The following is a 70,840-nucleotide window of genomic DNA, read 5'->3' on the forward strand; positions in this document are numbered from 1 at the left end:
TATAGTAGGGAATAATCCTTGTGGCTTCCTTATTCTGAAGCACACTGCTGTCTACTTGTGGCAAGCCTTTTGTGGGAAGAGGGTGTTCGTGATGCTGCAAACTTGCAGGAGTGAAGGTGTTTGAAAACTAGATGTTGTTTGCAATTAATTTTACTGTGAGACAAAGCTCTGGGTTCAAGGTGGGGAGAGGCAGCTTCTTTCTAGTAGTTGACACTGCTGTTATTGGAAGCAACTTGAAGGATGAATGATGAGTCATCTTCATTCAGAATTGTGAGGTTATATACTACTTTTTCTCTCTGTCACAACTGTTGGTATACACACAGCCTCATTCCTTGCTAGCATTTCAAAATAAGAAACATTATGCTCTTTTAATGAAGATGGGTAATTCTGAGGTTGTTGTATCCTACACAGTTGTTGAGAGGGATGGAGAGCACTCCATGTTCATGGACCTCCTTGAGCTCTGCTTTTGGCATACTATATTTTGGGCTCAATACTTCCTTTTTTAGTCACTGGGATTGTACCAGCAAGGACAGTTTAGGTAGAAATTGCTCTAGAGTTACTGAGTACTAACACAGCTAATGCTACAGAACTTGTTACAGCTGAAGTTGGAGGTGACAAGGCACACGTGACATTGCTAATTCAGCTGACTTTCCTGCTCTGTTCTGCTCTCAAGCTGTTTGCTCAATGTCTTGCTGATAGAAAGTAGGAACCAACTCCTAATCTCTTGCTGGCAGCATTTTCAGTGCAGGAGCAATTCCATGAGACAGCTGATGATGATGAAGTCCAGCTCTGGTAAACGCTGTGACCAGAAATATGCTGTGGTACAATGCAGTTCTTGGTAGGCAGAGGAGAGGGTATGCAAGCAAGCTGGTGAATGCTTCCTTTTACTGAGCAAATGGAGAACTAGAATCAGTGGGTTGTCTTGCAAAAGCAGAACAGAACTGCACTTTACGTGCTCTCTGAAGTTTCTGTTCAGAAAAGAGAGCTGGGGAACATCTGAAGAGCAACACGAGTCCAAAGCTGGCCTAGAAGTGGTCAGCTCACATCAGGGAGCTCATTGTATGAGGAAACTGGGAATCCAGAGCAGCCGGATAAAAGTATTGGCTGGTGAATGGACACAGGGAGTGATGCTCTCATGTGAAAGTGTGTGCTGTGTCACATGGTGTTGAATATCTTAGCTTGGCTGCCAGAATAGAAAGTGGGTAAATGCAAAGCTGACTGTAGAGGAAAGCTGCTTGTAAAAGGGCATGCAGGAGGGAAAAGGGGCTGAGCCAGAACAGGTTATTGGCACGCCTGCCTGACCCTAAGGAGCAGGATTTGTTTATGCGCAGGCTCTCTCCAAGTGCCAGGTGCTGCTCAGTGTGTTGGCAGTCATGTCTGCATGCTGAGCATATCTTAACCTGCAAATGTAGATAAGGGCAAGGGACTGCAATCCAGATTCAGCTCTACCTATTTGTGAGCCCTGTTGTGATCAGTGGATGCTTGTAGGATAGAGAAACCCCTGGAGATGTATTTCTCCCTATATTACTCATGAAAAGCGGTGGTGTTTAATGTAGTAGACACATGGATTCTTTTTTAACTCTTGCTGTTAATTTTAAAATTACAGAAGGACTTGGCTTCCATGTTTGAAAGATGTGTTAGAAGATAGGAAGAGTTTTTAATTTCTTACCTTGAAAGGGGATGAGAAGGTTCACTTGAGTTGGTGTGCACAAATAACCACTATTATTCTGGATGATGTGCAGCTTCTAATTTTGGTAGCTGTAGAGGACTATTCTGGTCAGGTTTTTTTCCCCCCAGCTACATTTGCCTTAACTATTAAACCCTTTGTTGTTATTTAAGTTGATCTTCAGCTCTTTCTCTGTGATTCTGTCCAGCCAATTTGTTGACACTTCTGTTTTTTAAAACTTTGACCTTTATAAAGTAAAAAAAAAATAATTATAAGAAAATTACTACCCTGTGTGAGTATCTGCAGACCATCTCCCATTTTCCCATTTTTTTGTCTTAGTTGCATATTAATTCTGTTGAAGTAAATGGTGTAGAGTAAGATTGGTAAGGTTTCACCAAGGCAGAGATGTTTAAATCTGGCACTGCTGAAGTGTTGCTGGTAAATGGAATTAATTACAGTGTTAGGAAGAAGGTTTTACTCATTTTTCTTTGCTCACACACAAAGGAAGTTAAAACATGACACAGCATGGCTTGTGCCTTTTTATTAAACCTTACAGCAGTTAATTTCACTGGAGTTACTGTGATGGTGGGAGTCACTGGTGCGGACGCTGGCTCTGCTGCATGCTGACACATTTCTGAAGCACAACATCACCCTGCTTTATATTGGGTCTGTCCTGGCTCCTACACCATACTTTTCTTGCCTGGACCGCAGTGCAGCTGTAGGAATGCACATAACACTGTGCATCCCTCTATTAATAGAAGTGCTAGTGCAGGGGGTTCAGCCTTGGCTGCACCCAAGGGTGCCTTCTTTGAGGGAGAGGATTAAAGGGAGAGACAGAACACAACGGTAACAGAGTCAGGCAGCCAGTGGGGCGGTGGAAGGGGGAAAAGTTAAAAGTGCCTGCTTTGCCGAGGCTGTGAAGCAGCAGGCACTGAACATCCAGCGGGCTGTGTCCATCCCCTCTGGCACAAGGCAAGGGGAGGGGAGGCTCTGAGCTGGCAGGGAGCTGGCTCCTGGTGCTGCCTGCGGCTCCAGCACAGCCCCACAGCAGAGGGCGAGGTCGGGATGGCAGAGCAGCAGCTCCTTGGGTCAGACACTGTGCAGCTGCTGGGGGGAGGGAGGCAGGAATGGGCATTGCAGGGCAGCAGGAGCACCCAGAGGGAGGCAGGAGCGGGGCTCGCAGCACTGCTGCTTTTCCATCACTCATCTGCAGCAAATGGGAGAGATTACTGCGGCTGCTGGATGTTATTTCCCAAGGCCCTGGGCGTGGAGGCCAGGAAGGGTTGTTTTTTTTTATTTTTTTGGGGTTTTTTTAATCCAAAAGGAGATGAGTATCTGGACCTGGGTGGGGTTGCACAGGAGCAGAAACCAGCTGGCTCTTTCTCATCTCTCTCACTTTGCCTTGCCCCAGAAGAAGCAAATGAGAAGCAAAGGAATCCTTTTCTGAAGGGGAATATGTCTGTAACCTGCCAGCTTTTCTTTCACAGGTGGTGAAAGCCCTTGTGTTTAAAACCATCCTTTTCCCATCTCCACCTCCTTGTCAGGCTCCCCTGCAGCTGGGCATTGCCAGTGTGGAGGCTGCTCCCATTGCTGGTGTGGACATGAGTCATCAGCAGGGAATCACCCATCTTTCTCTTCTAGCCGGTTGTATTATTTTTAGGTCAGCATAGGAATTTCTTTGCTCATGGGAGACACATTAATTCTGCAAATAACGTTAGAGAGAAAGGAGAATAATAACAACAGAGGTAGAAAAACACATGGTACTGACTGGGGATTTCAGTGGGAGGAGTTAGACAACTTCATAACTTAATTGTGTATTAATGACTTCTGTCTCAGGATATGTTTCATTCTTTCTTTTCCCTTGCTTCTGTTTGTAGAAGTTGCTAAAGAGCACAGACAGGAAAGGAACAAAATAGTACCAAGCTTTTTGTTTTTGATAAGGCCTAGAAATCAAGGCAGTTTTTATTTGTTAACATCCACAATATGGCCAACTTTGTATTAGTGAGCTGCATGGGTGAAAACTTCAGGTTTTAGTCTGTGTGGCTTCAGAAATACAAGGAGAATAATGGTAAATGTCACTTTCTTACCAACAGTCTCCAGTAATGCAGAGCATAGTGTTTTTTTTAATTTCTTAGTAATATGATGGTAAATACAAATATTTGGCATTTTCATCTTGACTACTGAAATATAAAATCTGGAAGGATTGAGTGGTTGTCTGCATTACTCTTAATCAAAATCAAGACTGATTAATTTTGCTAAAAATTTGGCTCTACTTTTCCTTTCTAAAACATCTTTCCATTCTTTAAAGAAGAACAGCTATTTCCTCTGCTGACAAATTGGAGTTGTCTCAGAGGAGAGTGTAATGCAAGGCAACAGGCACTGCTTATGTAAACTTTTCTTGCAGAGGTGCCACTTACCAAAAGTGTAGCAAATCCTGCCTTGCCCCCTTGAACGAAGAAGTCTTGCAAAGCACTGACTCTTTCTTGTTGAAATGCTTTTATATCCTAATTAACATTACAGATTTCAAGAATACTAACTTATTTTAGGAGAAAGCTTTTCAATGGTGTTTTTTTTACACAGAAATGCATACACTTGTTTGCATTAAGAAAATTAAAAAAAAAAGAAAGAAAATAAAAAGGTGCACTGGTGTGGTAATAATTAATCAGACCTGTCTGGTGTGATACATGGCCTGAGCACCAAGGGAAGCCTGCTGGTTGCATTGTTGTATTTTGGTTTTGCTTTTGTGTTTCAGGAGTTCTGTTGCCTTACTTGCTTGTTTCTTACATCTCTGCCAGTGAGCCAGAGCCTTAGTATTATATTTGCATTGTTACAGATACGAGCAAGTCCAAAACATAAAGGCAATTGAGAATTAAACTAATTTTAACGGGGCCTTAGCTGCTAAAAACAGTTTTTCCTCTTTTACTTATAATTGAGTCTCTGTGCTTGGAACTTAACAGCTTTTTTCTCCCTACTCTATAATCATATTTATAGAAAAATTGAGGACTGTGGCCAAGACTAGCAATCACATGATAACACAGCTTTTATTAGACACATCTGGAAACTTACCTTGCAGGTAGAGTGCTTTTATCTCTGCACAGGTGTTGAGCCATTGCTCGGCCTGTTCTGCTAACAACCTCAGAACCTGTTCCCATCAATGTTCTCTGCAGCCATGCCATCCATGTTTGACTTGAAACTGCACATGAGTGGACTTGTGAAATTTTAAGGAGAAGGAGGCTTTTCTGTTGTTTTGTTTCCTTTTTTTAAAAAGAGTAAACTATTACCATATGTTTCAGATGCTTTATTTGATATGCTGGACTTTTCAGACTTTCCACAATTACTAGCATTTTTTTAAGCAGTTTAAGCAAGATGAAATAATGTTAATATCATGTAGGATTCCTTTCTCTTTCCTTCTTAGACTGTGGATCTGGATTTAAAAATATTGTAGGCAGTGGCACTACCCAAAGATGGGAGATAATACTGATGACAAAACAGAGAAATTAATGGTTAGACTTCCTTTAAAAAAATTAATGCTTCCAGTTAATGCACTGTTAGGCCTGGCAGCTTACTCCATTTTAAATTAACACAAGACTTGGTCAATGCAGCATGATGCTTGCCTTAACTAGTTAGGTTTTGACACTTAGTACCTGTAAGTTTTTCTTGGCGGTGCTAGGAGTCCAAAGCTGGACCACAGAGGAAGGCAGGGCATCCACAGCTCCTTCCCATGCTCCAGCTCCCATGTGGTTCTGTAAGCTGTGCCACCAGGGTAAGGTGCTGAGCAGGAGTGCAGTGCATTTATATGCCCTGAAGTGCCTGCAATTTGAGATGACAGGCATGATTTATCTGGATGTTTCTTTTTTCAGCCAGGTGCTTCTTTCTGACCTAATGAAAAAAGAGGTTAATCTTTCTCCCAGCTTCTCTTTCTGTTTCCTGCTTCTTCACTCACAGCAAGGAAATTAAAAGAAAACTGATGAAGAAAGAGAAAAAATAGATATGCTTAATAAAAGAGAAACCTTATATTCCTTTTATAAGATACATTACTTTTGTTTTGGGAAGGGGAGGTAGTTCCCTTTGCGTGGAAAACACCATTTTTAACTTGCAAATTTTTACTGTCCTGAGGCTAGCAGTTGATACAGGTGTAATGTGAAGGACTTTCACATGGGTGTTTACCCTCTGAAAGATTAACTCTCAAGTGCAGCTTTTGATGGGAGACCTAAATAAAGTAGTGCTGGAAATCAGTATGTTGCAAGAGGGAGGTGAGGGGCAGTGCAAGATGAACAAGGCACACCTCTCTGCAGTGTGGGATGTGTGGCTGCTTGACAAGGAGCACTGTCTCCTGCTCAGCCCAGATCTTGTGGTTACAGTGGCAGGAGCCAGTGCTCCCAGTAACTCTGTGGTGCCATCGCTGGTGGCTGTGCCTGCCCTGTCACACACAAGGGAATACAGCTGCTGCACTGGGTTCCTGGGCCCAGGGCAGGTCAGGCACATTGGGGCCCCAGAGATGCTTCAGGATGCCTCAAGGTCAAGGTCTGTCCCTTTGCAGAACAGCCTGCAATGCTTCCAGTGGTGCAGGAGAATTGTTTCCAAGTCCTCCTTGTTTGTTTATTGGCATACCAGGAGGCATGTCAGAAGCCCTGCTTGTTTTCATGCAAGGCGTTTTCATCACCTCTAAAAGCAATTTATTTCAGTAGCCTGCAAGTTCTTTAGGTGACTACTTATAATTTTTAAATGCTCTCCCTCCCCCAGTGGTTTTGGTGGTTGTGTTTTTTGTTTTCACTGAAGATGAAAGCTCTGCATCACGGAATAAGTGCTGCCAAGTGAGCTGGAGGAGAGCCGTAGATCATTTTGCTGGAGAAGCACTACGTGCTGGCCATTCCCTCCTCCCTGAGATTGTCACATTTGGCATACCTCTTTAAGTAAACATTAGCTTTGTAAATGGCATTGGTTCTGTATTTAATGGAATGCAGGAACTATGTCAGCAGTGGTTATACAGGTAGGATGCAAGTGAATTGACAGGAGAGTTAAAACAGATTAAACCTTCAGCGCATATTTATGTCCAAGCTTTCTGGGCACTGTGATAACAATGGCCGTGTTATATACACTTCACACTTGCTTCTTTCACCACTCAGGGACTATGAGTCCAGTTGCTTTGTGGGTGACTTGGTTATCTCTTCGTTTTCAGAGAATAAAAAATTGCTGTGGGAGTTTATGTAGTGATAAAATGAACAACAATGGGAGTTTGTTAGGGACAGGACAGGGAGGGGGTGGTTTCAGGATTTTGTGAGAAGTCGTTTCTAATTGCAGGATGTTTTTTTAATGAGTAGGCACATGTCCTTTTCCTTGATGTAGAGAGCAAAGACGGTGTGGGGAAAACCCAGGGCCAGGGGCAGATGTGAAAAACTTCTAGTGCATATAATATTCTCACTGACAAAATCTACTCCTCATTCCCACCGGTGTTTTGCTTCTGGGAAACCCACGCTTTGGCTGGGAGCTGGACCTGCAACCACAAGGAACTTGAGGTTGAGTGAAACTGTGTGTCACTTATTGAATGCAGAGAAGACGTGACCTGCCATGCTGCAGAGCTTACATTCCAAATATTTATATGCAATAGGCTTTGTTGGCATGTTGGCCAAATGTTGCTGCATAGCCCTTTCTGCCTGCAGCATAGCTTTGGTTGTTTATTGCAAAGTTTTATGTGAGAAGCACTTGTTTAGCTGAGTTTGAGAGCTTAAGAAAAACAAGAAATCACAGCAATAAAGGTGTGGGTAGGAAAAGACAGTTCTTCTGCATTTTTCTTCAGGGCAAACTGGCTGTGAAGGGGGTATAAAGGTATCAGAAGAGTTGAACCTGTTTCAGGTCTTCCGCCTCTGAACTTTTCTCCCATTCAAGGAGCAGTAGTTTCCCTTTTCAAACATCTGTTTCTCATAACAGCTTTGAAAAATACCAGTGGAAGTTTATGGAAAGGCAGTGTGAAGAAGATTCACACACAGGTATTTGAGTGGTGTGCAGTAGTATGTTTTAAGCAGTGATTATGAAAGGTGCTGTTTTTACATTTGCTTGTTACTTAGGTCAGATTTAGCCTCTCCTTGTCATGGATTGTTTTTTAATGTTGTTTATTTTAACAGTATTTTTCAGTAAAAATGAAACAGTGTAAGGCCTTGAAATATTTTTCATTGGACAATGAAAAGGTTTTCACAAGGCTGTTATCTCAGCTGCCCGTGTCAGATTGCCAGTTCTCATATTCTTTAAACTTCCAGTAGACTTAATAGCCAGAAGCTGGTAGAAAGTGACTGTGATCAAAATGGCTTTTTGTGGTGATAGGTTTTGAGACACTGTGGCTTTATTTTGCATTTAGCAAGTTTAGTATCATGGGGTGAGAGGAGAGAGGACATCCTGATGCAAGAAGAATGCTAGCTCTTGCAGCAGTCAGTGAGTCATTTCTGTTTTATTCCCTTCCTTTCCAGGTGTGACATCTGTTGCATTACCTTTCGTACTCACCGGGGCTTACTGCGCCATAATGCAGTTATCCACAAGCAGCTTCCCAGAGATCCCATGGGAAAGCCTTTCATTCAGAACAACCCTTCAATTCCAGCAGGCTTCCACGACTTGGGATTCACGGACTTCTCCTGTAGGAAGTTCCCCCGCATTTCTCAGGTACTCTCTGTTCTTTGTAGCTTAAGGTACCAGCTGCTACAGTGCTTATCTGATGAGGTCATTGAAAGATTCATCCTGCATGTAGAATGTGCTGTGGAAAGTATATTACCACTGTTTCTGTAGGCTTCAAACACTTTATGTCTCTCCTTTTTTTTTTTTCATCTAAACAATATTGGCACTGGGGGCTCTTTCACCATTACAGTGGATAACTGTCAGTGTAAAGATGTATAAAAAATTTTGAAGGAAAACTTTGGTCATATTAGATCCTTGCTCCTTTGAGCATACCCAAAAAATCCTACATCTTAAATCAACAGGGAGTACAGACGGTAAGGAGGACATTATTTATTTTAGTTTACTCTAACAAGGATGTAGTTGGGGTATGAAAATTTTTATTACAAAAAAATTGGAGCAGTCACCTTACTAATTAAACAGTGACATCTTCAGTGATTCCCTCACAATGCTCCACAATGTTCCTCATGTGAGGGTTCTGCACCTTTGAGGGACAGTGGATGGAGAAAGTCAGGGAGGTAATTTGTAAATACTTTTTCTGAGAACCATAAAGCTTTCTGTTGGGTAATATGATTCTTTCTCTTGCCTGCCTTAGTTTGGGTCTGGATGAAGCTACATATCTATTAAAAAAATCAACAGCACAATTGCACCAGGACCATGCTTAGTTTCTGCATTTTTCCTATTCTTCTGAAATTAAAGCATTGATTTCCAACTCTTCTGACTGCAAAGTGGTAGACTTGAAATTTGCTGCTGAACCAGCATGTAGGTCTTTCTGTCAGTCTGTTACAGTTTTGGTATAAAACTTAAAAAATGAAAAGAAAGAACTTTTAAAACAAAGTTTATTTCTTTTGTAATTAATGACAGACATTTAAAGTTATTAAGGGATTTGAATGTTGGTATTTTCCTTTTGTAATAATTTTGCTTGCACTATGAGAGAAGACTTAAAAAGTATTTAGAGTCTATAAAGATCTTGCCAGCCCTCTACTAGTATTTTTCTTGGGAGAAAAAATGTAATTAGACTTCCCTAACCAAAAACCACTCTGCTTTAGGCTCTGTGTTTCATTGATCTGCTTTTGGGGGATTTTATTTTGGTTGGTTTATATTGGTTTGGCTTCGGCTTTTTTTTTTTGGTTTTTTTTCCCCCTTCCTCTCCTCCTGGTATCTTTGTAGTAGTGCTAGATGAGATAGTCTACTATCCAGCTTCCTTGCTGTGTAGTATACTGAGGCTCCTGTCCTGTCAATGACACAAGAGTACTTTCTAATAGGAAAGTTTAGTATGGAAAAAAAAAAATTGAGAGCCTGAATAGCCTTCTGAAGGAGTTTACCTTTATGGAAGGGAATTTGTGGACAATCAGCCCCTAATTCAAATACAATCCTTAGGAGACTAAAGGCTGTGAAGTGGGAATATCTCCATGCCTGGTAGGTAGGGGCTCCTCTAAACCTCTTAGCTTAGTCAGTGGAAGAGAGAGTGAACTGTTTTTGTTTTGCATCAGCATGTGATGCCTTTCCAGCTTGAGATTCCTACACTGAATATTTTTGCATTTCTTGCAGGTCTGGTGTGAAACAAATTTGCGAAGGTGCATCAGTGATTTCCATCGATTTATTTGCGAGATGTGTAACAAGGCATTCCCCATGCTTTCTGCACTCAAACTGCACACAGAAACTCACGTGGTGGATCAGGGAAAAGACAAGCACAAGCCACAGTCCATGACCCCACCTGGTGAGAACCCAGACCAGAAAGCCTTCATGGCATCCTTGGGCCTACAATACACCAAAGACATCAAGCCTGTCAAGCAGGAGGACAATACACAAGATGAGGTCCAAGAAATGCGGCTCAGAGCACTGAAGAGTAACCTACCTCAGGAACCCGGCAGCACCAGTCTGCTCAGCCTCTCTCCTCTGGAAGCTGCCTCCATGGGAGGGTCATTTTCAGTCCTTCCCCCTACAAAAGAAAACATAAAGCTTCTCTCACTGCAACCTTTCCAGAAGGGTTTTATTATCCAGCCTGACAGCAGTATTGTGGTGAAACCCATCTCCAACGAGTCTGCCATTGAGCTGGCAGACATTCAGCAGATCTTGAAGATGGCTTCTTCTGCTCCTCCTCAAATCAGTCTTCCTCCACTTTCTAAGGCACCTTCTGTCCCCGTGCAGTCGATTTTCAAGCATATGCCACCACTAAAGCCAAAGCCTTTGGTAACGCCCCGAACAGTTGTCGCAACCTCTACACCTCCTCCTCTTATCAGTGCCCAGCAAGCCTCCCCTGGCTGCATTAGCCCAAGTCTCCCACCTCCCCCTCTGAGGCTGATCAAGAACTCTGTGGAGTCTGCCTCCAACTCTCATCTCCCCCAGCCAGGAGCCAAATCAAGTCCTTCTTCGCAGTTGCTCCTCCAACCCAAAGTAGAGCCTTTAACTCAGCATGAGATGAAGACACAGCTGGAGCAGGACAGCATCATTGAAGCTCTCCTGCCTCTAAGTATGGAAGCCAAGATCAAGCAAGAAGTCACAGAAGGGGACCTCAAAGCCATCATCGCAGGGGCAGCGAACAAGAAGACCCCGACCATGAGGAAGGTGTTGTACCCCTGCCGCTTCTGTGACCAGGTGTTTGCCTTCTCTGGTGTCCTGAGGGCTCACATCCGTTCTCACTTAGGTATTTCCCCGTATCAGTGCAACATCTGTGACTACATCGCGGCAGACAAGGCGGCGCTGATCCGGCACCTGCGGACGCACAGCGGGGAGAGGCCTTACATCTGTAAAATCTGCCACTACCCGTTCACAGTGAAAGCCAATTGTGAGAGGCACCTGCGAAAGAAGCACCTCAAAACCACCAGGAAGGATATCGAGAAGAACATTGAGTATGTCACCAGCAATGCTGCAGAGATGGTGGATGCCTTCTGCTCCCCGGACACGGTGTGCAAGCTGTGTGGAGAGGACCTGAAGCACTACCGGGCCCTGCGCATTCACATGCGGACGCACAGCGGCTGCCAGAAGAAGAAGCCATTCGAGTGCAAGGAGTGTGGCACGGCCTTTTCGGCCAAGAGGAATTGCATTCACCACATCCTCAAGCAGCACTTGCATGTGCAGGAAAAGGAGATTGAGAATTACATCTTAATGGTGGACTGCAGTGCCCAGGAAAGCCAGACAGACCCTTCTTTGTTGGACGACAGCACTTACATGGACCACAAGCCCATGACGCCTTTCCTGGAGCCACAAAATGGCTTCTTACTGGGAACATCACCTCACGTTTCCATCAAACGTGAACCTGTGGGCAACTTTCCCATGGATTTTGATGAGCCATTGGATTTCTCTCAGAAGAGCAAAAGCCTGAGTGCTGTGCAGGTGAAGCAGGAGAACCTCTTTGGTTCATCTCTGTCCCTTTATGACTGTTCCATGGAGCCTATCGACCTGTCCATCCCCAAAATCCTGAAGAAGGATAAAGATGATGTCCCCTGCGAAGTCCGGAATCAAGAGCTGGCTGCTTCTGGGAACAGTGATTTAGCCTATAACTGTCTGCAGTGTCCTTTGGTTTTTGGTGCCAATGGGAACTCAGAAACAAACCGGGGTGTCAGACACCCCCAGCCACTGAAAGGTTCGTTGCATTTGACTGTCCCGATCATTTCCCCGGCTCTCGCTGGCAATTCTGCCTTGCTGAGACCCCTGAGGCCTAAACCACCACCACCACCTCTCTTGCCAAAGCCTTCAGTAACTAAAGAGCTGCCACCATTGGCTTCCATTGCACAGATCATTTCATCTGTGTCTTCTGCTCCCACTTTGCTGAAAACAGAGGCTGCAGACGCCAGTCCCAAGGCAGTGAGCAGCTCCACTGGGTGTGACAAATCAGGGAATGCCAAAGCTAAAGTGACAATCGTGACCACCGTTCAGAGAGACTCCAGCCTGCCCAGTGACCTGTCTCAGGCTTGTGATCCAGAGCAGTCCCCCGTTGCTGATGCTGGGTTGACTAAGAAAAGAGGTAGAAAGAAAGGAACGAAAAATAAGCCTAAACTTAGCAGTAGTGTGGATCTGGAGTCTAGTGGGGAATTTGCCAGCATAGAGAAGATGTTGGCTACCACAGACACTAACAAATTTAGCCCATTTCTGCAGTCCACTGACAATTTCAAGGAAGAAAGTGGCAGAAATGGAGCAAGTGAGGATGAGAAGGAAACTGCCAAGGATAAGCTGCTGAGAGGGAAGAGGAATGCTTACTCAGACTGCCTGCAAAATATCCCCTGTCCTTACTGTCCTCAAGTCTTTCCATGGGCACATGCCCTGCAGCGGCACATGCTCACTCACACAGGTAAGAGTGCTCTGTGCTCACAGTAGGTTGTGTGCCCTGAGATTGTTCCCCATGAAAGGGCCTCTCCATGGAGGAATCTTCCTTTCTCTGATGTCTGAGTTATATTATTTTTTATTGTTTTGCTAATCCGTAGCTGTTGCTGTTGCATAGTGGTGGTGGTAGATTTTTCAGAAGTGGAATAATTTCTGTCTTTTTGAGTATCAGAGGGTAAATAAAACTGTTAATACCCATTTGATTTCAGTGGCATAACTTAGTGTAGCTGGAAAAAGGCTTAGGTTTCATTTGTTCTGTTATTATTGCCTTGTCTTGAAGAGGAACAGGTGTGTTGAATATTTCATTGTGCCTTACAGTGTTTTTTTTGTCTGCTTCTGATGGCTGTTTGTCTGCATCAGTAATGATAAAAAAGATCTTTAAAAATGGGAGACAGTAAAAGTGTAGAACTGTGGCAGGAAAATAAAATAATATAGTGCTTAGCAATTTTTTTTTTCTTGCGGTGGTTTTTATTTAACAGATCAAAGGAGGGTATGAGAAACTGCTCAACCTGAGCATTATGTAATAGCTTGCCTCTAGGAAAAGTTTCTCCTTAGAGATAGACAACTAAAGGTGGGCACCCCCAAGGTGTGGAGATGTGTATGGAATCTCTAGCATTGTGCTGCTGTGTAAGTAACCTCAGACCTGGTGTAAACAAAAGGAGGAATTGGGTAGAGAGGTTTATTCTAGGTCTGGGGTTATTTTTCATTCTTCACTATAAAGGAAATACTGCATTGAATGCTGTGCTGATTTGAAGTTCCTTCATTCTTCCACCCACACTGTAATAAAGTAATTAGTAGATTCTCATTCTGCTCTACAGGGAGAGGACAAAGCTCTACTTGCTGTTGTGCCCTTTTAAGTCAGTCACAGTTGTTGATATTATTTACTTCATTATGCATTTCAGCTCCTGGCATAAAGAATAAAAATTAGGGATTTTATAAGAAACATAGGGGATTGGAGTATAGCCTTGTAAAAGTTAGCTTTTTTTTTTTTTTTTTTTTTTTTTAATTTAAGAAAATAAGGTTTGCTGAAATGACTGATTCATATCTGTACAAAGAGGGAAACCTGAAGATGTGAAAGAGGTTAGCTAAGAGGTTTAAGGGAATCCAAGGTGTGGAGCAGTCCCTATTACAGTTTGCTTTGGGTGACATGAGGACATAGCTTGCAAGGTATCAGTGCAACAGTAAGGCTATTGTTTTCTGGTCCACAGAGATCAAATTATTTCATCTTATTAAGCATACAGTTTACTTTCTGATGAAGGAGAGCTCTTTACTCATATCTCAATTGTTTTCCAACACCTTGGTCTCCAAAAAAAATACATAGTTACTGAAGAACTGTTCATGAGACAGAAAACAATGGACAGGCTTTTCCCAGACTAAGAGGTTTGACCTGCTTATTGATGGCAGACTTCCAAGGTAGCAGCACTGGTGTAAACCCTTAATGAAGACAGGGAAATGCACTCAGCCATGAATTATATTGGTGAAACTTGTCTCCTTTACGACCACCAGGCTTGGAAGGAGACACTGTCCTTTTAAAAGCCTCTGCTGCAATCCCCAGGAGAGCAAGCAACTGTGGCCATAACAAGACTAAATCCTCACCACACATACAGGAATTGAGGTGATACCACAGATGTAGCAATAATCACATTCCAGTTGGTGTGTTCTGGCAGTGATAGTACTGTGCTCTTTTCTAATCATCATCTTGCTGTTGAGGGACTTGTTGCTGGAGGACCACCCCACAGCAAGCTTTGGCTGGCCTTGGGGCATCTGCCTTCAGATGGCATGAGCACTGTTCTCTTTCTAAACTGGGAGTTCCAGCAGCTCCCCTGTGGGACTAGTGTCCATGAGACCTACTGGAGGGGAGGGGGAAAGCTGAGCTGGGAAGGTGGAAGAAATTTAGGCCAAGGAGATGGTACCAAAGCAAGCCTGAGGATGCATTCAGGTGGAGTGAGTCCTGTGTTTTTGTGGTGGGTGTCAGGTGCTAGTGGCATGCGAGGAGTTTGGTAGCTCTGTGATAGATGCAGTCGCTTTTCTGGATGGGCAAATTGGTTTTCTTGTGGGGAAATGTAGAGTGTTGTCGTGCAGAACAGTGTTCCTATCCCCACCTATTGCACAGGGAGATAGCTTGTGACTTGTCAGATAGCTCTGTTTTTTAAAATAAGCTAAGAAAAAAATCTATTTGCTAATCTTTGTAAAAAGGAAAAGGGAACTTCATTATTGTCTGTGTTTGATGGCTACTCCCTGACCTGGGTAGAGAAAGAACTAACAGGCTGACATGAGTGGGATAGATGAGAGTCCTGGTGATCTGCTTCCAAACTGCATTTGTTGGATATGTGCTCCATAGGCAATCACAGCAGGCAAGCTGACTGTATAACACTGCTGTAAAAAAAAGCAACACCCCAAAGCAGCTGTTTGAGCTAAAAAGCAGCACCTAGCTCTTCTGTGTACATTTGTAGGAAAGTGTTACTGAGGTAATTCATATAAGTGGTCTAGTTTAGGATGAGGAAAAAGTATGTAATTTTGAGCATTTAAGTGCTATATGTATATTATGAGTTTTGAACTACTGTATTCATACAGACATAAGAAGATTTTTGCAAATGTGTCTTTCATGTCAATGAAATTCCAACACAGAGGCCATCTGTGGTGTCGAGATCATGTTTCCTTTTTGTGAAAGTGCAAAAATGCACATGCTCGCAGTGACCCACATCTCTCATGCAACCAGAAGTGTCTCTTATCGAAGCTTTTGCCCTGCTTATCGTTGCCTCAGCACCACTGTGTGTTTGTTTTGTTTTTTTTTTTTAATTCAGAAACATTTCCATGAAGAAGCATACACCTTCCTCAGTGTTTTTTTTAATTTTAATAGTGAGCTCACAAGTGGGACACTGGGAGTTTGGCATAGCTTGGTTTTTTACAGTGCCTAACACAGTAGCTGTGTTTTGTTTGAACTTGCTCAAACACTTGCTTTTAATACTTTATTTCTCTTGATGTCTTTACTGTATAATTTACTTTTCAATGTTCAACTTGGTTTGCCTTTTTTTTTCTCTCTCTTCCCTGCTGCTCTTGACTTTTTAAATTCTCAGAACAGTGACTAAGATGTGCCCTGCAGGTGATGTGGTTGGTTTTGCTCCTTTTATAGGATGCGGATCAGACAAGGTTCAGTATAAAATTACAGTAATGGTTGTTTTTAACCACTAGTTTGTTATAGATAACCTAATCTGTTTGCAGAGAATCACTTGAGAATATTTTCAAAGGGATACTGGCAGGTCTTACTTAGCCCAAGACTGAATTTTTAAAAAGTGAGATTTAGTGGCAGAGGAGGTTTTTTGGTTTTGTTTTGTTTCAGTGCTACAACAGGGACAAACTGTACAAGGAAATATCTATAAACAAAATAAAGGAATAAATAAATAGAAAACTCATACACCTAACCCATGAACCTGAGTGTTTCCTGTTGATTGGAGGTCACAAGTCACCAAAAAAAGGACTTGGAGGCCATTTTTATTCTTTGATTTTATGATTTAATTCAAAGTAAAACTGTAAACATCTTTACTTTACAACATTTGTAGTTACTATGGTGAATAATGTGTTTCTTCTAGGACAGCAGTGGCAGGAGATGCCTTGAGGACTGATCTTACATGCTTTGATTATTCAGATGATCCTTTATACTGAAAAAGACACCCTTCAAATGACTGGCTACTATGAAATGTCCAGCCTAGGCTACTCCTGCTGTGCTGCTAACCAAAATTTACAGTCAGTCCCAAGTCAATAGTTAGGCACAGATGTGTTTTAATATAGGCCATGATTATTTGTATAGAAAAATTTAATTAAAAAAATCAGCTCACATTGAGTTTTTAGGTTACCTTCCAGTGAGTAAGTGTATTTTATCAGAAGAGCAGTTGCCTTTAAGGGACAAATACAGAAGGCAGACAAAACTGCTTTTTAGAATGTTCTGCTTTTGTGCCTTTAAATGTGACATTTCTGGAATGCATTGCAGCTTGGGATGGGAGGATTGGAGTGTGCACAGTAAGTGGAATTTTTGTTTGAGTTTTGAGACCCCCAGCTAGGACATCTGAGTGGAAAGAAGGATGTTTTATCTGTTGCAAGTATTGGTCTGTATGACAAATATTTGATGAATGCAAACATTTTAAAGTTTGAAAATATGAGGAAATTGTGACTGAGATGCAGGTGGAGTTTCAAGCAATTAATCCTCAGCTAATCCTGTCATTGCATGCTTGAAAAGAAATGTGGAAAGAAATTGGGCTATCATGAAGCAAAAGGATTTCTGCTCAACTTTGAAGTCTTGTATTTGTATTGTGAATGAAGCCAGATAGAAGTGCAAAAAGCAGTGATATTTGTAGCCATAAATTTATGGTTGAATTAGCAGGCATCTAGAAGGAAAGAGTGAGTTGAAAGCCTACAAAAAACCAGTACTGTGATGCATCTAAAAGTTGTGTTGACACTGGAAGAAAATTAAGAGAAAGAAGCAGCTTCTGAGATGTCTGTGAGATGCGGGGAATCCCTGGTACAGGTTGAGATGTTAACTAGAACAGAACCAACTTTCAGAAGATGAAAAGTGAGAGAGATACCCACAATGTTGTATCAAAGAGGCTGCTGGCTGTGGCAGGGGGTGGGTGGTGTGTGTGTGTTTTCAGAGGTTTTGGGTGTGAGGTGGAAGGTGTGACAGGAGTTGATCTCCTTTTACAAGTAACTATCCTCTCAATCTCTTTCTTCATCACAAAGATGTCTTGCAGGTTTGCCTTCCTCATTGCACTGCATGATGCTGGCTTTTCTTTCAACTTTTCTATGCTTAGTCCCTTCCCTCTTCTAGTCACTTAAATGAATTACAGACATGAAAAACTTTCTCCTAAGGGAAAATAATTTATTGCTTATTTAATATACGGGCCTTGATTCCAATGAAGTCAGTGGAGAGATGCCTTGTGGCTTTGATGGAAATTGTGTCCAATTGGCATAGGTGATAGGCGTTTCAGAGAGAGCCTGCTGTTGAGGAGCTTGCAGTCAGGATATTGTGGTTGGTCACCAAGCAGTGAGGGAGGCAAAGGAAGAAAACCAAGGAAGTTTCTTATTACACACGGGGGGGATATTAATACATTTTGTCTTGCCTCAGGCCAGAAGCCCTTCCCCTGTCAGAAATGTGGTGTAATTTCTACCAAATCCAGCAGAATTTGCACAAACCTGGAGTTGCCAGCTGCTGCCTGGGGAGAAATCCCCCAGCCTAAGGAAGAGGATGTTGGATCTCACAGTGGCACAAACAGTTTTTCCCAACTGTTCAGAGCACCAAGGCCAAGTTGTGCTTGGTCGGGCTGAGCACTGGAGACAAGCAAAGCATAAGAACGTGAGACATGCCCTTCCACAATGGAGCAGTGGTACTCGTGTCTCCAGTGGTAGCAGGAGGATGTGCTCTTTAGTGTGAGCATGTGAACACAGCCACTTCCTGCAGCCTGTTGCTCTTAAATCTCTGTCAGCATCCCCAACTGCTTCATTAGGGTTGTGTGTTCGAGGGCACATCCCTGCCCGCTCCCTTTACAGCCTGCTTATGGAGCTGCTGTCTGCAGGTCCTTCCAGTTGTGTTGTGAACCTGCTGATGCAGTCTGGTTTTAATTTGGCTGCTGCTGCACGCCAGGCCAGTGATTCTGGAGAGCCATCAGCGATGGCTTTGAGGCCTCCTGCCCAGATGTACCTGCCAGTACTATACTCAACATCCATAGGCAAGGTTTATATTGTTTTAGCTTGTGTTAATCTGCATTGAAGCTCACCTGGGATTGTACTGCCCCCTCTGTCTTGACAGTAGTGAAGGAGATTGGCTGTCAAATCATGCAAGGCTTCATTGTTGCAGGCGTTCAGCCAGAAGGGAAGAGCTGACACAAAACCAAGGGTGAGCACGGTCACTCCAGGTTTACTGTTCTGACCAAATGGGATGGGTGCAAGAAGGAAGCTCAGCAGATGGTAGCACATGTCCCTTGCCTGAAAAGTGCTTGCACAAGGGAGCTGTTGCTGTTATTCACACCTCCAGTGCAGACAGTGTCACTTTGTGTCACTTTGAGTTGGTTTCATGGGAGAATTGTTGAAGTAACAAACCTAAAAGCAGCAAGAAGTTGGCTCTGTGCGTCATGGTAGTTAAAATTACAAATTAATTATTACTCTCAACCTCAGGGTATCTGCTGATCAGATTGCACAGAGTGTGCACAGGATTTTCCTCTTACATCTCCATGCACCAGTTTGTTTGGGAAAGTCTGCTCTCTTGCCAGCCTCTCTCATCCTTTCTGCTTCTTTTAAAACAGCAGGTTGCCTTGCAGTGATTCGAGTGTGGTAATGCAGGTCTCAGTACCAGTCTGGCATTGCAATCTGCCGTGCTGGGGACCTGTTAGGACATGATTTGATCTTGCCTATCATGAAGAGACTAAGTTGCCTCGTTACCATGCTAACAGCCTGTAACTTCAGAGGGCTGCAGCACGGTGTCTGCAGCATCACGTGGGCCCATCCTGCCTATGCAGACAGCAGATGGCTGCAGCCTGAGAGAGGAAGACTCATGTTATGACATGATCCCCTCTGAGAACAAAAGTCTGCGGGAAGGGCTCTGGAGGTGCTCACCTCTGACAATTTTCACGTCAGAATAAAACTGAAATGTCCCACTTGAATAGACTGAAGACTTTCTTGATAGTCAGAAGGGTGCTAAAGCAGCTCAGCTGTTGGGTGATGTGAGGAGGCAAGCATTTCTAAAGCTGCTCAGGCTTTAGAGCACTGGTGCAGCACGTAGGGTGGGCAGGCCTTGGGTGCAAGGTAGATGTTGTTCCCAGCAGCCGGCGCCAGGCTGGTCAGAGTGGTTCGACCTGCCCCCGGCAGACAGAGCCTTGGGCCATGCTTGGATAACACAAAGCACTTATTGGCAGTACTGGCTCAACCTGTTCCCAACTGTTCATCCCTGCAGCTGTAGCTGACCCAGCTGCCCAAAAAAATTAAAAGGGCAAGGGGAGGGACTGGCAGTCATGAGATCAGTTCCCGGATCTGGCTGGCAGTACAGCCCTAAAGGAGCACATGGATACAGCTGAGGTGTGGAGCTGGCAGCATCTTCTGGGAGGCACTGGGATAGATGCTGTTGAAATTGGCTTTATTGTCAGTGCTTTGTGTCTTCAAATAGCAGCTTTAGGCTTCAAGGAGGGAGCCCAGATCCATGCACACAGTTATAGTAACCATGTGCACTTTATAGCACAGCTTAGCATTTATAACTGGCTTCACCAAGAGGTGGTTAATCACAGGTCAGAATTGTTCAAAGGCTTTGGACTTGTGGTCTCCCTCCATTGTCTAAGAAAAAGGGATTTCCAAATCCTTGGAAGTAAACTAAGAATTTGAAACTGTGGCTAAGTTTAAAATGAGGTGGTTTCTTTTGGTGCTGGCTTTAAAAGGCAGGTAAGCAGCATGCTTGGGGCTCGTGTGCAGAGTCCTTGGAAGTGAGTCGTCATCTGGATTTCACTATATGCCAGAAGGAAAGGGAATGAGGAGAGATGCTTGGATGGTGTTTGGTCAGCCATAAATGAAGCAAAGCTTTAGGATGAGGTGTAAGACAGGAAGTGCAATTCAATAGAGTGTCACTGGGAGCAAGTTTATAGAGGGTTTCTTTTGGTCTTGTTTTTAACCAAAACAAAAACAGGATGGTGGTTTAGAGCAGGATTCAGAGATGAGGAGACTGTGTAAGTGATGGGGCTTGCTCATATCCTTGCTACATGGAGAGGAAGGGAATGGTCTAAAGTGCCTGAAGCAAACTGAGGACATTTCCCCCAGTTCACAGCAGTCAGACCAGGGAGAGCTGTCTGGCAGAGAGGCATACAAGGAAAATGTGGAGCAGCTTAATGAATTGCCCACTTTCATCATGTTAAAGCAGCCCTGCCTTTGTCTCCTTAGGGCTGTCTGAATGCTCCCTTCTTGCAACAAAATACAGTTGACAGAGTTGTGGGATAAGAATGGGGTAAGGGATTATCTCTTACTTAATAGAGAAAGAGAACTTAATAAGGAAAGATCTCTTTCATAGAGACTTGCCCCTAATGTGAGAGGGTCAAACACAACTGCTCTGTGTTAACTAGACGAATGTTTACAAAGTATACTTAACAGTGAATTTTCTGATTAGCATTTAGCAGAATTCATCTTTGCTCTAGATATCTGCCACAATGTGGTCCCTCCAGAAATCATGTGAGCCCTGGATATAGTGGGGGACTTTTTCCAAACTGTTCTAGCTGTCTGTACCTCTGAACTACATTTGTGGGTATTTCTTAGAGGGCAAAGGGCTTGAAATCGTGCTTTCAGTGTCAGGCAAAGTTTAGCAGCTGCTCTGTAGCCAGGGCTCGAGGTAAAGCAAGAGTTATTTGCTGCTGGGGTTGGCCTGAGTGCTAGAGCTCTTGTAGGAAGATACTGAGGAGATGGTGTATAGCCTGCTGGCTCTGCATCCATCTGCCTTTCTGCTGAATGGTGCAATCCATCATAAGCTCATAGTGTGGGATTTTCCCCCACTCCCTTCAATGCAGATTCCCCCATGGTAAGTGCAGTCAGAGTTAGTCCTGAAAACTTTTCTTTGTGACTTCAGCTGCTCTGTTGAAGGTACTGGGGAATCATACTGTGTGTTAAAGACAGAAGGTGTTCCAACAATTCCCAGAATTGTTTCTTTCTTTTTCCCCAGATATATTCAGTTTCATTTACTGTAAATAGTCTTTTTCTAGCTTGAATATTTCATTTCAAAAGGCATGGAGATACAACTGAAGTTCTCTCAACCGTGTGTGGGCTGATTAAATATTTAACTTGAGTGTTTGCAGGTGATGTAATGAAGGTGGCTGAATTTTATTGTTTAGAACGTTTACAATAAAAATGGACAAACATAACACCCAAAATTTTTCAGGTTGACTCTGCAGGTTTAAAAGATGTTCTCCAGTTTGTGGGCGGAAGCAGAAGCAGCATTGTGTGTGGGTCAAAAAAATCCCAAATTTACTAGAACTGCTACCACCTAGTGGTGGCTGCTTCTATTGTAAAATATAAAAGAACCTGAGGTTATTTGAGTTAATGTAGGGAAAATAGTAAATCATCAGCTCATCTGACTGATAATGCCAACTGCTTGTACCATATCCATTTCCAGTAGTCTGTTTGCTCCAATTTTGAGGATTATTTATGTGATGGGTTTTTTAACTCTTCTCTTGGGATGTTAGGAATGTTTGTCAATAAACACTTGCTTTAGCACCAAAATGTTTTTCATTACATCCTGTTTTGTCTACTGACTTCATAGCATCTCAAGCTCTACTCTCTATTCCACCATAGTTCCAGGGAAAAATAAAGCCATGTGTGAAAAGAATCAAGCCAGCAAGATCCCTACCTTGATGTGTATCTGCTCTTTCATCTGAAATTTTTCACATTTGGTGTCCCTTTTCATAATTTGGTTTGCATATGTAGGAAAGCAGTTCCCTTCTCTTTGCTACCAATAAAAGATGAAGTGGATTCTTCTGACTGGGCTGACCCAAGACTGAAACTTGATTTGTAAATAGACTTCAGCAAAACAGTCTTTCCTTTCCACAGTTAGAAGGAAAAATTATTTTGGCTACATCTATATAGTGGTTTCTTTCATGCAAGCGGAAAAGTTTTTGGATTCTCAGATGGAGTCCTTGAGGTTTAGCTTATGAGAAGTTCTTTTTTTCCCAGGAGCTGATGAGGCAGCAGCTGAGTTACCAGTGGTTGTTGTGTGTCACCTTCTTCCCTGTCCTTACCTCTCTGCTCTTCTCCTCTTTCTCACTTATCCTGCATATCTTTTTTGACTCTGGTGTCAGAATTGAGATCTTTAGATAGTGTCACCTTCTTCTCTTCATTTTGGGGGAGTGACACACTCTGGTTGCACATGACAAGGTAACATATTCTGCTCCCATGGTTGCTGAAGAAGTGGCAGTGAGTGGGAGCCTTGACAAGTGGATTTCTTCACTCTTGTCCTCTTGATTCACCAAGTGTAAATTCTGTGGGATAACAAATGGACCGGAAAGCATTTTACAGCCTTAGTAAGTGAAAGATGGGAAAGGGACAAAAGAAACAGCAGGCCTTTCCTGTGCATCCTGTTTCTTTCACTGCCTGGAATCGAGTGACTGCTCTGCAACATAAATCAGCCGAATTCTGGAGATGGGAATTATCCATTTGAGAGGAGCTGCCCAGATTTGAAGGCTCAGTCAAAATCTTCTTCCTTGTGTAAGATACAAGCCTGCTGGAGCTGTGTGGCCAGCAGGATTTCTGTTGCTGCAAGGGGCACATAAGCAGGAAGAAAACAGTAGTGCAGGCCAGGCTTAACCTCTGCTGGAGTGGATGAAGCAGATGCCAGTGCAAGGCTACCCTTGCAGCCATCCCTTGCACTGCAGGAGAAGTCCCACACTGGAGCTGGCACAATTGTCTTCACAGCCATTGTGTTTACCACACACCTTCACAGCTCCCCTGCTGCTATTCCAGTTCATTAGAAGCAGAACGGGGCTCATTCTCACCTGTCCCCAAATAACCAGGTTTTGTGCAAAGCAGCTTTTTTACCAGCTGCAGAGCCAACTGCACAGTTTGGAGATAACCACAGAGCAGCTCAGCTAGTCAGGAACTGCTGCTTTATGTGAACTACATGATGAAGTTTCCTAAGGAGCCTGTGAAACTCCTTCTCAGCAAGAAAAAGGGCAGGTCTGGTTTATGCAGGTGAGGAGGAAGAGCACTCCTCCAAACATGTACATGTGTCAGCATACCCCTGGCTATGTCACTACTGAGTTTTCAGTGTTTTTGAGTGAACAGGCCCCTAGGAGCTCAAGAAGAGAAGAACCTGTGTACATTTGTGTTCTCAGGGTCTGGAGAGGGCTCTGCCCTTTGTGAAGGCACACTGTTTAAACTTAAGAGTTTGTTTTTCTTGATGTCGACCTCATCTCTGCCTGTGCCAGTACATCACTTACCTGGGGACCACCTATCCCTTGAAGTGTTTTCTCTTGTGCACCGGAAAATGTAGTTGCAGGCCACGCATGCAAGAGCAGAATAACAGCTGGGAAGAGGCCCAGGGCACAGAGGAGAGGAAAGAAGATAGAATTCAAGTACAATTAACTGAAGAATGAGTAAGAAAAATAATATATTTTTCTAAATACTAGAAGCAGCAGAAGAAAAAGTTACAGAAAAATTGGAAAATCGTGAATGATATATAACATTGAATGTCAGAGTTGGGACTTCTGTATTGAGAGTTTTAAGACATACTGGTTTTGGCTTGCTCTTACCTTGGCACTTTGGATATTCCCCTCACTTGCTTTGCTTCTGGTCTTTCATGTTGAAAAACCAGGGAACAAACTCCCTCTGCATCCACTGTTTTCTCTTTGGTCAATAAAGAGTTACAGAACATCTCTCTGGGTACGATTCATAGGAGCTTTTTCCTATCTTGGTTTCCTTGCACTCTTCACTCGTCTCCATCCTAACAGAGCTCACATGGTTTCCTGCCCCTCTCCCTAATGAGCCCCCTCTGTGCTGTGCTGGCAGCCTTTCTTTGGCCTAACACACATCTCATCAGGGGAGCATTTCCTGACCTCACAGGGGATGAGACAGGGCAGCCCACATCTGCTTTCAGATGTCCCCATCCTCACATTCTGTGGCCTTACACACAGATTAGGGTTGCTTGCATGTTCTAACGGGCAGATAATTAGATGAGCAATGAACTTTGTGTAATCCACTGTCTGTGTAAACAGATCTGTTTTGGTTAAAAGGTGAGATTACTTTTTGTGATAGATCACTTCTCCCCCTTACACTCCCCCCAGAAAAAGCATATCAAGAATTGCTCACTATTAAGTGACCATTCGCTGTCACCAGAAACATTTGACATTTGTTTAATGGCCCTTTATTATCACTAGTGAGAGGAGATGGGGCCAGTGCAAATCATGTTGCAAGACTACATTCAAACTAATAAATGCCTGAGAACTATCTTCTTATCTTCTGTTTTTACTCCTTGCTTAGGAATAAAAAGCCTGTAATATGAAATCTAAGCAGTTTGGAGACAAGCACATGTTGTACTGTGTCAAACAGAACTTGCACTGCTCTTCTAGAGTTTCTAAATCCCTGTAGTTACTCAGCAGCTATCGTTCTTGCAGATGAATGTCGAAATGCAGGGTGGGTTGTGGGCGTCCTTTGCTGCTTGCTGTCAGTAAGAAGGAGGCGGGGTGGAGGACTTGAAGGAAAGTTTCAGCTTTCAGAAAGCACAACTTGTGAAGTTTGTGTCTGGAACAATTCTGGGAAGTGGCACTGGAGGTGCAGTTACATACTGTGCACCAGCAGCAACTTTGGCCTCCAGACCCAGACCAGATTATTTCATATTTACAAATACATTTACAAATGTGTAGAGCTTGGAAGGAGTACAGCTCCAGCCCTCTATTCTCCTTAAGCACCTTACCTGTTTCAGTTTTTTGAACATAGGTTACATCTTCAGCAATATTAATGCTGCAGACAGGTAAGAAAGCAGAGGACACCATTAAGGACAACATCTTAGGTAATTTTTGTCTTCTTATGGGTAATTGTGAAACACTAAAGCCTGTTACTGTCCCTTGGCTTTACTTTTCGATTCCAAGTGCCATATCAGAGACTCAGGTGGATGAGCTTCCATTTTTATGATGTATACCCAACTTTTTAAGCCATCTTCTATGTTACTGTCTGTACTAACTATTCTCATTTAGTTGTATCAGGTGGTTGCATAAGGCTTTTACATTCCCTTGGAAAAGCATTTCCTGCAACACCAAAATTAGTTTGATAAATATGTGGGTTGTATATTATTTCAATCTGTGTTCATGTTTTTCATACACAAGTTAATTAGTAATGCATCCATGTGTCTCCAGAGTGGTCTATTTGTGATAGTGACCTCACCTTCTTTGGTGTCTCAGCATGTTGTGTTCTCTGGTTAGAAGTGATTATACTAAAAGTTATTTCAAGAAGCTGCTGAGATTATGAGTCTGTTTTGGAAAAGAAAGTATTTTGTGAAAGAGTTTGTATCATCTCGTTAATTTGGTTTAGTAGTGTTTTGATCTCTTTTCAGCTGTAAGTTACTGGCCTAGGTCACAGACAGGAGAAACAGATGTTGGGATGCTTGATCAGAAGCAGTGCTCTTGGGTCCATGTGCAGGCTTACTGCTGGTAGTTGGGAATCATCAGGGAGCATCCCACTGAAAGTTTCTCTGTGTTTTCTTGCAGAGAGCCAGGTGGATGCAGAGACACTAGCTGCAGGAAACAAAGTCCTGAACCTGAGCTACGGCGAGAAGGGGCAGTCAGAGGAAATGACAGAGCTACCAGAGAGTGAGTGCGGCCCCAAGGAGGAGCAGAAGGCTGACTCCCTTCTGGCAGAAGAGGATGCTGAAGAAAAAGTGGATGGATATGAAGAGGGCCCTGAGGAAGATTCTGTAAGTAACAAAAGTCTTGACCTCAATTTTGCCAGCAAATTAATGGACTTCAAGCTGGCAGAGAGTGACCAGAGTGCAGGCAGCAGTTCTCAGACTGAAAGGAAACATGCCTGTGACATTTGTGGCAAAACCTTCAAGTTTGCTGGCACTCTTAGCCGTCACAAAAAGGCCCACATTCGTGAGGACAGAAAGGATGAAAGGAGCAGTGAGGATGAAAGCAAAAGCATTCAGGATGGTGCAGGAGCTCCCTCGATGCAGGACTCTGCTCTTGAGCAGGAAGAGTCTCCGTTGGACTTGAAGGTAGTGGAGTCTCCTGTGGACTTTGAGGCAACAGGAAAGGAGAATGAAGAGAGCGAAAGCATCTCTGAGGGGGAAGGCACAGAGAGAAAGTCCACTGAGAAGAGCAGTGATGACAAACCAAAGACTGATGGGGCTAAGAGTACTGCAAAAGCAGACAAAAGAAAGAAAGTCTGTACTGTGTGCAACAAGCGTTTCTGGTCTCTGCAAGATCTGACGCGACATATGCGGTCTCATACAGGTAAGAGGAGGCTTGAGGGCAGAACAGACCATCAGGTGTCCCACCAGACTGAGCTGTCTGCTCTGGAGGTGCATAATTGCTGCTAGCACATGTGGTTGGAGACACTGCTTTTAGTCCTAAAGGTATCTGCAAGGTGTCTTCTGCCCCAGTCCCTCATGCTGCATATGAAGCCTAGGAGGGAGCAAGAATTGCAGCCACTGCCTTACTTTCAACTCCCAGACTGTTTTTCCCCATGACTACTTGCAGAGTTCAGAGGCGAGGGCAAGTGTGGAGATCCCTGGGCAGCTTCTGACTCCCTTCTTACCATGTGTGTGTGGCTTTACTTCTTCCCAATATTTTGACCATCAGTGGAGAAATTGTCAGGGAGATTTTACCTCTGAGTCGAAGTTTAGAGAAGAGAGAAAGAGTCTGGTTTTGTCTGATGATCTGAGCTTAATATGGGTAACATGCTGGTGATGTGTGTGACATGCTGCTAGGGTGGAAGGCAGAGATCCAGTGGGCACTTGGGCAGGGAAGGTGGAGCACAGGTAATGAAACACTTGCCCAGTGACTTGACTGGGCAGTGGGATTGCTTTATGTGATAGGCAGATTGCAGCAGTGCCTTGCAAATGAGATGAAGCCACGAATCAGCTCAAAGGTGAATTAATCATTCATCCTTATTAATTATGTATTTTACCTGCCAGCAAGCTGCTCTGACGTGGGAAAACTGGTGCGTTTTGACATTTTGTGTCTTCTGAAGGTTGTCTCTGCTGAAGACAAGATCTTTGACATTAACATAATATTTGTGCTGTAATTGACAGTGATTTTTAGGAAGCTATACCAAAAAGTAATACCTGAACTAGACTTCAACCCTTCTAAATCATAAATATTCATCTACGGAGTGCAAGACTGACCTGTTTTCTTCTGCCATTGAGCCACAAGTGAAATGGGACAAGTTCCATTCTAGTGCCTATTTTCATACAAGTGCAGAAGCTTCAGGGAAATGCTGATATCAAAATTACTGAGCTTTACCCCCACACAATGTGTGCCCATGAATGTTTCCATACTCTCTGTTTTAATTGCATGCTGGGTTACTGTGGGCTTTGTCAGTACGTTTTTTTCCTGTTTGTTTCTCTTTCTTATTTGACACTTGAAGGATGTTTTAACATAGAATAGGTTTGGAATAGGAACGTGGCACGGTGCTTTCTTCTAATTCATAAATGTAACTATGACCTACCCCCACTGTCAGATCAATATATTTTCAGCTGAGGATTCTGTACCAATGCTATCAGTTGACTCTTCTCCTTACCTCCTTCCCACTTGTTCAACTATATTGACAAAATACTGTCAGGTTGCACATTGCTTATACTTCAGTTTTAATGAGTGAGATTTTTTAAAGATACCTGTAAGGTTATGGGAATTTGTTTACTCAGAAAAGGAGCATTTGGGATACATTGAAGTGGGCATAAAACCTTTGCCTGCCTACCACGTGTCTCATGCTGATGCTCATTGGCACAAGATGGTGTCTTGATAGAATTGCAGCACTGAAAAGTCTTTAAGTGGCACAGTTGGAATGGCAGGACAGGTTGGGGTGGGATCTTTGGTTCTTGGGGCAGTGGGCGTGGTTCATATTTTGGAGAATTTCGGCTGTAGGGCTGTGGTTGCCTTGTTTTCCAATGAGTTCCTGCTTAGGGAAGTATTCTCTCTCTCCACATGTGTGTGGGGCTGACCTGCAGCAGGGAGCCCGTATGATGGGCTGGTTTCATCAAGGCTATTGAGTTCAAGACATGGACTGTAAATTTCTTCCAGAAAAGCTGCTGACTGAATTAGGCAGGATGCTCATGAGCACCTGGTGCTTATGGTCTTCCTCCCTCCTTGGCAAGTGCAGGGCCTTGCCAAGCTCGTAGACACTTAGTTTTGATGCTCCATTTGTGCCGTAGGCATTAACCTGTATTCCTGCTTGCACTCCATCAGCTAGTTTGCTAATAGAGAAGCAAAAAATCTCCATAAATGTGACGTTCGATGTAGGTACTGAATTTCCAAAGTGCAAAGTGTTTTACGCTGCTTGAAGCAAAAGGGAGGCGCGTGTGTGACCTCACAGCTGACTTTGTGCTGTCATTCTCTTCCAGGCGAGAGACCTTACAAGTGTCAAACCTGCGAACGGACCTTCACTCTGAAGCACAGCCTGGTCCGTCACCAGCGCATCCACCAGAAAGTCAGAAATGCCCGGAACCACGGGAAGGAGAGCGACAGGGAGGAGACGCAGTCGAGGTGCGGAGAAGACAGCGAGAACGAGTCCAGCCACAGCGGCGCCAACCCCATCTCCGAGAGCGAGTGCGACTCGGGCGGCGCGGGCAGCCGGAGCGAGCCCCTGGCCGCAGCGGGCACCGACCGCCCCTGCGCAGAGGAGAGCGGCACCCGCCTCGCCGAGCCCAGCAAGAAGCACACGGCGAAGGAGCAGGAACCGCGGGGCAGCTCCGAGCACGAGAGGCCCTCGGGTTTCATCCAGGACCTGCTGGAGATGCGCAACGCGCCCTCTCCCATGAATCACATCCTGGCCTCTGCGGACAGCGCGCCGCAGCTCTTGGGGGTGGAGTGACTTGCTGGGAGGTTGGACCCGTCTCAGCAGGCAAACTGGAGCCAGCAGAGCGAGGTTTCTGGAGTCTGGTTTTGGAAGAGCGACCTTACAGCTACGGGGAGAGTATGGCAGACTGGACGTGGTGCCATATGCCTTTCAGTATAATAATGCAAGAGACTACAGTATATACTGATTTGAGTGCCTTACTACTTTATTAGATCTTTTGGTATTATAGATTTTTTCAAAAATGATTTTAATATTTTAAAGAATTATTTGGAGAGGACCCTTTTTCATTTAAGCATTAATGTTACCTTTTGTACCGGTGTGCGTGAGCTTGTTCTTGTATATCTGTGATAGTCGCTGTGTTTGTTCTCTGAGCTGGAAATGGGGCAGTGGGGTGGGAGGCCCTTGGATACCATAGCCAATAACTGGAAGAAAAATGATGTGAATTTCATATGAAATAGTCAGAGGAGATGCAGAGGAGACATTGATTTATTTTTTTTTTTTCCTCAGTAGATATTCTTGCATTTGCCACATGGTGGAGCATTAAGCCTGTTCCAGGCCTGAACAACGTGGCAGTTGAAGGTGTTCAAAGTGGTTCAAGCCAAGAGCAGGAAACACAAATTAATTTCAACCTCATGCTTGTTTCCACTTTTCAGCATTAGAAGTGGTCTTCTGAATCCTAGGGGTTTTTTCTGGCCATCACGGACTGAGCATGTATACAGAGAAGAGTTACATAGCAACGTAACCTATGGAAATTATGCACCCGCTGTTACATATGTTTGATTTGCTTCAGTATATTATTATTATTATTATTATTTTATTATTATTTTATAAATCCATCAGTTCGCTTGTCTCTGCAGTCAGCAGAAGCCAATGGGCAATATTTGCCCACGGAGATGCGTAGCGCAGCTTGGATCCCGTCTCGGAGTGTTCTTGACCCATTGCTTTCACCAGCTCCTCCTCCTCCTGTTGTTGCAGCTCTTCTACTGTACTTTACATGAGCCCCTTCCTCCGCCCCGAGCGTCCCGCGGAGGCCAGCGAGGTGCTGTCCCCTGTCCCCGCGTGGGGCCACATCTCCCTCGCGGTGGGCGCGTGAGAGGGGACACAGTGACCTCGCTGCCCTCCCGTCGGTGACACCCCCGTCACCCACAGAGCAAAGTTACTCCGTCTTCCAGTGGAAAGCAAGAGAGAAATGCGAGCCTTGCCCTCGTTCTTGCTTCTGTCGTGTTCTAAGAGCAAGAAAATACTACTGGTGATGAAACTACGGATATACGATGTGTTGAAAAAATAAAGAAAATAGATTTAAAAAAAAAAAGAAAAAAGGAAAAAAAAAAAAAAGAAACAAATTCTTCCTGAGATTTTGGGGTTGATGCTTGAAGACTTGAGGTGTGTGTCTAAATTTCATATCAGTAATTTAACCCCTTTAATGCTGGCAGCTGGAATTTCTCCGTATGGCTCCTGTTGCCGGCAACAGGTGGCACTCCAGCCGCCAATATTGAAGGGGTTAAACGAAATGTATCCTACTGTAGCTGGGCATTTTTAGGAGTGCCCAGCATTTTTGTTGTTCTTGTCGTTGTTGTCGTTGTTGTTGTTTGTTGATTGTCCTTCAGTCATGACCTCTGGGACAGACAGAGCCATAATAGCATTGCCGGAGCCTCACTGTGCTATTCCACCACTGCAGCCCCCAGCCCAGCCCGCACTGTGACCCTCCCTCCTTCCCACCGCAGAATCGCTTTTCCTGCTCTCACCAGACATGGAGGAAGTGGGCCTCGGACCCAGTCTATATTATATAATATATATATATCTATATATATCTATATATTAAAAAAATTCTCGGAAAAATTTCTGGAGACTGAAATCTCACTGTCCAGAATTCAAAGGAAGAGAAACGTTCTTGAGTAATATTCTTGCAAATAGAATAAGAAAAAATGGTTGAGGTATATGTGATTTCTATTTTTTTGTGTTTTGTTTTTTGTTTTGTTTTGTTTTTTTTTTTTTAATTTTTAAATAGGGATGTTTGAACCAGTTCAGAAACAAAGCTAATGCCAGATATAGATAAATCAATCACAACCAATGATTCATTTGAAACTCTACCCAGGTGCATTCTACTTAATTAAAACCAGTTCACGCATCCCTTAAATTGTTATTACTATTATAATTATAATAATAATAATTATTATTATTATTTTGGGTATTTTTTGGTTTTTGTAATTTTTTTGTTTGTTTATTTTGGGGTTGTTGTTTTGTTGTTTTGTTTGGGGTTTTTTTTTTTGCAACTCTCCACACTAAACTGCGCAATACTGTGGGGGAGAAGCCATTACTAAACTATATGCTGCAGAACAATGTAGCAAGTAATTAATTCCCAGCAGCCTGCCGGGACATCTGCTAGCAATAATCACTATTGATTTAAAGCTTTATTTAGCCTTTATCTATATCCTAGTAGAGTATAAGGTCTTGCCACATTTTATTGACATTTTTATTAGTTGAGTTTGACTGAGAACTGTTGCTGTTGTTGGGGTTTTTTTTTTGTTTCCCTTCCTCCCCCAATATTAAACTGTGAAATTTATAATGTGTTTAAACTATGGGTGAATCTTAGGCTTTAGTTTGCATGTTCAGCTAATTTGTCTCTATACGATTTTCGTTTGAATCTTTTTATTTTTTTCCTCTCTCAGGGCTTTTACAAAAAACAAAAAAACAAAAACAAAACAAAAAGAAAACAAAAAAAAAATCTAAAATTCTTTTGCCTGAGTTGCAATGGACTTAACATGGAGATAATTCAATCACTACATTAAGCACTTGACTGTGAAAGCGCAAAAAAAATAAAGAAAAAAAAAAGAGAGAACCTTGTTTGAGGCTGTTGTGAAATAACTTTAGGGGGCTATGTGACAGTCTGATTCCATTTTCAGAATGATTCATCTTCTCTTTCCTCTCTGTGTGTCTCCTTTCTCTCTCTTCTCTCTCCACGAAGGAAGTTTAATCCTAGTGATTTCATCCCATGCAGGAAACAGTAATAAATGTGTAGAATTCATATTTTTCTAAAGGGAACTTAAACTGCTGCTACGAATTGTGTACAAGACTGGTTTATGCCACATGAACAGAGAATCACACATTGTTTTGGTACTTTTATTCCTCTTTTTTTTTCAGTTGTACAGTACTTCCAAATTCAAAATAAAAAGTAAAACTTGTTCTGTATCAAACCATCTAAGCAATAAAATGTTATATTTAAAAATTACAGGTTATGAAATGGGCTTGGCTCTTCTTGTGGGTTTGTGGTGCCTTGTTCTCAGACTCAGCTCTGCTGGAGGACAATGTGCAAGCCGGAGTTTATCTGTGCCAGTGGATCACTGTTTCTTTTGCTTTGGTTGTTCTGAGTTTGAGCTGGAGATGATTGCAGCAGTCTGAAAACTTGTGCTCATTTTCAGCACCATTTTCTGGTAGCCAGGCCCCTTTGAAACACTGCTTGTCTCCTGGTGCAGTTCTTCAACACAGCGAGACAGCAGAAAAGTGCTGATTTTCCTGCATAGGCAGGGTCAGGATTCTCTTTTTTAATTAATGGTAGACCCATGGTCACATAGATGAGCATCCTCCCATCATGTAGTGTGCCAGTCACTTTTTAAATAAATTAAATAGGTTTCTGCTACCATTGTTTTCTTCTTGCATAAATGTTCATGGCCGCAAACTCTTCAGGATGTATTCAAAAGCCACATGCATGTGTCAAAAAAGAGAAATTCTTTGTTTTAGCTTGTTAGAGCTGCCTTAGCTGCATTTTATATGCCTTCCTATAAATAAAACCCATTTCACAGGACAGTGAGCCAAAGAATCATCTGAGTTGTGTATCCAGCTCTGGAGGCCAGGGGATTGCAGTGAAGCTGAAGCATCCACATCTTCCTAAGTCCTGCTGCGGTGGTGCTTTCTGGCAGAGAAGTGAACCAGGTTCAGAATGAGAGACAGACTTTGGTGAATTGCTGCTTCTTTCCTCCCTCAAGCCTCCTGCACCTTCCCAATGGAGATAAAAATTCCTCACAGCACTTAGTCTGCTGAGGACCTTGGTCCCTCACCCCCAGACAGGGACAGGTTAAAACAGAAGCAGTCAGCCAGCTCAGCCCCAAGCCGAGGGTATCTGATGAAGTGGGGCTCTGAAGGATCTCTGGGTGAGCTCATGGGGTGAAAACATCATTTCTGTGGGAGAAAACTTGCAGACAAGAATTTTTCCTCTCCCACCCACTGACCTGAATCGCCTCTCCTCTCGTGAGACTGATGGGAAGCTCGCGTCCAAGTGGCCCAGGGACCTGTCAGGAGGTGTAAAATCAAATGGGATGAGTTTATGTGGCTAGGAAATGATGGTGACTAAAAACTTACGAAACGTGACTTAGAAAGCACTTGGTTCTTGGCCATGGAAGGGTATAATTGCTGTGCCCAGCCCTTTCCTCCTACCTCAATTTGACAGTGACTATTGCCCAGTTTCCCTGCTCTTCCTGCTTGGACAAGGTAACACCCTGCAGGCCAGCTGAACTTCACTCCTTGCTGGCATTTCCCTTTCCATCTTCCTGCCTCCACTCCTTCCCATACTAACACCCATGGCAGCAATAGCCAGAGCTGGCCTGAAACCAAGTTAGCAGAGGGCTGGGGAGTGTTTCTCTGGTTTCTCTGTGTGCCTCCTCCACTGTTACCTTGCCTCATTCCCTAAAGCTTTTTTCCCACCATGCAAGGGTGAAGCTGAGCTTGATTCCTGATATGGACAGGGAGAGTGGCACAGCCCCTCTGAGGCATTGCTATGGATCTCATTGCTGTGGTGTGGAGGCCACATGCTCGCCCAGAGCATTAAAGGTTGGGGGAGACCCAAGTCCTCTGCCACCACAGGGATGCCTTGGCAGGGAAGGGCACCAGGAAAGTGGGGCTTTTTTTTCTGAAGTGTGGAGTGTGATGCTGTGGGAATGGGCAGGAGATAGCATGATTGGCTGCCCTGAAGCAGAATGTGGAGCCTGATTGGAGTGTCTTTTGCATTTTTGCTACTACTGAAATGCAAAAAGTAAAGAGAAAGGAATAAAGTTACTTGCTTTTCATTATGCAGCTGTCTAAAAGTAGCCAGCATTTGTGAGATGGGAGGGCTGTACACCTACACAGAGATCTTTAGAAAGTAAGTGCAATGAGAAATGATTTGCTGTTGACACTTAACTGTGTTTTGGCTTGTTCTGTAGGAAAAAGCCTTTCTCAAACAAAATTAGTCACAATTCAACTAGCAAAGGCAGCAAGGGGCAAAAGTTTCCTTGAAACCTTTCCTTCTTCACCAGTTTCCAGTTTGGGGAATCATACATGCCATTTTCTTTCAGCATTTCTGTAGCTACGATGGGATTGGTTGGAAATGCCACTTTTGGAAACCCTGAAGTTTAGGACTACCTGCAAAAGGGAGACTCAAGACCCCAGCACAGAATAACCAGCACTTTCTGAATGTCAAAGAGGCACCATTTTTCATCAACCACTCTGACAATGCAAAAAAAGAAAAGGATGGAGAAATGCATTGGATTGTTCAACTGGAACATCTCTTAACTGCTGGACTGCAGAAAAAAGGGGCCATGCCAGCACTTCCCAAAATCTGAGTACTGGAGTAGCCAGCATCAGGGAGAGAAGTGAGTGAAACCTGTACAAGGCATCAGCATCTTTGGGTGTTGTGGGTCAGCTGAGTCCTCCAGCTGAGGAGGAGCTGCATTAAGGTAATTTCCCCTTTTCATCTCCTTTGGCAGTAATTATTGTGCAGAGGATAGGCTGCACCACACTGCAACAGCCAAAGGAGCAGTGAGGGAGATGCTGGGATTTGGGCTTCAATCTGTTTGGAAATAAAGGAATTGATTTAGATTTTGAAAACCTCTTCCATGTCAGCGAGGAGCTGGATGTTCCATGAAAAATGGTCTGAGGTTGGGAAGGGGGAAGAGTGTGTATGAGGAAAGGTCTAACCTCCCAGTGGGATGGCATGATGTGCATGCATATCTGCATCCTAGGTTGGGTGGTGTCTGAGCTGGGGACATGAAGGGTCACCTGGCTGTGTGTCCTTTGCAGGCTGGAAGCACCACAGCACTGCAGTGATCCCTGGAGTCCTGGGTGTGCTCTGGAATTCCTGGGTTTGACCACCAGCCCCACACTGGAGCTGCCCTCCTTGTTCCATGTCCTCACGTGCACACTCAGGGAACAGGGGAAACATCCAGGAGCATACTGTTGTCCCTGTCTGGAAACTGGTGACTGCTGGCAGCTGCAGATTTGCTGGCGGATCAGAGGATTTCCCTAGTCTTGGGCAATTAGTGCCATGCTGCATCACAGGATTAGAAAAACTGGAAACTACCCTAAAATGACAGGAGGTACAGCACAGCTGGGGTTCCTGAGCCCTGCTGAGGATTTGTATGGTCACAGTCTGTTCCTCTGGTTGTGAAGTAAGAACATTAAAAGGAACAGTGGTATGTTCATGGAGCCCCTGCCAGAGCCTAGAGTTTCTCCTGCACTCAGCAAATTCAGACCCCTTGGCCTTTCTCAACACAGCCCCCATGTGTCCTTCCTTATCCCCTCATCTGAGGATTGCAGTGCAGTTTCAGGAAATGCATTTTTAGGTGATTTTAAACTCTTCTCACCAGTCCTGAAAGGATGATTTATGCCAAGTAAGCCCAAGGTGTTTCTCCCACAGCATGGGTTTGCCCTATGGCAAGTGAGGGACTCACTTGTCCAGTGGTGTGCAGGTATTTCTTGGGATCTCTTAGAGGACTGGGGGAAGGGAAAGGGAAAAGGCATGGGGAGAATGGCACAGGGAGGAGCGCTCTGGGGCAGAACTGTTTGGTGTTTTTAGGATTTGTCACCAGCTGCACCACTACAAAAGGTGCAGAAGCTCAAGAGGACCATCCCTGTGGCTGCCAGGCCTCATCAGTGGCTTCACTGGGCAGGGAGACCTATTTAAAGCAAGGGGAGGGGTGAAGGTTGGGAGGGAAGTTGTTTGTGAGCAACAAGTTCTGTATTGTAAAAATATGTTTATGAGGCTGTTTTTCCAGAAGTTTTTGTTTGTTTGTTTTTTAATAATGAGTCAATTAGTACCTGGAAGAAAAAGGGTGGAGAGGCAGAGGGCAGCTGGCCTGCTCAGAGGCAGTGAAGACACAGACAGCTGGTGGGTCACTGCACAGAATGGAGGCCCAAAAGATACAGGAGCATCAGCCTTGCTGTTGTTGTACGCAAGTGTCACCTCAGGTAAGTGACATGCAGCCTGCACACATGTGCCAGTGTTAAAGGGCTGCCTGACAGATGACAAGCCTGACTGAACTCTCTGGGGAGATGTAAACCTCCAGAGTATTGTCAGGTAAGGGGCTGTGATGCCTTCATTTCAAGATGTGTCTGAAATCACCCCACAGAAGTGCAACTAAATGGAGTTGAGAAGCATTGCTGAGGCTTTTCAAAAATTCTAGTACTGCCTCCTTTCATTTCTCAAGACCCCTCTCAGAATTAAAAAAAATCTTCACAAAAAGGAAGCAGGAGTTTTTTCATATATTAATATAAACAGTAATAAGTGAGAAGACTTCTCTGGCTGACCCAACCTCACTGCGTAATGCAGTAGAAAACGTTGTAGCAATCCTCCAACTAGTAGGAACCAAAAATAGCTTTCTCCTTTGCTGTGCTTGTTTATTTCTCCTGTGCCAGATCTGTCTCTTGTTTGGCAGGGAAAACTGCCAGGAGTGTATGAGGAAACTCTGGAAGATGGGTGTTTGGAATAGGCTGTTGTGAAAGCACTTGAACTTCTCTAGAGCCTTTCAGCAGAGGGTTGTGAAGCAGTTTACGAACATCAGCTAATGGGAGGCTGTAAGAGAAACCTGCTGGAGAAAAGGCTTTTCATGATGAAAGGCCTGATGTGTTCTCACAAACTCCAAGGCAGAGGTGAATGCGGCGCCGCTGACTTTCCGTCGGTCATTTTTAGCCTGTAACCACACATGGAGCACGGCCCTGCTGCTCATAGAAATGAGCCAAGGCTGGGACAGAATGTCAGCCAGAGGGGTTGGTGCCTGCACACAGGGCCTGACCCGAGCACTGGGGTATGAGGAACAGCAGAAATAAAAGCTCCTGTGAACGTGTGCACACAGGACCACGGGCCCTGCCCTCAGACCCGGAGGTGTATGTGGGGAACAAAAGCAATTGCTGTGTCAGCATTTCCTCCCATCTCCTTTATCTGATTCTGCAGAGAATGACAGCCCGGGGTTTGCTGTTTCCAATGAGCAGCATCTGAGTTCCAAGGGATCTGCACCCAAAACAATTATCTGTACTTTATTTGGGGTGATGGCAGTGCTAGCTGTGAGATGCTGACTTGCTTTGACCAATATTCCTCCCAAGTTTTTGCAACTCAAGCTTTACTGCATGAGCTGTGCTTGGGAAGGGGAAAGTGATGGGCAAAACCTGGCTGAGACTGGAACCTTTGTCAGGTTAAACCTGCTGTTTAGTTTGACCAAAGCACAGCCCTACTCGATGCATGGGGCTGCTGGGGAAGAGGCAACACATGTCCTGCCACGTCCTACTGCATGCACTGCTGCTGAATGGGATCTAGCACTCCAAATTTGCAGACTTTGCCAGAAAAGTCCCTTTTTGGTGGCAGGACATTTAACACCAGTTAATCTGCTGCCTTCAAGATGCCTGCATGACTGAAACTTTACAGGCTTCAAGCATCAGGTCTATGACACTCCACAGCTAAAGAAAAATCAAAGTATCAACCTGCCTGCATACACACAGCAGTCACTGAAGTCTGCACCACAACACAGTGAGTCTGAGCTTTGATCTTGTGTCTACATTACTCTCTGCTAGTATGTTGGAGTTGAGACCACAGAGGCTGCCTACCAGAGGGAGGGATCTGGAGAAGTGAGCAACCTGGGCACTCCATGGTAATACATTTTGGAACAGGATGCAGAGTCACATGCTGCCTTTAATGCATTTGGTTATTACTTTTCGTGAATGCACCTCTTTGACAGTTTTTAACTTTTTCTTCAGCAGCTGCAAAACACCTGCTTAAAAATTAAGGTACCTAATTTGAACAATAGTTAATTAAAAGTGATAGCAGCTTCTCCACCAGTTCCTTCAGGCAGTGTTTCACTGAACTGCAGCTGAGGGATGTTTTGCAGTTTGCCAGCAGGTCCTTGGTGGCCTATACTTATTCCCACTGCAGTGCATCACTGACATCTGGCTCCATTCAATTCTACAAATTCAGCAGAATGGGAATGAGAGGGTGATGGTCCCTGGGGATTGCCAGTGAAAGGAAAGGAGTAACCACAAGGAGTGCTGCAGCTCACTAAGGGAACAGTAAACAATGGTCCATGAGATGCTTTGCACAGGAGCAGTTCAGCCTCAGGAGGCCTCTGCATGAGCACAAAGCAAAACTACTGAGTGATTGCTCTGGCTGCATGACTGTGACTGATGCTGTACTTCACTCTTGGTGTACCTTTAGCAGGGGTGGTGGTAATGGAATGCTGCAGAACTGCAATCTGCCAGGCTACTATGATGCCGGAAAGGAGATGGTCCCTGAGTAGTCTATTTTCTAAAATACAAACTAAATTTCTCTTAATTTTTTTTCTTTCGTGTGCTGCCTAACAGCAAGACATGCTTCCTGGTTTCCAACTTGCTTTATAGCAGCAACAATTTAGGATTAGTTGGGAAAAATGTCACTTCCAGCTGTGAGAAGTAATTCCACACTCTATGAATGAACCACTATTACAAACAACCAAGCATTAACCAAGCCATAAATACTAGCTGTAAGAAAAATCTGGCACACTTCCAAATTAAGTGTTTTAGGGCATTTGAACTTGCTTCTAAATATAACCTGTTATTTTGGTGGCAATGTTTGCCAGAGCATGTTCAACAGTCACCAGATGCTATTTAAATTCTAGCTTTTCCTTTCCAGTGGAAACCTGTAACAGGGTATTTTAACTGCCCTCCTTGCTGTGTAGACTTCTGAAGAAAACATTCATTCTTTCACTTTGAAAACTTCTGTGTGGAAAACTTGCCAGCTGACACTGGGATCAAGTCCACTCTCAGGGCAAGGTCCTGGCCCCTGCTTGCTTCTGCAGGGCTGTGAATCCAGGCTCTGCCAAGGGAGTTCCTTCAGTGCTCTGAACAGTCTGGGCTCTTCAATTCTGCTTGCATGGAAAAGCTGAATGGGAACCTATCAGTGTCTGGATGTGGTGAAGGTGCAAATGGGGTTAACAGATCCAATTTAATTTAACTTCTAAGGAAAACTGGCTGTGGGGCCAAACACCAGGTGGCAGAGTCAGCATGTCACTATAAGCTCTGCAATACCTTTAGCTGATCCTGTAGGTGGTCACAGCCCTGAACTTTTTTGGAATCATTACCAGACACTAGCATTTACAGCTTCACACTTGTCAATTATTTTCTGAACAGCACAGAAAAGTGCAGTGCTCAGACTTACTTCAGTGGCCAAGATACAGCATAGAATGATTTAGAAAGGCCAGACACAGTTGCTCTGACCCCTCCCTTTAGATGCTGCTCTTTGAGTAGGGGTAAAGCTGTCCTTGTGCTTATCTGTTATGAGAAGCAGCTGTCACAGACTTGGGAGATCCCTCAGCTGGCAGAACTGGGAATTGCTGGCTGTAGTAATTTCCATCTGGTTAACCTAGTACTATATTTTATCTCCAGAGTTAATGCTCTAAAATCACACATGCTCCACCACTGCAGCCCCATTTCTATGGAAAATACACAGTGTACCTCTATCCAGGCCCTGCAGGGCAGGACTGAACTTCCTTTACTAGAACAGACTGTGGAATCCCCTTGAATATCTGCTTAGACACTCTGAGACCAAGTGCATCATCTCCAAGTGTTCTCTTTGCTGTGTGAAAGAGACAGCTCAAGTGACAGATTCATTATATGAATTTAAGTGGCACAGGGAAAACTGAGTGGTGATTTCCACACAGATGGAACAGATTGGGAGTGATGAGGAAAAGCAGGTTAAATTTCAGCTTTGTCTCACCAGCTAAGGGACTGTAGTGTTCTAATGCTGGAATTTTACTGCATCTTGGTTAATATAAATTTATAGCCAAGACTATTTACATGAGGGGACAGAGAAAGCAGCCAGCCAGGCTTTTAAGACCTCATCTTGGTCTTGGTATCTGTTGTTTCCAAGCCAGCTATTACAATCTATCTTGAACTTTTCAGTGAAAGATGAGACAGTCTTCAAATTCTAGAGTAATTTTTATGTGTTCTGGGACCTAAAAATACATCAACACATCTGCTTTTAATTTTTCCCTCTTTTACCCACAGATGTAGTTTACAAATACAGGGGTCCCAGCATCCTTTATTTTTAAGCCTTTTTTGTCTTGTTTTTGGTTGGCTCTTCCCCCCGCAACAAGTCTTACCTTCAGTTTGGATGCAGAGTACCTGCTGGAACTGCTGTTTTCAGAGTTACTGCATGGAATGTGAGTGTTTGTTTGGTCACACAACAGCATGCATGTAAAAATTGTAGAGGATTTGGCCTTGTGCTTCAGCAACCTTTAAACATCTTAACAGATCCTTTTTTACCACTGCCTATGGTTTAACAAGAGGTTGTCCTTTCTAGAAATGTATAGCTCACTTTTAACCCATCAGGACTCAGGAATTTACTGAACATTTTCCCAGGGCCCGCCCTTAAAAGAATCCAAATCTAAATTATTAGTCCATTGTCCAAAGCATCACAGAGTACTTGCTCAGTGTTATTTCCATTCCAATTACACATGCAGAAAGGCATATTTTTAAGAATGGCATGTTTTCACACTTTGCATATTTGCTACTACTGATTGCTTATCAAGGAAAAGGTCTTTTTTTGGTGCCATACTCATGCTTTATTAAAAAAAAAAAAAAGCTACACAATGCTAAGACAAAAAAAAAAAAAAAATCAAGTATATTTTACAAAAAACCTGCAGCTGTTTTCAAGAGATCTGATCTCACAAATGCAAGTCAGCAGGTAAGAAATTAAAAGATAATTTAACACTTCAGTTGCAGTACATCACCTGAACTTAATCATCCAAAACAATCAGTCATTCTTAAATTGACTGTTGATTGTAGCTACATAAACAATCATCTGTATCAACTGATTAGAAAAAAAAATCCCTGGGAAAATTTAGAGATAAATGGAAAAATGTCAGCAGAATGTTACTTAGCCCACCTATAAACTTTTGCAGAAACTAAGAGACCTTTCTGGCTCTGCTCTCCTCTGTATGTTAACTGCAACTCCTCTGCATATTTTAGAAATGTCAAAGTGTAAAGCTGCTAAATTCTGGTCAGTGAGGGGATTAAATTAGTAAGTACAGTATGGATCTGTGTGTACAGCTGCCAACCATTTCCACTAGTGCTGGGTCTTACTATCTCCATGGAAGTGTATTGTGCAAGTTTTAAATAACTTCAAAACACTCTTGAAACAGCCCTTTTGTCACTCCTATGAGGTAGGTACTGCCCTTCCTTTGGAGAAGAAAAGAGAACAGACTCTCTACTGCTCAGTACATCAAGCACACTGAAAGCCAAGACAACCAGCCTAAGCCTACTTCAGTATTTGACTTCCCTGGATTCAGAGGTCTCACCTGCAACATTCTGTTTAGCACCATGCATTCTAGGGATAACTAGTAAATTATGCTTTTGATTACACCTTTTCCAAGCTAAGGAAGACGTTCAGCATAAATGTTTTAGAAAGAGCAGAAGCACTGCCGCCTCTAGTCTGTTCCATCCAGCCAACAACTTATTGATTTTATACATGAAGAATGAACTTCAATCCTTTAGTCTGACAGCAGCCACTTCCTTCTCTGATTGAAGGATACTGGGGAAAAAATTAACTGCTGCCAGCAGAAAGCAGGCAGCATACAGAGGGCTACAGGTATCACAGAGTTCAAGGGTAGCCTAAATTAATGCTTTGCTGCCTCCGTAGTTGCGAGCTCTAAAGCTGTTTTTCCTACCACAAGTGTAGAATTGTTAGGTCTTCACAATTTTTTTTAGTAAGTTAAGGAGCTGTAAGAAAGGAATTCACAGAAGTCCTTCACTCAAAGCCCATAGTTCATTTGTTCTCTAAAACCATTTTAACATCTTTTACTAATTAAGAAACCCTAGCCCACACCTTCTTTCACAGTTGTCACTCTTCTCAGATTCCCCCCAGGAGCAGTTGTGTGGTAGTTTAGCAAGCTGGCTGAGAACTGGAAAGAATGCTGGATTATACGGATGCTTGTGCTGCCAAATGGAAATGGGTGGCATAGACAGGCAGAACTGCTGCTGTCTCATCTTTAAGTAGCAAATCTACACACTGCTCAGCTGATGATAATAATAATGATACCCAGCAATATAGCTGTGACACTAAGCTACCCCTGTTTAAAAATTGAGTAGAAAATTCAAGTACCAAAATAAAAGTTTCGAACCAATAGGATAAAGCAACAACTATACACCCCCAATTTAAGAAAACTGAGTGTAATAGACTGGCTTATTCACTAGAAATAATACTAGAGATGCCAAAGTTCAGTTACCACTGCATGCTGGAATGTTACTGCTAAATTTCAACTACATAAACTGAATGTAAAACAAGTAATTTTAAAATGTTATGACATTCAGATAAGCAGCAGTGGTCTACTGGCCCCTGCTCTTACGAATTGCTTCTGGCTAAGAAAGTCACTATGAACCATCTACAGTGAATGCCAAGCTGTATTATCAAAAGACAGCCTTGGTACAGCTGGACTTTTCTACTGCTGGCTCCAGTGCAAGCTGCCTTCTCTCTTCTTTCATGCTTAGAACTTAAGTATTTGTAAGACAGCCACTGAGTGCAGAGAAGAGAGTTCAGCCTTCAGACACTTACTTATTAATACAAATAAAACAAGGATCCTAAAATCAATATCCTGTTCTGATCCTTTGTCTTTTCTCCTGGCATAGCACTGTACCACCACCACCCCCTCAAAGATACAGTCCAAGATAACCTATTACAAGAAGGTGAAAAAAACCTCTCTCAATGCCAGTTAGAGACAAAATCCAAGAGAGGGAACTTCCTTCCAAGTTCAGTGCAGCAGGTGCTGCAATCACTATGGAGCTTTAGCATAGGAAACATTTAATCCATAAACACTCTATTGAATCAATGCAAGTTGGAATACAAGCCTGCAAATCTGCCACAGAACCAGTCAGATTATATCACTAAAGGCAAATAAAGCTATTTCACACAATTTGAGTGGAGATACCCCTTATAAGGGCAGCATTCAACTGTTTCCTAAACGATCTGAATGACAATTAAGCAAACTTAACTGAGAAAAACATTCTACCTGGACTAGCTGTATTTTCAGAAGTTGAACAAAGCATCTCTTCCATACCAGTATGAGTCAAGAACATCTTCACAGATCACTTTTGCAAAGTGTGTAACAAAATAGTGCCAGTACTGGTAGTTTCAGAGTCTAGATGCTTCAAAGACACTGTGGCAAGATTTGGAAGGATCACACAGCATTCATTGGCTCAGATTCAGTCGCTGCAGACAAAGTGTGGAACTAAAAGGGCATTTTCACTGGTGGAGATCAAAAATGGGAGGAAAAGAAGACAGAGGCCTCAGATCTATGCCTCCTCCTGAACTCAAGCTTTCAGACAAAGAAAGAGACAGTTGAGATGCAAACAGTTCAAGCCTTGTCCAAGCAAACTGATGTTCTGCATATTGGCTCTTTTCCCTGTCAGTTAATTTCTGAACACAGTGGATGTGGATCAATACCTCAGTACCTGGTAATCATGAAAGCCACAGAAGGAAATCTTGTTTTGATTTTGCATACAGCTTTTCTGCTTGACTACTGAAACAACATGCAGCTAGTGAAGAATATGCATCTGTGTTATTAGTTAAGAAAGACAAAGTGAAAAAAAACTCAGACCAACGTACTGACCAGTGTGAAGAGGTCTCAGATTTAAAAACTGTAAAGCGTGATTTAAACAGTTTGCCAATAAAGAGAATTATTTGAAGCCAACTGTTTTTCAAATTCAGTTTCAAGTGTGTACAGCAAATCCTTGTAAAGCTTTAAAAAAATAAATTGGCATTTTGATACATATGACATTCCGGTTTTTAGGAGAGAGAACCAAGAACTCACTGAAAAGTTGTTCTGGCTTATTCAACAGCTTCTTGAGTAAACATTGCAGAACTACCACTATAATCTGAATACCTAAGATGCTGGCACGATTCAATAACTAACCATTTAACAAACTGGGTATAAAAAAGAAATTTATGTAGTAATACCAATTCAGCACACAAATTCCATGCTTCACAAGTTCTGCTGCTGTGCAAGAGTCTTCCTAACATCTATGCAGCTAAATTCAGATTTTTAGCTCACTGCATGCCCAGATCAAAACAGCAGCAAAACAATCTACCACTACAAGCAGCTATACCCAATTGTGCCTTTAGAATGAAAACTATGCAGAAGTTGAGATGATGAGTGCCTGGCCACTGAGACAGGACCACACACACAAACTTCAGTGTGCGCACCTTGTAAAGAGTAACATTACTTACTGAAAAAGAACAATGAATTCAGGTTCTGATACAGATATGATACAATCAAGACAGATTAAAGTCACCAGACATTCAGATTAGGGAGAGGAGAAAAATCCTTCAATGACAATGTACAGATGACAAGCCAGCATTACAAAGAGCTCTAAAGGCACATTTCAGGTAACATGTTTCTGTTAAGACCAACCGCTTACACACGCAGGCACAAATCTTAATGGCTACCTCCCCAACCCCCAACAATTAAAAAAAAAAAAAAATTAAAAGAGAAGTGCATTTTCAGTAATATTAACACCATTCAGTTAATCTGTTCAGTCCAAATGTTTAGCAGAATTTTCCTTTTGGTGATATGGGTTCTCTGCACTACTCCAATCCAAAAAAACCAAACAGGCAGAATTAGTAAAGGTTCAACTGTTGCACTAATTAACATTACTCATCAGAGCCCACTGGTCTCTTCTGTGCCCTCTTGTAGGGCAACCTCCTTGGTGAAGCTTTATCTAGATTAAAAAAAGAAAAAAAAAAAAGAGATAAATACATGCTCATGTAACAATTACAACTGATGCAACTTTCTTCTCCCAAACACAACACAAGCTGCCCTTCTAGTGCAATGCATCACCACAAAGAAGCCAGTTCAAACAACTTAAGGCTTTTTAACTACCAACACCCTAAATAGAATGTAACAAAAAATACTTTTCCATTCTGTAACATGCAACAACAGGATAAGGTCTGTTCTATTTGTCAGTTACAAAAATGCAAAAAAAAACTCCAAACCCAAAAAAACCCTATGTGAAACTGCAGGCTCTGCTGCTTAGAAAATTTTAATGTTCAGTAATTACACTTTTAGAAAGTTAAATGAATTATTTTGATGACACTGCCTTGAGTTTACATGCCTGAAAAATATAAGACTGATTCTTCTTTATACAGCTATGTCTTGCATGTAGTACTTCCACATTCATACAAATAACAGGAGAAGAAAACTGTCTTGGTTGTGGAAAATTGCACTTTTCCCAGAAGCATCCACATTTGACTGGATCTTTAAGGCCCCTTCCAAACCAAACTATTCTGGGGTTCTATGATTATTGCAGAGAAGCTTCCACACTGTGCATGAAGTGCTGAAGTGATTGCTAAGTGCATCTGGTGACTGATTTTCTTAAACAGAACAATCTCCAATAACCTCCCTGCTTAGAGTATGTGCAAACACAAGGAGCAGCCATCATACCCTTACAGGCCAGTCAATACAGTATGAAGTGTCAACAATGAAAAAGTCAAGAATATCTGAGATCTTGAAGATCATGTATTTTAAAGAATTCTAGTGTAGAGTTCTAAAAGAAACTAACCTGGAGCTGAGAAAACCACAATTAAGAACAATTAATCATTAGTTTTTCCTAAACTTCAAGTATTAGGATATGAATAAGAATACCTATTTGGCTTAAGAGAAGGTGGCAGGGCCCAAGCATTACCAGAATCTGAACCCTTTTAAAGTCAGCTTGCTCTTTACCAAAAAGTAGCATTTAGACCTTCTGTTTTTCTCTTTAGATTGAGGCTTTTCAAATTCCCATGTCTGGATTTTATACTATTCTTGTGTCTCACAGAAGAAAGTGTACAAGAAAGCTTTTATCTTCATAAGTAAAGCACTAGTTTTTATACCTATGCTGTGTAAGTACTCTTAAAAGGGGTAAAGGAATTAAATGCAAAGTCATCAATTCCTGGCACAACTTTCATATCACAGCTAAGGCCTCTAGGCCTTCTGAACCAAATAAAGCTCAGAATATGCTTATTTGATCAAAACATCAGTCTTTGCCAAGCAAGGATAGCTCCTGCAAAGGGTTTTCAAACTCTTTGCATCTCCTGTAGGATGCACTTCATTGAGGTTTCTCACCTCATCAGTGACTGCTACTGATGACAGCAATTTATCAGCCTGAGACACCAAGGTAAGTGGGGAAGGCAAGATAAACTGCCTCTTAGAAAAAGAATTTTGGGAACTGTGAGAGAAGACAATGATACTTCAGCAATATTCTACTGAAACAATGTTTCTAAAATATAACCAAAAATATATCCACAAAATACATGAAAACATAAATTTAGAAGTATATAAAATTTATGTCATTGCATGCATCTGTTCTGCATCTTTCAATGCTCATGCTACATCACCAGTCACAGCATGCAGGAAGCTGTACTTCTTTCTACCCATGCCTAATTATTACATGGACAACACATTAAGCACTTTTCACTCTGCAGCTCACAAGTCTGTCTCACCTCTTCTACTCTGCACTGAAGCCATGGGAAAGCAAAAGAGAAGAAAGAGTAAGAGAAGTTAGAAATATCCACAGTCTAAAGAAATCACATACTGGACTTAGTGTTGGCATTTCAGTATCAAGTAGAACTTTCAGATTTGTGAAGCACATCAATACCAAGTATTAATGTGGCTTTGGTTAAAACACACTTCTAATATTTAAGACTTTGGTCTATAGGTAAACTTCTAAACAACTTACAGAAACTGAGCTGACAGCTACTTTCTCCTATTTAAACCATCTTTGCAATCCAGGTTTGGGCAGAGATCTTACACTGTTGAAAAATATTCTACAGAACAAATTGTAAAAGTCACCAATAGTCATTATTTTATCAACTAATGAAGCTTGTTTTACAAGGAATAGACTGCTAAAGTAATAATGTAATCCTTAAATACAGTGCTTGAGACAATTGGTTATTCCCAAGAAGATATATGCTGTTCTAAGAAATTGCTATCAGCTACTTTGGTACAATTAACTGGTCAAATTAAGTTTGTTATGGTCTAGTTTGTGAAAGGCAGACTACTTACTTATTTGATTTAAAGTTTCTTGGGGAATCCAGCTCATATCAACATCGTTCTGATTTGATGTTCCCATCTCTACTTTCTGTACCGGTCTTTTCCTCTGAAAATTCAAAAGAGAAGGAAGATTTTTCTTTTAAGTAAGACTTGGATAGCACAAGAGTCAGAAATTTTAAAAAATGCCACCTTTAATGAACTACAATTATTTCACTAAGGTATGAACTTAAGGCTAGTGAGTGTACAGAGCTGTCTTTTCCATTAGCAATTTATTCCCCATAGCTTTGTGTTACCACTTCTAACACCACACACATAAAGGCACCCAGATTTCATGTCCATCTGGGGAAATTCATTATACCTTTTGCTGATGATTAGTCAAACTTTGTGATGACCACTTTCATTTTACTTTCTCAGATTAGCACAACATTCTCACACGTGACCTGACCTTGCAAAATAATCAACATTGTGGCAAAGCTTTGCTAAGAACTAAATAAAGGACTGACAGCTGTTTTCCCCTGAAATCTGACCTTATTAAACTAATAGGCAGAAATAAAAAGCATGGGGAAAATCTACCAAGTAAGTACTCAATCAGTAGACACAGACATTCAGTGATTAGAGGGTATTCCAATTCAAGCAGTTTAGTGTGGAGCCAAAGGGCAGGAGCTCTGCAATCAGCACGCTCTAGTTTCCTCAGTAACCTCTAAGGTTCTAAAAGAAATCTTTTACCTTTACCATCACATGCCAGAAGCAACCACTGAATTACTTTCTTTTTATATCAGAAAGGTTTTGCATTAACAAGTACACAGACAAGCATGTTACCCACCTTCCTAGACTCTAGTAACTGATGTAGGCCAACAATGACCAGCAGACCAAGTCCAGCGAGGAACATGTACATGAAGATCCTTTAAATAAAAAACAGTTTAAGATACAATGCATTAACTAAACAAGGCAAGTTTTGATGATAGTTGAAAAGGCAGAGAAATTAAGCCTAAATTATTGAGTTAATCTTTCCCAAGAACTTCTGTAGGGGGAAAGTGGGGAAAGTACCCAAGGAATCTGAAACTCAGGTTCTAACAACTATCATGTAATTATTCTGACTTGATTTTAGAAACTGTAATCATAAGTTTAATTCTGAACAACAGAACATTAGAAAAATGCTGTATAAGTTAGAAAAATGCTATCATAAATAAATATCGAAATTTAGTAACCTCCAAGTATTCTCTGCACTATCATGAAGTTTCAAGATATTGGGTCACAGGCAATATTTACATCTGTAACAGCTTTAATCACTTACAAAACCCTTTAAAGTCTCTTATATACTTTTAGCATACCATTGAAAAGCAAGTACTGCTAGGACACTTAATTTGCAACAGAGCTTTGAAAGACTTTGCTTATCTTGCTCTGTGTTCCACAGTTAGAATTCTACCTACAAAGTCAATTTTCTTAATCTGTGTATTCTGGCTTGTTTTGAAGAACTTTCTCTGAAATGTCTGTTGATACTTCAGATCACAGAAGAGGTAAACCTAAGTTATAGCTAAAATTGATTTGGATTAAGTAATTTATAGGTAAAGAGCTTATTCCAAGCTGAACATCTGAACTCTCATTTATGATAAAGGAAATTACAGAGTTAAACTAAAGAAGATACTTAATTTAAATACCTGTTATAGGGCAATTATCTGTCCACAGGGCATTCACACAAACTGATTCTAGTATTTTAATTGTTTTGAGAACTCCATTCTCAGAGTATCACACATTTTCACAAGACCAACTGTTCTTTCATCTATACCATTGTATTTGAGAAATACAAGTAAATGCAACAGCTATTTCTTCTGGATGACATTTTTCAAAAAGTAGCTTGATCAACAGGCAATTTCTACCAATGGCAGGACAATTCATACATTCAGCATTGTCTACAAGTATTTCTGAAGATTAACTTTTTTAACACATAGCTTCACTCAAAATTCCATTCCAGTGCTGCAATATTTAAAAACATTTTAGAACAGTGTACACTTGAAAGATATTCAGTGTGTCAGATCTACATAAGTCTCTGAATAAAACCACTCCTGAAAGATACAGGGGTTAGACAAACTCAGACATTCTTTGCTGCTCTGTTCAGTACTCCAAACGCATCTTTTAGTTTATGCAATCTTAGACTACACTGCAGTGTTCCAGAAGAAAGCTATTCCAGTCCTGACAGCAGGACCCACAGCCTGATACTATGGAGTCTCTGCAGCTTTCAACTCCTAGGAAAAACCACAGTAGCATAAGAGAAGTTGAGCAGCTTTGAATTGCTATGCAGCTGTATAACATCGGGTCCTCTTCCAGGTTTAAGCCCTCTGAGCTAAAGCACATCTGTACACTTCTCACTGACACAATATCAGTCCTGAAGATCCCCCACTAATAACAGAGATCTTAATTTTGGGAAAAGCTCAGATTTTCAGTCTATCAAATACTGCTACATCAGAAACAAAACACAGCAGACCTAACACTCAATGAAACAATACAAGAACTATTTTCACTGGCACCAACCATAACCTGTTCTACCAGTGCCCCAATTAAACCTGGATCTCCAGCCTCCTTACGTTTCTCCATCCAGACCATCTTCTTTTTCAATAATTGTAACAGTTTGATTGAAGACAGCATCTTGAAAAACGTTGCCCTAGAACAAAGTTTGCACATAACATTTTAAATTAATTTCTTCCACACATAAACAAATGTTTACCTTTCCCTATGTTCTTGGAGAAATTCTGGAAAACAGCAACTCCTGCACAAGACTCTTAAGGTTGTAAGTTGCATTAGTTTCACTCAATATATAAAAGCACAAATGTTTTGCTGCCCACTACACTTCTAAGGCACTCCAGCTTCCACTGCCAAGTGCATGTAGGCAGACACTTGCTGTGCCTGTGTACCTACTGATCTGCTTAAATGCTACAGAGGCATTTGCTTTCTGGAGAGGTACTTGACAAAGTAGTTCCTTCCTGACACCTGCAGATGAACTAGAAAGATTCAAATGAATTAGAGCACCAGGCTTACATTTGCATCTCTGTAGTTGAGATTGATAACCAGACCAAAGGGACGCCCACCCATCGGCTCAGCAGGGATGAAGGAGTACTCAAATGTGGCTTGTCTCTGGGGTGGAACTACCGTGTTCAGAGAGAGAGCTGTGAAGTTCTGGATGTAAAACTGGTAGTCTTGAGGGTACCGGAAAGAAGCATCGAGAGACTCGACAATGAAATCCTCTGTACCCTTGTTGGTGAAGCCCACCAGAAACTTTACAATGTTGTTCGCTGGGAAGTCTGAAACACAAAAAAAAAATTCAACCATTAGAAACCTCAAGCACCACACACAGCCAGTTCTAAACAAAGAGCATCTAAAACAGACTCTGGTTTTAGAGCTTCATTGTTTTAGGCAAACACTGATGCAGTCTGAGCAACAGTAAAGACAACTGTAGATTAGCAGAGTCTTACCTTCCCCTTTCACAAATAAGATGGTTGTATCAGCACTAGGTGAGGCTTTAGGTTCTCCTGACAAGTCTTCTTCCTCTTTTTCTTCTGTCTAAGACAAGAGACTTTTTTGAAAAATCCTATAATGAACAGTGAAGCAAAAACCATGCTTGGTTCATGAGAATCCCATGTGTCAAAGCATGCAACAGTGGCAAGTATTTGTACCAAATTCTGCTCTTGCAGCATTAGCACATAGTCTGCTCTCCCTCTAGATTTGATGAGCATCCCTTTCACCACTTATCTTTCTACTTGTTGTATCTGACACAGTGACTAATCTGAACTACATTTAGCTGTATTGAAGGGTTTGGAATCAAAAAGCATCAGAAAGGCTTCTGTTTGGGAGTGGAAGGGAAAGAATAGAATCTAAATGTTAAGTGTTCACATCTAAGCTATTTCTAGTTAGAAAACAAGTATATTCAAAATAAAGACAGCCATAAAACAAATTAGTTATTTTCACTACAGGGAGTGTTTATGGCAGTTTTCTATTCAGTTTTAATTATTAAAGTGTTATGTATGCCTGGAAATGGTTAGGCTATTGGAACAACACAAGTCTGTGGACTCACTCGTTCAAGTTCACCTTGTGATGATTCACTTTTTAATGTGACAAATGCAAGCATTAAGGGCTTATTTTCCACTTGGGGATCATAGGATCATCACTGTTCCCACCAAACAAAAATAAGGCTATTGAACAGACTCAGCTAATTGCTGGCAAGTCAGCTGGATCATTTGATTTTGGTGTTTAAACAACCTCCTGAAGCAGTGGAAATCCTACTGGATCAGTCATACACATACCATGAACTAGGGAACCAGAACTGAGCATGGAGCATCTCAATTCCAAGTGAAAAACCCTATCTTTTACTTCAGTGACAAATAAAAGAAACTGCCTAAAAAGCACCATGTTTTGCACCTGAGTAATAGACTATTTATTAAAAGGAAATTACATCCAAAAGGTTATTTAATAATACTTTGTCAGTACTGACAGTGTATCTTCTACAACTTAGCAAAGCTGGCCAACCATAAGCTCACTGCCTTAACAACAGCAGTAAAATCTCACAGAATCATAGATTACCAAATCTGCATTTTTATCACATGTGTTTTCTCCTACTAATGTCCCAAACTTCCTTAATGTAAATCAGAGATTTGATAAAATTTTGCACCACTCTAAGCACATTAAGTGTCTAGCAAGCCTAACACTCAACTGCTATAAGCAGATCACAAAACTATGTAAAACATTCCACTTTTCTGTTTGTGATTTTTTGGGAAATTTTTTGAATATGTGTTAAAAATTAAGTTAGCTGTGTTTTTTTAACAAGGGTTTCAGAATTCATTCTGAGCTTAACTAAGAACCAAGACACTGTTGTCCCTTGGAAATCAATATTAAAGAAGCCAGAATGAAGTAGTTCTATCCCCCAACGCTCTTTTCAGTTTACTGACGTGCAGCTCAGATAGAAAAGGACTACAGAGGGCTCCTATGAGAATGTGATTCTCTCACTTAGTGGGTTTTTTTTTCTTTTGTGGCCTGCAGTTTTATAGCCAGAAATCTGATTGCCCTCATGTGGTTTTTCAACTGGTAATTCAGAAAGAAAAGATAAATCCTTCTGACACTTCAAACTGAACACAAGCTTAATCAGATACATGGAAATAGCTACCTGAAAAAAACAATGTAAGTAAACTAAATTATTTAAGTTATCCAGCTTCAAGCACTTCTGGTCTAATTCATACTTTTGAAGTGACATTCATGTACAATTACCAAGTCTGTTGGCTCATCTTCTTCAACTTCAGCTTCATCATCTTCATCTTCAACTATAGTATCTTCCACAGCTTCCTCATCTTCTGTAGCATCTTGAGCTGCAACTAATAAACCTGAGCCTACCAAAACAAAATGCAAATACAAGAAAGTCTTTTAAATGTCTAGTTAAACAGAAAATTGATGTTTAATACAATTCTCAAACTTATGTTTGAAGAACTTCTTAAAAACCTGTCCAATACAGTGTTTTGAAGCCTCAGTTGCAAAAACCTCCCATTCATATGATGCCTGTGCTGATCTTTCAGCCTTATTCCTTTGTTAAAAACTTTCTCACTTACTCATTTCTCTGCCACTGAGTTCAAAACAAAAAATTTACACCTGGATGACAAAAAGTTCAGCATTCACACAGCAATGCCTAAATTTGCAGAAGGCAACCAATTCACCTTCAAAGCTATTGTTCAATCTTTGAACACTTTAATATATGTAAATAATTTAATTTTGCAATCACAAGAGTGAAAATAAGGCATTGCCAGAAAATTAATTTAGTAAGTACTGTTTCTTCTAAGACTAGGAAAGCTAACAAGTTATTAGCACCATGATAATGGAACACTTTGAAAGGTACCTAAAAAGTTACATTTTTTTTTGTACTTACTTCCATTCAGGTTTTGAAACCTAAAGAATGCCTTTTTTGCTATGATCTCCTCAATATCATGTATATCATATATCCAACAGAACCACAACATCAGTCAGAAAAGAAACGTGACCTAGAGCAAGGCTCTAAGACAATCTGATAGTCCATTGCCTCTTTGCCTTCATGGAGCCAAGCCTCAAACATTCAAATACTGGGCAAATATGATTAATAAAAATATTGGCCACGGGACAAGGTTCTGTCTGTTTGCAGTTCAGAGCACATGCAAGCAAGGCTGAGATCTAAAACACGTGCACAAAACTACAGGTTTGGGTTTTTTTTTAATAAATGCAACATTTCCTGAATATGAAAGAGTAGAAATGACTGGATGACTGATTTACATAGATCTGAAATAAGAGCTAGCTGCTGTAAGTACAAAACTTAAATATTTAAAACTTTTTATGAGAAATAGGAATCCTTGAGCAGGACAAGTGTAGGATTTAAGAATTGCCACTCAGTGCTAGAAAGAGCAAACACAACCTCTCCTCTCAAGAGTCTTTAGTGAGCACACTCAAAGACTTTTGCTCGACCATGTGCAATACTTAACCTAAGCCTTAACTACCGTGATTTTATTAGACGTTTTAAACTTGTGCGTAAAAAAATTAACTTATACAAAAATCCTTACAAATAAAGGTGGGGGGGTGTGTTATATTAAAAATGAAGAGCGTACAGATGGGCTGCAGGCACCCTTTGCCATCTGCTGCCCAGCACACCCCCAGACCCTCACGGCCTCTCCGAGGGATGTCAGAGGGGCTGATGATGTGGCAATAGCGAGAGCTCTGGGAAGGGACTGGCTCACTGCGGGAGCTGGGCGAGGAGCCTTCCCCACCTCTCCAAACTTAGCAGAAGGGAGCAATTTCCAGATCGTGAATCAGATAACGCCGCAGCGTAAACAGAGATTAGCGCTGCTCGGTGTCGCCAAGGACACTCGGGGGGTGGCGGCAGACGAGGTGGGAAGGCACGATGGCAGCCAGCGCATCTGTTAGGGAATGAGGGAACCAGCACGGGAGAGCGGCGAGAAGGACAAACCCGCTGCCACCCCCTCCGGCGGGGCTCTCCGGCTCTCCCGGGCCGCTGTCACGGCCGGGCCCCAGCCCGGTGCCCGACACCGCGGTGGCCGCGCCGGGAGAGGCCGGAGCGCGGCCCTGCCCCGCCAGCCGCCCTCAGCCGGGGCCGGGGCCCCGCAGCTCCGCGCCCCGCAGCTCCGTGCCGGGCGCCGGCGGCCACGTGCGCGGGCGGCCGGGGCGATGAATGAGCGGCGCCGCCGCCTCTCGGCACAGCTTCCGCAGGCCCGGCGGGAGCGGCTCTCTCTCCTCGCTGCGCCACGGAGATCCCCCACACACACACCCACCCGCCCGCTGCCCGCTCCCCGGCAGCGACGGCCGCCCGCCCGCCCTCACCTGGGCCGCCGCGGGCGCCCCCGAGCAGCAGCGCGGCGGGGAAGACGAGCAGGGCGAGCAGCAGCAGCTGCGACAGGCGGCTCATGGCGATGATAGCGGTGATAGTGGCGACAGCCGCGGCAACGCGAGCCCTCCCGCGCACCCTGTCCCGGCGCTGGCTGCCGCGGCGGGATGTCTAAATGGCGGCGGGCGCTGGGGCTAGAGCGGCAGCTGGAGCCGCCTCCCCTCGCTGCTCCATCCGGGGCCGCGCCCGCCCCGCTCCGCCCCCGTGGACGTGGCTCGGCCGGGCAGGAGGTGCGGCGGCCACGTCAGCGTCCGGCGGGCGGCGCTTCCTGCGCTCCCGGCCCCGCTCCCGGGCAGAGCCCGTGTACCGGGTCCCGCTCCCGGGAACTGCCCGCTGTGCCGGGTCCCGCTCCCGGGCAGTGCCGGCTGTGCCGGGTCCCGCTCCCGGGCAGTGCCGGCGGCCTTTGGGCTGCGCTCCACGTCCGTCGGGCGGCCCTTGGGCCTGCGCAGCGCCAGGGGTTGGACTTGGACGGTTCTCGTGGCGTTGCAAAATGTGGGATTCGAAGGTGTAATCTGTTAAACAGCAGCTAACGAGCAAGCGCTGTGTGATGTCCAGGTGATAGAAAGACGGATTGCTGCTCGGTAGAAGCGCCTTGTTGAGGTTTAGGGCTTTACATGCTACAGTGATCTCAGACTAGGCAGAGGCTGGGAAGAAGGATGTAGCAGTAATAGTGGACTCAATGCGGAATTTACATTAGGGTACTAGTACATCTGGCAGAATTCCTAAGATAAGCATGAAACTTAACAAACCCAGCAACTGTGCTGAATCAGCTCTGAGTGGATAAAAGGAAATTCTGGCAGGTGGAGATCACGACCACCGACTCACAGACCACCGACCCCCAGGAACCCCCTGACTCCAAAGCAGAGAAGGACTAGCATGGGGATTAATCAGCATGAGAAGTGAGAGACTCATTAACCAATAAAATATAGAATACTGCATAATGAGAGAAATATGTAACTTGCAGATAATGGACGATAATGCCATTGTTTGCTAAAATGTGTAATAGTGAAAAGTTTGGATAGTTAGCATGCTTGATTTGAGGAATACCATAAGCACCCAGGCTGGTGCAACTCTGAAAAAAATGATCAATGTCTCTCTCAAGTATGCAATTACTGGCTTATTGCACACCAGGTAACGAATCCAATTTTTTCTGGACAACAGTGGATCCCCTCCAACTCAGAATATTCTGTGATTCTGTGGGAAGTAGACTGACATACCTCTGGCAAGACCAAGGATAAAGCGTATTACTGAAAAAAAGGTGCTGTAGAAATCTCATAATTCCATGTTGCTCTGGAATAGCTGGTTTGGAGTCATATATTTGATGGTTTAATTGAAAGTTTCCCAAAGCGTGGTAGGCAATGAATATGATACCAATACATTGCCTTTATTGCAGTAGACCTTTTGTTAAAATGGAGAGCTTGCCCAAGCCCTGCCATCAAAACATTCAATGAAAATAAAGATGCCAAGGTCCAAACCAGCCTCCATGCTTTCTCATTTCTCCCACAGTTTATTCAGCAATTTGTATACATAGGGTGAAATGAAGCAAGAGTACTGTTAAGATACATTCTATATTTTGAGGTAACTTTGTCATTTGGTCATATGTAGCTTGCTGTTATGGCAATGGTAAATGTGGTATTGAGGTTTTCATTTTTCATTTTCACTCATTTGATTTTGAACCTGCAAATTACACTAAAAATTATCAGAAGTAGCCGTTCTAGCTAAGCTTAATCTTATTTTAACATGCTGAAAATGTTACTGAAATGCTGAAAGTGACATGTAAATATGAGCACTGGGAAACAAACATTGCTACAGGTAAAAGTATTTCTAGTCAGATAATATCCACCCAATGGTATAATATTACCTTTTTTGTAAATGTCTTTCAGCAGGTGCTGATGTCTTTGTCCTAGTCGTGGTTTGCTTGTTTTGGAGGAGTTTTTTGAGGGGGAAAAGTAGCTAACTACTTTTTCTTCAGGAAAGTAAAAGAATGTGCCAGTGCATGCTGTAGGAGGTTTCCTGTATAGGACTGCAGGATCTGAAGCATTTTGTGTCTTCTACACAGTAATTATGTACTTTAAGTGCTACTTTTCCATCTGAGTTAACTGCTCTTAATGTTACTAATTAATTAACCTGTCTGGTGCTCTTACTGGATTTGTGTGTTGTGGGGGCACAGAAAGGTGTTAATTAAAAGAGTATCTGAAAATAATTGTGGTACCTTGACCAGCTTCAGCAACACACCAAGCCAAGACTCCAATGTTACAGCTGTACCTAAAAGCCTATTAGGCTGCATTCTTTTATGCTAAGTATTCTACCCATATTAAACAAGTTAAAAATTGAAAGAAAAGTCTCTATAAAAACTTGAAACCAGCTGCAGAGATTTTTTTTCTTTTTGCATGGACTGCTCCATGTGTTCATTCATAGGCATAATAAAGTAAGTGTTGACAATATTTGCCACTATTGTGACATTGAGCTTTGACGTCTGTTATGTTGGATGTTAATTCTGAGAAGACTGGTGTTCACTCAAGCATTGTATCCTTGCATTCAAAAGAGGGTTTTCAGTTAGAAATTGCACATAAAACTGTTACAAGGAAATATGCCTTCAGTTTCATAATGTGTACTACAAAAGGTGAGCATTTCTAGTCTGTAAGTAATATTCACCTTACATTTCCATTTTGAACTTCTTAAATGAATCTCCCAGATGTGTTGTTTCCTCTTTGAAGATATCAACAAAAGGCAAATAACTGTTTATGTAGACACTTATGTTTGCTATCAATACTTGCTTTTGGCATGGCTAAGGTTTCAAATAATCAGTTGGACTGACTCTTCATTACTTATTTCCTCAGTGCCTTCTATGAGAGGTGAATTCAGCAAAACACTTTTAGGAGCAATGTCAAACGTACAGTCCTAACCTGTTTTCTGCTTCCTGTTTCTCACTTTTGGATGGCATACCAAGATGTGTTGGACACAATGGCTGCAACATAATATGACTATTGCGTGTATTGTAGAAGGAAATTTTGTTGGGACCATCAGGAGGATCGCTTTCTCACTTGCTCCCTGAGTTTTTGTAGAATTTAATGTTAGCAAAAGGTTTGGAGGGCTTTTTTTTTCCTAAGTTGTTTTTCTGTGGACATTGCTCTAGGTGTTAATACCTTGCAGTTGCTACCACGTGCCAAAAACTGCATCCCTCTCAGTTCTCTTTGGGTTCAGGTCATTGCTATAGTTTTGATAAGTAACCCCCTATTCCAGTGCACCCTGAAAAGGTAACTTGTTATTTTTGCTTGCTATTTTTGTCTGAAACTTTTCTGGGGCTCACAGATAAGGTCAATATTTTTGCTTGCAGAAACTGTCAAAAGCTCTAAAATTTTCTTTGAATAGTTGGTGATTTTGTACCCTTCCATATTTTGTCATGCCTGCTGATATCAGAAGAGATAATATTACTTTTTCTAAAAAAAATGTTACCAAGATTTATCTCTTCATTATTTCTTGCAGTCCAAAGAAACAATTCAATGGATATTTAATTCTGAGGGCTTTTTTTCCCCTTTACTTTCTATAATACTTTTCAAAATTACAAACAGTTACTGTATGTGGTAGTTATTAATAATTCCAGTGAGAAGCTCCCACTTAGAACTGTCAAGCTGACATTATTCTTTCTCACCACTGATTATGACTGTGGGGAATCAACTTATTTGAAATTGATGCTGGCAGGAAGGGGTCATACAGCAACCCCCATCCCTGGAAGTCCTGTCAGCTGCTTCTGACTGGGTGGTAGTGCAGGAGACAAACCAGTGTTCACAGGAGCTCTTAATGAGATCTGCTAAATTTTTGCCTGAATTGTGGTGGTTCTTTGAAGGTTGGTGCTTTCTCAGGTTTTTTTGCTGCAAGGAATTTTAGCTACCTTATTGCAGAAAATTTTCTCAACTACACACAGATCCTCTGTTTTATCTAAGAAAAGAAAAAAAAAAGGAGAGGGATATCTCTCTGGAGATCTCTCTCATAGAAATCTATGGAAAATTGTGTTTGACAAACTTGACTAAATAATTAGATGGTTATTTTTTTAGAAGTGGAAAAAATCAAATTAAAACTCTAATAGTGTAGATAAATTTGTCATTGCTAACCATGATTGTTTAATCAGATTTATGGATTCCATATGCTCCATATGATGGTAACAGGAAAGGAACTTCAGAGCTTCCTTTGGCCTTGTCCAGGGTTGCCCAGTTTAAGACTCAGTGCAGCACTTGCATTGGAGTGATGGTTTTGCAATTTATACAGCTTAAAACATAAAGAGTATTTTTAGCCACCAGATTTTTTATCTTCCCTCTGCATGAAGAATAGAAACAAAGTTGTTAACGTGAAAAGATAAAAAGCTATTTTTATTCTACACTGCAAGTTAATTATTGCTACTAATTCAGTGGTAGGTTGGCTATTTGGTGGATTTGTGTCATTGTGCACATGGATTTCATAAGTCCAGTCTTTCTCACCCAGGCAGTGAACTCCATATAATACAACAGTATTTGTTAGCAGCACTGAGTATATCCTAACAACCTGCAATGTCTTGGTTTTACCACTCTGAGTATTGTCACATATGGTGAAAGCAAAATTCTATTTTAAGCCTAAAGTACAATAGGGAAATAAAATATAGCCAGTAAGAAAATATGTATATGTAATTGCGTATGGAGAATTCAATAAGTAAAAAAGCCACCTAGCTGTCAATGTTAAAGAAAAGTAAACAAGAAAATTGAAGATTAATTTATAGATGTTACACTTCATGCTATGGGATATTAACAAAGCAGATCTGTTTTCTTTGTGAGTGACTTTTACATCTCTAATCATTATTGGAGTTCATCTAGAATATTGTGTCCAGTTTTGAATGTTTCCCAATCCATGCAAGACACAGACAAAAGTATCTGCAAACTTCTGCAAAGTTGAAAAAAGAGAGAAGGTAATAAACTATGCAGCATTTACATTCTGATCCTTTCATTCCTTTTCCCCTTGAAGAAGTAAAAAAAAAAAAGTTCATTATCTTAACTGTTTATTCCCTTGATTGCTTGAAATAATAAATTGCAAAGTGTTTCATCAGTGCTTGAAATTAGATCATTGCATAAATCTGTAGACAGAATTCCACACTTGGACTCAAATCCAGTAAAGGGCTTCAGGAGCACTATCTTACCTTTGAAGTTCTTAAAGGAGTTTTTTGGACAGAAACCTCAGCTGGAATCTGTGGCAATTTTTCCCTAGAATGGACGGGGAACTTCTGCACCTGGCAACTGGGAACTGCTGCACATGGCAACTAGGCTTGAGCATGATAGGTACTTTCAGGGCTTACAGTATCAGACTGAATTATGCTCTAGGTGACTGTGGTTCTCTGACTGTATCATATCTCTTTCCTTCAGAGTCAAGCTGCAGGATGTGGTTTTGTCCTTGCTCTTTCACACTCTGTTGCTGCAGATTTGGTTCTCCCTTCTGAGCTCACAAATCTGTTGTTGTGTTTTCTTCATCTCAGCTTGCTCATTTTCAAGTTCTGCTTGCAGGATTTTAAGCCAAGGAGCCAGCTTGTTATATTTAGATAGTGGCTGTTGACTTTCTGCCAGCTTGTCATCCCTCTCTCCCTGGAATTCTGTTTGCAAGGACAGGAGCCATTTCTGTGTGTATCCTCCTTTTCCTGCCTCAGCTCTGTAGGACTGATGACCAAGGAGTTAGGGCAAAGGCTAAGGTTTACTATCTGTGGATACACTGTGTGCATTCCATGTCATCCTTGTGGATGGAGATTTGTGTAGCTGGCACTGAGAAGGGCTGAGCTGGCTGAAGGAGGAGGCTGTGGAGGTAGGACGGTCCTGTTCCAGCTCTGAGGAGCCAAACAAAGATGTATCACTGAAACTTCGAAGGACACAATGGTCAAAAAGTAACTTTTGTTGAATTAAGGGTGGTTTGAAGATTAGAGCACACATCACTGTATGTGCAAACAAGCTTAATGAAGAACATCCTACTATGTATATAAAACTCTCACTCAACTCTCCACCTAAATCATCCTGTATGTAAAGAAGGAGAAGGATGATACAATTGGGCTGTGTACAAGGAGCTGTAAGGAGCTCCCTGTTCTATAAGTGGAGAGAATCCCTTTCCTGGGATCCTCTTTATCCCTTCATTAATCTCCCCATTTTTCTTCCTTGGCAGCAAGTGATGTCCCAAAATGCTGGAGTAGAGAGTCCTTACCAACCAACTTTCAGCATTTCCTGGGGGGAACACCACTTTCTATCATCAGCTAATTAGAAAAAGGCGAGGTCACATGGCTTGCATTCTATTCAGGAAAGGGAAATGAGGATAAATTTGAGTAAACTTCACCCATACTGTTACTGTACTGGTAGAGTTGTGCCATTCTGCTATTGCAAAACAAGAGGTGACACCCTCTGTCCTGTTTATGCAAAGTACTTTTTCACCAACTACAGTGGAAATTTTCCATTTGTGAAGATAAGTCAATGTGGGCAAAGTTACAAAATGATGAAAATTAAGAAGTTCACCCTTCTACAGTGCCTATGGTCCTTGCACCTGCATCAAGCTCCAAGAAATCAAAATTCAACTACTGGTTAATCCATTTGATTGTAGAAAATGAAGAAAAGTAAATGTTAACATTAGAGAATTAAGAAATGAAAAAGTCTTCCATGCTCTACGAATTGTTCTATTTACTGAATTTTGAAAAGGCTGATAAAAGAGAGATTTTAGTCTCTGAAGACAAAGAAAGAAGGCAAAAAAAATGTTTGAAATGGTACTGAGTTACTCTGTTGGAAGAAAGCTATAAATTATTTTACTGAATTTCCTAGATATATAATAAAATTTATCAATGAACAGGAGTAGAGTTTGATCCACAATATTTAAATTATTAGGTTTATTTTTTTTCTTACACCACCTGTAACTGAAAAAAAAAAGTATAAAAAAGAAAAAGCATCTTAGATTCTGGTTGAATCTCTTTGAGAGTACTTCTGATTTTGTTATAGTGTATTACACTGTTCTTTATATCTATTTTCACTTCTCCATTTGACTGTACCAGGCCTGGTATGTGCAGTGTTCTCATGGAAAGAATCAGATGATATACTCAAGTTATTCTCTCTCCAATTGTTTGGAGGTTTTATTTGTTGTCCAGTGGCTGCCTACCAAAAGCATGTAATTTGTATCTTTTTTAATTTTTAATTCTAATTTAATGTTTTAATTTTGTAATAACTGTAATTAAACATAATTTAATTTAAATATTAATTAAAATTTTAAATAATTTGTAATCAGAATGGGAGCTGCAATACAAATGCATTACTTCCTACATTCATTACCCAGTTAATTCAAGGCACAGCTCCAGCACCTGCATTTGGTTTTCTTAGCACTTCTCTTTTATGTTACACGTCTGTGAGGCATAGCACTTACATCTAAAATTTTCCAATACAAATGCAAAAAACCACTACTGCTAATTTTATCAGAGAAGGGTATTTTCATTGTTCAAGCCTCCATGGAATCTTATCATGGTTCCTTCTGGAAAGGGAGTTTTGCTAGCTGAGTTGAAATTATCTTCTCCAGGAAACTCTTTCTCAGTATCAAAACCTGAGTATGTCTTGAATAGAGAGACAGGGGGTTGAGTGAGAAAATAAGACCTGTCTGTTATGGAGGATACTTTATAATGCAATCCAGCAGTGACTCCACATTTCTGCAAATGGTTCTTCACAAGGACCTACAACTGATAATTATTCTGGCAATGAAACATCTCCTAGGCTTCTGCATTCTTTTTTAGTATTGTTTTCTTTTTGCCAGCCTAACAATCTCCTTTGATGTAGTTGTTCTTCTTTGCCTAGAGATTCCTCCTCTGGGAAAAATGTATCCACACCCAAAGACTCCTTCCAATTGACTATGCAGAAAGGTATGTTGGTTCTACAACAAGTATTTCTATGGCTTAGGGGCTCTGTTGTTTTCTGAGAGGTATCCCAAAATTTATATGCACTCAAAAGAAGAATTAAGTTTTTTACATATAGAGTGTTTTCAGAGAATATCCATGGAGATAATACAGCAAGGAAAATAGGTATTTTGCTTGGAACTTAATCAATGTATCACTTGGCCTCCTCTGTGTGTATCCTTTTCATTCAGGAGTCCTCTATGAAAAATATGATGGAATTACATCACTGTTCACAGCAGTATTCAAGTATCATATTAACTAATTTCTCTTTCATATATGTGTGTGCTTATTCCATTTAAATCAATGTCTTGTATAAAGTGGGAATATAGCCTAGAATATTGGAATATCAATCCTACTGCGTGAGACAGAGAAGATCCTGTTCACTTGCTGTGTTGCTGTGATAACTGCTCAGAATTCAGATGCCATTTTTCATTTTCAGATAGGTTTTTATGTTAATCATCTAACAGCCCCTTCACCGTATACTTTGTTCTCCCCCTCATGTCTCCCCAAGCTCTGTACCCTCCATATTGTTCATGTGCTTCACTCATGCCATGGCAGTAAGAGCTGACCTCAAAATCTAACAGTGTCTGTGGATATAAACAGGCTCTGCACCACCTAAAGATCTGTTAGACAGCACTGTGAACTACCAAGTACTGCCTGGCATACTTTGGCAGGGGAGGGGAGTGTGACAGATAAATGTCATTATAACATGCTCGTCCTAGCACATGGCACTTGAAATCCCTCTCATGTTTAGCCTCACCAACAAGAACATACTGCTTGTCAGATTTTCCAAGATGGGCTCAGAAGCACAGGTTGCTTCACAGAGCTGGCAGGCAGTGTCTTTTCTCGCCACTGAGTTGTACAATTCATCCTGCAAATATGAAAAGGAAGCTGTTGGTGATCCTCTCAGGTCACTTCTTCCAGGAAGGAGCAACACTGCAGTTCTCCCAGGGATTCTGAATATGGTCTCTATACCCAGTTTCCCAGCTTCACTGTGAGCCAGGATATATACCTGTCCTACATAATATGCTGTGTTAAGTACAGAATTAGTGCATCTTTGAGTGTGAGCAAACATTTGACTCTTAATCTTCAGGAAACATAATAATGTAGCCATAGGAAGAGTAGGGGAGGTAGTTTTCTGAGGAGTCTTGTGTGACAGGGAACATGGAGCTACAGTGGTCCAAGCTAAATACATAATCTGATAGATGTCTGTCCTCCCATGGATTAGGGGTGATAACTGGTAGATCACAGATACCTTTTTTCCCATTCTCCTTCTGAAAGTATCACCACTGCCTAATGGACTGTTTCAGATTCATTGTTTGTAGAACAGCTGGCACCTGCTTCCAAAGGAGCTCTTAAAGCCTGGGACAAAAAAAGGGTGCTGCACTCCAAGGCTGTAGAAAAAGTTATGTGGAAGCCTGAAGCATAGAAGGAAAAAAAATGAATGTGGAAATCCTCTGACAGTGTTATGTTTCAGAGTCCCATGTCATTACAGTAAATGGGTATGTTTACTTAAGAGCACTGAATAATTTATTAGGGAGTGAAATAATCCTGTAGAACAGCACCTTGTCTACTCACATGGATTAACTCTCATGGATTAAGAGTCCTCCAACACCTGGTTCTGGGAAAAAGATCAGTAAACAGGTGATCTTAATCTGATTTCTGTTGTGAGTGGCTGTGCATTGGGGAAAATGAGCAGAGACTCTCAAAGAGCTGACTTTATGGGAGTGTTGCAGATGCAAATGACACCTATTGTTTTAAATATTTTTTAAAGGTATTTCTGCACAATCACAGGTTTTTCATAGCTTTTATACATACCGCTTGGAAAATGGGAAAACATCTACAAAAAAAAGGAAACTGCATTTTAAAATTTTATCCTTAGTACCAGACAACAAAAGCCCAGAGCCCACTTTTATTTTCTTAATCCTACATTATATTGGTATATAAACACATTATAATGCTATTCAATGCAAGGGGTGTTAGGAGCTAAGATGCTTCTAGCCAGGATTGCAAATTTGGAATTCCTTTGGCTTCAATTAGAGCTTTATTTTAATAAAGATTGAAATTTAATATCTCAGAGTGTATGAAATAAAACTTCTCAGTGTCTACTACAGAGGGCACAGATCACCACTTGTGTTTTAGGGAAAACAACCATAAATCTGTGGCAGGAATAGTCATTCCCAGTCAAGAGGTGAGTGAAATTTAATTTGATACAGATATGCCACAGTTCAGTATTGACGTGTCGGCAGCTGCTGGGGATTCATGGAATCACAGAATGGTTTGGGTTGGAAGGGACTTGAAAGATCGTTTACTTCATCCCCTCTGCCAGGGCAGGGACACCGACACCTTCCACTACACCAGGGTGCTCCGAGCCCGATCCAGCCTGGCCTTGAACACTTCCAGGGATGGGGCATCCACAGCTGCTCTGGGCAGCCTGTGCCAGTGCCTCACCGCCCTCAGAGCAAAGAAATTCTCATTGATATCTAACCTAACCCCGCTCTCTTCCAGTGTAAAGCCATTCCCACGACAAGCCCTTGTGAAAAGCCGCTCCGTGTGCTGGCACAGCACACGCTCGGGGCGGCAGCGGGCACCGGAGCTGGGCGGGGCCGTGCCGGCCGCGCCCGCCCGCGCTGCTTTTGGTCCCTCTGGCGGCGCCGTAGCGGCCGGGCCGGGCCGGCGCCTGCGTCCCGCGGCGTCCTGGCTCTCCCGGTTCCTGCCTCCCGCCCGCCGCCGCCATGGATTACCGAGCGCTGGTGATGAGCCAGGTGGTGCCCGGGCAGTTCGATGATGCGGACTGCTCGGACAGGTGAGGGCGCGCCGAGGGGCCGGCGGTGAGGGCGGGGGGGGCCGGGCCTCGGGCGCGGCCGGGCGAACACGCGGAGCGGGACCGGGACCGGGAGCGTCCCTGGGATTTGCCCGGCAGCGGGGAGGGGAGAGCGGGTGGTGCTGCCCGGTTGGTGGAAGATGCGAGAGGAAAGCTGCGTGTGTCTCGGCTTCCCTTTTCCATCGTGTGTGCTGCTTCGGGACGTGTCCTGGCAGAAAACAATGACACGTTGCTGACGTTATAGAATCGTAGCAAAATAAGGTTGGAAAAGGTCTCGGAGATCATCGAGTCCAAGCTGTCACCCAACACCACCGTGCCAACTAAACCATGGCACCGAGTAACAAGTCTTTCCTTAAACACCTGCAGGAACGGTGACTCCACCATCTCCCTGGGCAATCCATTCCAATGTCTAACCACCCTTTCTGTGAAGAAATTCTTCCAAATTCTGCTGGTGCAACTTTGGGCCATGTCCTCTTTTCCTGCCACTTGTTGCCTGGGAGAGGAGCCCCCCACGTGGCTACAGCCTCCTTTCAGGCAGCTGTGGAGGGCGATAAGCTCCCCCTGAGCCTCCTTTCCTCCGGGCTAAGAAACCCCAGCTCCCTCAGACGCTCCTCACAGGACCTTTCATCAGCTTCATTTCCCTTTTCTAGACCTGATCCAGCACCTCAGTATCTTTCCTGAATAGAGGGCCTCAGAACTGGATTCGGTGAATTAAAACACAAGTGAAAATGTAAAGTCATTTATGGGGAAAATGTATTGAATTTTTGTTGTCTGTAACAATCAATTTTAGTTTTTGAGACGTTTGTGTTTCTTTTAAGTGAATCTGCAGAAGACACAGAAGCATGTAAAGAGGGGGAGGTCCCTGAGAGCTGCCAGTTATGCACATGTGAAGAAGTTAACGCTGAGGAAGGAGATGATGATGGTGACGACGATGATGAGGAGGAAGATGAAGACTGGGACTGGGATGATGAGGTGGGAAGACTCACGAAGCGCCACAATGCTGCTGGTGGATGCAATCCACAGGTATGTTGAAGGTTATTCTGTGAGCCTTGGGGGTATCCAAGAGCTAATGGGGTCAACCTGGAGGCTTCATGTTGAGAACAAATGCAAGCAGAATTTTTTCCTTGGGAAAAATTTCCTTCCTTGGCGTCTTTTCCTCTGACATGCCATGTGTGTAGGTACTTTGTAGCCAGAGCTCCATTTGATTTTCTTGTCTAAAACCCTGTTGCTGGATTTTCTTTGTCTCTGCAGTTTCCTTCTCTTCCTTACCTTTCTCAACTTTTCTTTCTTTACTCACTGTGTTTCTGAGCATCTTCCCCAGCCTTTCTGTTTATTTTTAGGCCATCTGCTAGTCATATCCAGGGTGAAGCCAGTTCTATATTTGACTTAATAGCAAAGAAGGCAAAGAAAAATACAAGCATAAGAAATGGAGGAGGGTGCTTGAAGTGAATTAATTTAGAGTGTGTGGTGTTGGCATAGAAACTCTGGCTTTGTGCAGAATGAAAAGCACTCGTATAGGTAAGAAGGGTGCTAGTTCAAACATCAGCTTGGACACTAGAGGTTCAAAACCTCATTTTTCTTATTAATACCAGCTTTAGAGAACAGCTGAGGTAAATCAGGGTGGTGCTGATCATAGCATAGCATGTCTGGCAGTGCTTGTCCTGGGTGGGATTTTCTTGCCTTTATTTCTTGCCTTTATTTAGAGGTGTATGCTGTTCAGTGATGGTGAAATGTGTTAGTTGTGTTTGGGGAGGTCTACATGCAAGAAAAGACAGAATCTTTGAACATTTTCTCAGTTCCTGTGCATTTGTTCCCTCTTATTTTATCCCTTGTTTCTGTCTTCTGTTCTCTTCTGTTTACAGACAGAAAAATTCTGTATGAGAAACTTGTAGCTTCCTAGACTAAAAATAACTCTGGCTTGGAGCACTTTTAGAATATTAACTGATTAACCTGTATTTTCTTTTCTTGATTCAAGTAAAATCTGGTGTTAATCCATACCTGTTTCCTTACCCCTTGTGGTTTTCTTCTCATGGTCTTGGGCATAGGCACTTGAGATGACTTTTCCAATGATATGGTTTGAATTTCAAAGGGCTGTGTACAGAACATTACTTATGTTAACAAATCCTTTATTTCAGGCAAATAGACAGACCCCTAATTGCTCTTCAGCAAAACTGTCAACCCCTGCAGGCAAGGTTTTAAGAAAATTTGAGCACAAAATCAATTTAGGTGAGTATAATTGTGCTGTTGTCCGTTATTTAAACACTTACCACACTGTAGTAATTCTGAGACTAATTCTGCTTATGTTAAGCCAGAACTCACTGAAATGGGTGAGTTAACCATTGCCAGAGAGATGAAAAATTACTTTTGAGTACTTGAAGTTGCCTTTAGTCTCCATGAACTGGCTGTCATACCCCTATCTCCACCTTCAGAACCACATGGCTGTTTTGTTGAGGTTTATTCTTTCCCCGTGACTTCTCCAGGCAATGTGAAGTCTTTCTTCCCTTGATTCTCTGTAGGAATAAGCTGTTTAGGTGGAGGGAGAGTATCAACTCTGTTGTGATGTTGATCATGCCCACAGCTGCTAGCACAGCTGCATTTTCTAGACGAATGTAGTATTGGGGGGGTACAATATTCAGCAGTTCTCTCCCAGGGACACAGTTTCTGTGCTAAGGGAAGAGGCTGCCATCCCAGCTGGTGTGGTTTGATTTTTACCCTGAGATGGAGATGGCAGCTCAGCACAGCCTGTCAAGGCTAGGAGTACCTTCTGACAGGGTAGAGATCAGAGGCTGGGTTTTCCTTTGTAACAAAGTGGTGCTAGGATGAAGGCTGCTGGTATTTGTAGCCAAATGCAGCAGCTTTTATACATTTAGCATTTAATCAAACACTATTTAAATGTATTGTTGAAGAAAATCTGGGAGGTTATTGCTTATTATGTTAAGAAAAATGGCATTTGATTGTTGTAAGAGAAGAACAGACAAATTTAATGGTGAGATATTATCCAAAAGACATTACATCACATCACATTTCCAAGTCTGTGGAATTGTCTCACTCATCTGTGTTGTTATCTTATAGTCCTATCCTGAAATGTAAGCAGACTGAAGTGTTCGGTTAACCTTGGTGTTTAGGAAACTTCTTTGGGTTTTGTTTTTTTTTTTTTTCATTTCTTCTTGCATGTTTTTCAGATAAGCTAAGTTTTGATGACTCTGTTATAAACAGAGTCACAGAAAAGTCTAGACAGAAGGAAGCAGAGATGTGAGTATTACTTATGCTTCCATTTTCACTTAAATACTTTGAATCTAGAAGCGTAGTTCTTATTTCCTTGTTTGCATATGTTTGTTAAGAAAAATGAAGTTTAGAAGTATTCTACATGCAGTTTGTCCTTTGGTCTTAAATTTTTTGGTTTCCAAATCAGTTGTCTAAATCATCCCAAAGTTTTGATTCTTTTGTCACTGGTAGCACATCTGTTTGTGTTGGTGTAATATAGTAAGGCAGAAGTGATGGGTGTCATTCCGCTAGAAAAGACCCTATGATACTCTTTTCTAAAGAGAAATCCTTAAGGCACTGAACTAAAAAGATACTGGAGGCCTTTTGAAAGTTCCTCCTGATGGTTTGGTAAGGGAAATGTATTTCTTCTTAATAATTTTATTTTTGCCTTCAGCTTATAGCGCTAAGTTTTAAAGACAGAGTTTTCTCCTGAATGAGCATAATTCAGAAAAAACAGGAAAATAATCTATAAAAAGTGAAGGGCTCTAATGTTAATGGTAGTGGTTTGTTGATTTTTTTTCCTTTCCATCCCTCTGTCTGCAGGAGAAACCTTTGGTTTCGTATGAACTGAAAGCCTTACTTCTTAAGGCTGTCACCTTATCTTTGACACAGAATGTCACAGTTTGCTCTGTTAAAGTACCAAGCCCACATCTGGAATAGTAACATTTTACTTTCACTTCTCCTAGGTACCGAGTCAAAGACAAGTCAGACAGAGCAACAGTGGAACAGGTAAGTTGTTTGTTCATCAAATCTCCCTTTTGACCAAAGCAAATAGTGTGGAATTCTGGAAGCAATAAAAAAAGTTAGAGCAGGAGCAGCATTTTGGAATTCTGTTTTCCTTGTTATGCTGAAGAGACCTGTTGTCTCTTTCTTTCTTTCACATATAAAGGTTAACTTTGGTTCCATAAACATTTTAGAGCTCATTTTTGTGTTTAACCTTGTTACTCGTTCATATATGTAATGCAGAATTCCTTCTTAAGCTTTTATTAAATTCCAAAGAACGAGAAAAAATGCTGAGTTTGCATTTTTTCTTTTTTTCTTCTTTAGCAAGACTGAATTATTACTGGCCTGAGCCCACATGGCTGTTCTATTTCAGTTATGATATCTGTATCCCAAGAAAAATCTTACTTTAAAACATTTAATGCAGCTATGGGTGGAACATTATTTTTTTGTGTCTTCTAGAGTTAGTTCAAAGACATATGCTTAGTTTAAAAAAAATTAAAAATTTTTTTGAATAAAAAGTGAAATATCCTAGATTCATGGCAAAATTCTGAGTGGTTGCTGTTCAGATTATTATTTGATCCTTGAGAATAGTCTGATGCCAAGGGTCCTTTGATATGGTAGTAAGACTGGACACTATTATGTGTTTTTTTTTTTCCTCTGCTGACTTTTCTGTATTAAATTTGAGGTGTTGGACCCAAGGACTCGAATCATTCTGTTCAAGATGCTCTCTAGAGGTATCATATCTGAAATCAATGGCTGCATCAGCACAGGGAAAGAAGTAAGTTTTATTGCAAATAATGTAGTAGGCTTTTTTTCTTTTCAGCAATCTGGGTAGAAGTTCATGATGCCCAGAAAATGTAGTGAAATACTTGGGCTTGTTTCTATATTTTTATGTTGCTTGATTGCTAGGAAGTTATCTTAAGAAAAAAATTTATTTATGTTAAAGGAAACCAATTTTCCCAAATATGAAAGATTTCTAAGAATGCTTTAATATTGTCTTAAATTTGTGGATGTTGTTAGTTGCATCTTTCAACAAAAAGTTTCGGCAAAGTTATGTATACGCACAGTATTAAGTAGTGCCTAAAAAACAGACAAACCCAGATGACTCTGATTAAACACATACTTCTGCCCTGTGTAGAGGTGGAAACATGGGACATTTGGGCCATGCTGTAGGGCCTGAACAGTGCACAGGCTCAAGTTAACCCTTCATGCAAGGGCTTGTTTCAATCCCTCAAGTGTAGAT

At 42.2% G+C, this 70,840-nt stretch overlaps 3 protein-coding genes across 3 annotated transcripts in view; 2 read left to right on the forward strand and 1 right to left on the reverse strand.

Annotated features, from left to right (window-relative positions):
* Positions 1 to 8,031: 8,031 nt before the first annotated feature.
* Positions 8,032 to 30,241, forward strand: LOC130248799 (ras-responsive element-binding protein 1). Its single transcript, XM_056482818.1, has 5 exons — positions 8,032 to 8,036; positions 8,128 to 8,317; positions 9,878 to 12,617; positions 25,861 to 26,604; positions 28,713 to 30,241. Exons 1-5 carry the CDS (start codon positions 8,032 to 8,034, stop codon positions 29,180 to 29,182), a joined length of 4,149 nt encoding a protein of 1,382 aa, XP_056338793.1. The 3' UTR covers positions 29,183 to 30,241.
* Positions 30,242 to 44,039: 13,798 nt separating this feature from the next.
* SSR1 (signal sequence receptor subunit 1) lies at positions 44,040 to 55,074 on the reverse strand. Its single transcript, XM_056484736.1, has 8 exons — positions 54,799 to 55,074; positions 52,714 to 52,832; positions 50,928 to 51,015; positions 50,494 to 50,756; positions 50,043 to 50,119; positions 48,284 to 48,362; positions 47,473 to 47,566; positions 44,040 to 45,151 (listed from the first exon to the last, which is right to left on the reverse strand). The coding sequence occupies exons 1-8, from the start codon at positions 54,881 to 54,883 to the stop codon at positions 45,084 to 45,086; spliced, it is 873 nt and encodes a 290-aa protein (XP_056340711.1). The 5' UTR covers positions 54,884 to 55,074; the 3' UTR covers positions 44,040 to 45,083.
* A 10,332-nt stretch (positions 55,075 to 65,406) lies between these two features.
* Positions 65,407 to 70,840, forward strand: part of RIOK1 (RIO kinase 1) — a 15,499-nt gene continuing 10,065 nt past the window's right edge. Inside the window, exons 1-6 of the mRNA XM_056484732.1 lie at positions 65,407 to 65,592; positions 66,429 to 66,633; positions 67,746 to 67,836; positions 68,793 to 68,862; positions 69,561 to 69,603; positions 70,283 to 70,375. Of these exons, the coding sequence (XP_056340707.1) occupies positions 65,522 to 65,592; positions 66,429 to 66,633; positions 67,746 to 67,836; positions 68,793 to 68,862; positions 69,561 to 69,603; positions 70,283 to 70,375 (573 nt within the window). The 5' untranslated portion in view covers positions 65,407 to 65,521. The remainder of the gene's footprint in view (positions 65,593 to 66,428; positions 66,634 to 67,745; positions 67,837 to 68,792; positions 68,863 to 69,560; positions 69,604 to 70,282; positions 70,376 to 70,840) is intronic.

Source organism: Oenanthe melanoleuca, chromosome 2 (assembly GCF_029582105.1).
Source record: "Oenanthe melanoleuca isolate GR-GAL-2019-014 chromosome 2, OMel1.0, whole genome shotgun sequence".
In the NCBI taxonomy this organism is placed as follows: Eukaryota; Metazoa; Chordata; class Aves; order Passeriformes; family Muscicapidae; genus Oenanthe; species Oenanthe melanoleuca.

What these genes read in the sequence shown, in the direction of transcription:
- LOC130248799 (XM_056482818.1), top strand. An exon ending in AGTTCCCCCGCATTTCTCAG is followed by an intron (nt 8,318 to 9,877) that starts GTACTCTCTGTT and finishes CATTTCTTGCAG; the next exon opens with GTCTGGTGTGAAACAAATTT. An exon ending in GCACATGCTCACTCACACAG is followed by an intron (nt 12,618 to 25,860) that starts GTAAGAGTGCTC and finishes GTTTTCTTGCAG; the next exon opens with AGAGCCAGGTGGATGCAGAG.
- SSR1 (XM_056484736.1), bottom strand. Translation starts at nt 54,883, where the DNA reads ATGAGCCGCCTGTCGCAGCTGCTGCTGCTCGCCCTGCTCGTCTTCCCC. An exon ending in CTTATTTGTGAAAGGGGAAG is followed by an intron (nt 50,757 to 50,927) that starts GTAAGACTCTGC and finishes TTTGTGTTTCAG; the next exon opens with ACTTCCCAGCGAACAACATT. An exon ending in AGAAACTTTAAATCAAATAA is followed by an intron (nt 45,152 to 47,472) that starts GTAAGTAGTCTG and finishes TTTTTAATCTAG; the next exon opens with ATAAAGCTTCACCAAGGAGG.